The sequence below is a fragment of the Dermacentor andersoni genome, chromosome 1 (assembly GCF_023375885.2).
Source record: "Dermacentor andersoni chromosome 1, qqDerAnde1_hic_scaffold, whole genome shotgun sequence".
In the NCBI taxonomy this organism is placed as follows: Eukaryota; Metazoa; Arthropoda; class Arachnida; order Ixodida; family Ixodidae; genus Dermacentor; species Dermacentor andersoni.
Window position 1 is genome coordinate 289,764,546 of NC_092814.1, and position 67,185 is coordinate 289,831,730.

General features: G+C 44.6%; 1 pseudogene; it reads right to left on the reverse strand.

The window, feature by feature from the left end:
• Window positions 1-25,337: 25,337 nt before the first annotated feature.
• LOC140218943 (uncharacterized) lies at window positions 25,338-36,944 on the reverse strand (annotated as a pseudogene).
• Window positions 36,945-67,185: the final 30,241 nt, after the last annotated feature.

Consider the following 67,185-nt stretch of genomic DNA (forward strand, 5'->3'; position numbering starts at 1 on the left):
GCGTTTCTTGCGGTTGCATAGTATTTTAGGCTGTCTGTTAAACCATTGGCAGCAACAATCGAATTTAGTAAGTATAGCAGGGATGCATTCTTTCTTGAGGTTGAACATTGTAGTCTTAAAAAGTTCCCAATCAGCATTGACACTTCGAGTTAGGTATGTATTTCTGAAGTTAACTAAGAAATTGGTGAGTTTGAAATTAATGGCATCAGAATTTCCTCTCTTGTAGTCTGTGATTACTTTCTGAGTAGGCGATTTCTTTTTCAGAGGAGTGGCGATGCAAATGTGAATTAGATTGTGGTCACTAAGACCGGGGAGCGTATTAATGGTTTTTATGTCGCCAGGGCACGTAGTTAGGAGGTCGAGGATATTATTACCATTGGTAGGGCAAGTTATGGTCTGGTGAAGATTGAAATCAATTACAGTGCTTAAAAAAATTGCTGGATATTTGAAGTCCTCGAATAGAAATATTGGTGCCTTAGGATATTTATTTGCTACTGTAGTTAGGGGTTCATGAAGTCAGGGTGGTTGTCCGGCGGCCTATAGCAGGCACGAAAAGCAAATTTCAAGGCTCTGTTTGATCGAGTACCCCCATTAATTCTTTGTTTTCGTCATCGAGGATATGTGAGGAAGATAAGGTATTTTTGATAGCGATAAGCACGGCACCTCCTTCCTTGCCTTTTCTATCGCGCCGAAAAATCGTGAAGTTGAAATCTGAAGGAAGCGCTTCTGTATCTATGATGTCTTCGTGTAACCGTGTTTCGGTTCGTACCACAATGTCAGTACTGAGATCATTGCTGAAACTGTGAAGTTCTTCGCGTTTAGGGATTATGCTCCATATGTTAGTAAATGCGGTGTTTAAGTTTAGAAATGCCATAGGGCCGACACACGTGTTACACGAAGCGGAATGTTTCGAAACATGCCAAGTGCTGCCATCGGACGTGGCATCTGATGATGAGTTGTTCTGCAATGTAATGACGGGGGAGTTGCCAAATTTCGTGATGCTGTCAGTTTCACGACGTAGAAGTAGGTTTTGTTCCCAACAATAAGTTTGTCCACCCTCAACTTAACGCACACTTTTGTGGCCGAATGAATAGCAGCAGCTTAGCACGTTCAACTCGAGTGGCTTCAGCAAAGTCCTCTCTCACTGCGAAGGCCGTTTATTTTAGCTTATTTCCACAATTGAGAATTTTTTCTTTTGTTTTAAAGTGAGCGCGCTTTATTTATCACGATTCGGTGTTTCTTCTCGTACGCAAATTTTCCAATTCGATGATTTCGCTCGATGGCATTTGGTTCAAGGGTAATATCAAGTTGATTATTGCAAAATTTTATGACGTTAAGCTCTGATTCTTCCCACGTTTCTTTTGCAGAGTCGTCAATTCCTAAGAAAAGAAGATTGTTCCGGCGCAGGTGATTACTAGCATCGGTATTAGCAGCTTTTAGTGTGTCTATTTCACGTTTAATTTTTACCGTGTCTTCAGGTACGCCGTTCGGTGAGGGCTTGATTTGGACAGATTCCAGCAATGTCACTCGCTGTGTTTGTGTTGAGAGAACAGTTTCATGATTAGTTTGCACTGTATTGAGCTGGTTAATTTCTGAGCTAATTGTTAAGACGGTTTCCTCGAGCTGCTTGATAGCGTTAAAGATAGCTTCTATGTGAGCTTTAGTTGGGCCGGGGTTTAGCTTCACATCAAAGGAGAACAATAAAATTAACTGTGACAGCAATTATAGGGTGAACACATCGTAACACGTACATAAGAAATTGCGTAATTTGAAGTCGTAGGGGCACGACACCGCGACAAGGAAGTAGTTACTGGTTGACTATTGCTTAGAATGGCTAAAGCAACCAACCTGAAATGATACGAGCGGCGTGATCATTCTGCGCCAAGCGGTTTCGTGCCCCGGGCTTTCGGTGGTCGGTCATAGATTAAGTAGAGCGCGCTCGCCCCACGTGATTGGTGACGTTGACGATGAGATGTGTTGCCAGATGAAGTTGCAGACACAGGCTGGTTTCAGTGGACTGGTGATGGGTATTGGTTTCGAGGATTGATCCAGGTGGTCGGTGCGTGCTCCTAGCACGAGTAGGTCTCCGGGTGGGGACCAGGCGCACTCACACAGTCCAGCGGTAACAGGAACCCAGATTGCCAGGATCTCGAATGATACGGGCGGCGTGATCATTCTGCGCCAAGCGGTGTCGTGCCCCCGGACAGTTGTCAGACAGTTGGTGACAAAGGTGAAATAATTTAATCTATAAAGGTAAGGGGGAGAAAGATAGGATTCACTCGTACAGGCCATTGACCATTACATAAGTAATATACAGGCTAGTAATACAGGCAATCAAACTAAAGCTGCATGCATGTACAGAGAATAATGGCCTCTTCGGAGAACTTCAGTATTGTTCCAGAATAGGTAGGTGTTTGGATGATAACTTATTTGCTCTTACTGTGTGTATTGAAATACATGAACAGAAAGCAGACCGTTATATGTGGCCTTTAGAGACACTACCGGAGCGTATGACACCGGACACGGCAACATTCTATGGGATATTCTCGAAGTGGAATGCTTAGGCAACGATTGTCTACAGCTTTTGAGTGAAATTTACCTAGAAAATACCGTTTGCTTTGAATGGGAAGGGATGAGGAGCGAGGAGCAAGTTGATATCAACAAGGGACTGAGTCGGGTTCCATTTAACCCCACTGCTGTTCATGATGTACACGGTAAAGATGGAGAGAGCGATAGAAAGACGTAATACCGAGTTTAGGCTCTCATACAAACAGGCGGGTACAGTAGTTGAGCAGCAGCTTCCAGGTTTACTTTATGCGGACGACATTGTGTTGCCAGCTAACAAGCAAAATTATTTGCAACGTCTGCCTAATAGGTGTGGACAGGAAGGCGAGAATTTAGGTTTGAAATTTAGCATTAGAAAATCAGGTGTTATGGTATTCAATAAAAACAGTGAACAGACAGTGGCAATACCGTGCCCGGAAATACCTTGGATGAAAGAATAAAAATACCTTGGTATATGAATAAATGAAGGGAATATATACATGGAAACAAAGGAAAAAACAACAACAGTAAAGGGGAAGAGAAATGCAGCCATAATGAAGCACAGAGCGCTATGGGGATACAATAGCTACGAGGTGCTTCGGCGTATGTGGCAAGGTGTGATGGTTCCAGGAGTTACCTTTGGAAATGCGGCTGTTTACTTGAAAAAAGGGGTACAATCAGGACTCGATGGCAACAAATGATCACTGGGACGCCTCGCATTGGGCACTCACGGGAAGACTTACAAATGAAGCTGCATGTGCAGGGCGATATAGGCTCGACAAGTTTTGAAGTGAGGGAAGTTCATGGTGAAATTGAATATGAAGGACAACTCAGGAATATTGAAGACAGTAAATGGGCTGGGAGATTGTTCAGGTGTTTGTACAGGAAAAACATTGATTCAGAGTGGAGGAAAAGAACTAGGCAGTTTCCCAGCAAATATGCGGCCTGTAGGGTGAGCAATACAGCAACAATGAACGTCAAGCGGAAAGTCAGAGAGGCTGAAATAATCTTATGGGTGGCGCAATGGAAAAGAAACCTGCCATGAGTAACTACCTAAGACGAAAAAACGAAATCAGGAAAGAAACAATTTATGATAACTCAACTGGCAGCTTATTACTTTTTGAATCGAGATCAGGATGCGTGAGAACACGCAGCTATAAAGCGGGATATAAGAAAGAAGAAGAAGCATGTGCTTCCTGCGGTAGAGCTAGGGAAACGATGGAGTAGGTTTTATTAGAATGTGAAGATATCTGCCCAGCGGTCAATTTAGGCACCAGTCGCCTCCATGAAGCGTTTTGGTTCAGCGAGAGCAGGGGGAAAGTAAACATGTCCGCAATAGAGATTAGTAAGAGGCGATTGGAAGATTGGTGGAACAAAAGTAGGGAAACGACAAAATACGCAGACGTACAAAACAAAGTTCACAATAACGGGTCAGAAAACTTGGTTATGGGAATTCATCGTGGTTTTCTTTTTCTTTCTTTTTTTTCTTTTTTAACCTAGGCAGGACATTAGGCAGCATAATAGCAAGAGCTTGGTGGCACAACCCACCATCTCGTTCCAAAGGGGACGCTCATAACATCCATCCATCCATCCATCTTAATTCTTGGTCATGAATAAGATCATCGTTTTCGCAAATCAAGCTTAGAATTTACCATTTATTTACGCAATATTCTGCCTTAGAATTGCGATCACCGACTCATATTGTGCGAAACAAATCTGTAGTGGCGCGTCTAACTTCTCCATAAGGCGTGACGCTGTCGACTTGAGCAGTATACCGGGGAAAACGTGGGGAAGGCGGGAGCTGGAAATTAAAGATGATTAGCAAAACGAGAAGAAGGTGAAAGCCGGAGCCGACTTTTAGACGAGTGGACTTACCTTTTTCAAGGCGACATATGCTTCCCTCGACACAGTATACAGGGTGTGCCACGTAACTTGGGCCAAACTTTCAAAAATATGCAAATGCCTGACAGCCGGACGGAACCAAGTTAATGTTGTTTGCCGTTGCTAAGAGATGCTCAGATTATCCTTTACGTACCGCCTAATAAGATTAGTCTAAATAAATAATAAACTTCCTAAATATTGTAATTAGATTAATGGTGTCAATTAGAAAATTGTAGAGCAAAATGAAAAACTCCCGATACAGCTTTCTGCTGCTCAATACGTGCCACATAACAGTGTTTCTCCGAGCGTGAAAAAAGCTCGCGGGTGCAGCGTGACTTTCGACGTGTAGCCGGAAGGTGGGTTAGGGTAAACCGAAGTTGTTTTGAAATTAGCAGATCTTGCAGTGCTTTGCAAGGCTGTCGCAATATAATTCGAGTTCTGAAGTTATTTTCTCGATTGTGCATATAGCAGTCACAGCAATATTCGTATTCACGAAGTGAATCACTTTAATAACCGATACTATTGCTCATAGATATGTGGCAAGGTTGACCTCGAATTATCTAGCGATGACATTAGCACGTCTGTAGCATGTGTAGGATTATTTGGAAGAATTTCAAACGTCGTTGCCAAAAGCTGGTCTGCCAAGCGATTGTCTGGCAATGTCGGTATCCAGGCGAAGAATGTCGCAGTGAGACAACTCGCTTGTTCGTTGCCCCGCATTCTTGTGGACCAGGCATCCAGACAATTTGAGCAATTGTGAGTAAATCACTCTAGAGAAAGAGGAGAATGTAATTTCTTAAGATTATAAGACAGCGAACAAAGACGAGGGCAATATGGCGTCAACCAAATACAACATCGCGTACTTCAGAAAGCGTGGGATCAGTGACCAAGTGATTTTCCCTAAGTTTAAACAGGAGCATATGAACATATGAGGTTTCTAGCAAAGTAGCTTAACGAAACCACAATGCAAAACCGTGCAGAGAGTCGCGAGCTTCAGCGTAGTAAACTTCAGCATTGGATGAGAATGAGTATGAATGAAATGTTGATAGTTTATAGCGAATTCGAGCCAGGTGACTTTGTGTGGACATCGCAGCTGAACTTGGGCTAAAACGACGCGATTTGAATAAGAGCCTAGCACCTTAATGAAAATTGTACAGGACAAGTGGAAGGGAAGAAATCGTCAATGGCGAGCATGTGGCGTCCAGAGAACTGGTTCTGGGGAAAAGTTTCAAGGTTCGACGTTGAGTCGAGATGAGCGCTTCTTTCGTTTTTTGGGTGCCCATATGAGTAGGAGGGTCTTTGCTGGCACTAAATGGCAGGTCCAAAGCGATATTTAGTTGCTTTGCGTATAAGAGCAGATGATTATGGTTCTGTCATCGAAGGGATAAATAAGGGAGCTGGTAATGAAAACGAGAGAGAAACGAATCCAGGAAAGGTGAACGTTGAGCTTTGTGCAGGTGTCTAAGATCGAAAACAACAGATGACACGTAGGCAGCTTCCTACTTCACCTATGGTATTCGATTTGTATTACAACAGGCTAGTCATGGAAGAAACTGTGCTCCGTTAACCATCACAATCGGTTTCTTTCCTGTACGTATGGTGTTTTTTACAACATCCCACTAGCGTGTGAAACAATGTATATTGGACTGACTGGTGTATGCCCTAACGCAAGGTTCCGCTAGCACAGCAACAATTTAAAGGGCACGCCTTCATCACATCACTCAGCACATTGTCGTTCATGAGCCGCCGTAGTGGTATAGCGGCTATGGCGTTGCACAGATAAGCATGAGATCGCGGCATCGAATCCCGGCAGCGTAGGTCGCATGTTGATGGAGCGAAATGCAAAAACTCCAGTGTACCGTGTATAAGGTACACCTTAACGAACCACAGGTGGTAAAAATTTACCCGGAGTCCCCTATTATGGCGTGTCTCATAATCAGATCGTGGTTTTGGCACGTAAAACCCCAGCATTTATTTAAATTGTCGTTCCGGTAGCTGAGAATGAGTTTTTGAAATAACGCATGTCCTGTTCAGGAAGGTGTATCAAAACACACGAGAAATCATTGAATCTCTCCACATAAAGAAAAAGAAATTCTGGCTCTCCTGTAATTGAGGGTAGATGTAAGCATGAGATGGCTACCGGCAAAGCAGACTGCTTGGAGAAGATACTAGCTACAATCATAAAATGTGTATAGTCTACGTTCGCAACGGCACACCCCACCGCAACAAACGGCCCCACACCACACCACGCCATACTGTTCACTGGTCCATATGGACGCTGCCCAGCTAGAAGAAGAAAACCGGATGAAGGTGGCGCGACAGGTAGCGAAAGACGCCAGGGAGACAGAGCGCACTGGCCAACTAGACGACGAAAAGCGCCTGAAGGAGGCACCACGCAAAACCCGCGCCGTGGAACTCACGGGCTGCTGGCGTTGAAAAGAGCACCGGCAACCCTGTCGCAGTGCCAAGAGATGACAATGAAGTATATGGTGCCCTGTATCTGCCTTTTGAACGTCGCTATCCGAAATAACAAACAATACTTCAGCGTACTAGAAGTTAAAGCTTGAGTGATATTGTGAAGAAGCATCAGAAAGAACTCGGAAGCAATACTTCTGTAACCTTCTTTCGGCAGTAACGAGTGTATGTAACGTGGTCCTGTACAAACGGCTGGGGGCCAGAGACTGAATTTCCTTGAGTTTTGACTGGTTGACCGGATTATTTCGTTTTGTTCTCGCAACAATGCCCGGACGTTCTCGTTTGATAGCCCGCATAACTTCCCTGGCTTTCGCCTTAAAGTTGCTGACAACGGGAGCTAAAAGCATTTCATGCTTAAAAACCTTAAACATTCCATTTTTGTCCCATCTATCAACCTGCACGATTGCGAAAACAACCTCCTCGAAAGACGTGACACTCCAGTAGGGTCATGGTGCGCGCGCAGACGGACTGTTTGTATTGATTCTTTCCTATCTTCAGTAAACCAGTCAGTTGTTAGTTGAGCGCCTGTCGTGTATACTTCTCTGTGTTGTCGTTCTAACTAATTTGCCCAGTTTTACACGCTATTGTAAATTTGTGTGAACTCCGTGATCACAGGTTTGCTGCCGTAGCGAATCAGCACTTAAACCTCCTGCCTCATCAATTGATGTTACACGGGCATTTCCGAGCGCGACCGAGCCATATACTGATAGTGTGCTGCTACGTGAGCGTTTCCGATTGTGATTTTGTTCGATCTGGATCAATCGTGACCGAGCTTCTTGATCACGATCTGTACATGTGAATCTTTCGAACCCTCAATGCTCTCAGTCTGCGCTGCAAATCAGGAAGACCTAAATGCTCTGTGAGCTAAACCAAATGTCTACACATGCCCCTCCATGCCACGGCGGTAAAATTTCAGTGCTCCAGTATAGCGTATGGTCCCGTTGTCTAAACGCAGCAAACATATATGTCGTCAAATTGCACGTTCAGCGAGCCCTTCGGATTCCTTTTCCAGCCGTCTGTGAGGAAAAGACTAAAACAAAATTCTACGGTTTTGACGTTTAAAACCACAATCTCATTATGGAGCGCGCCATAGTGGGGGACTCCGGATTAATTATGAACACCTTGGGTTCTTTAACGTGCGCCCAATGCGTGGTACACGGTCGTTTTTGCCTTGCACCCCCATCGAAATGCGGCCGCCGCCGCCCGCAATCTATCCCGCAACCTCGTGCTTTGCAGCGAAACGCCATAGCCGACAAGCCACCACGACGCGCATAAGGAAAATAACAGGGTACTGCTCGCCGCAGGCGAAGAACTATTTGACGTACCGCTGATGGGCAACTTCTGGCAATGAACTCACGTACTCGGTAAAATGCATGACACTAGATTCCATGGAGCGAGGGAAATGTTTTGCCTACCAGCTCTTTGCACACTTCTCGCACATCGCCTTGCTCACGGTGCAAGGCGGGACGCTGCTAACGATAGGAAGAAGTCCATTTTTCGCTTATCTAGCCAGAACTATTGAATCTGTCCAGAGATAGTCGACGTAGCATTGCAGTCTTAGGCCTCCTTCACACGACCGTCAAACGTTCCGTTGTGTCACCGTCACGTCAAAAAAGAAATCATGGGGCATCAACATTTTTAGGGGCACGGAACGCCAGCGAAGCTCTTTAGTATGCATACAAATTCTCCGCTTATGTATGATCGGCTGTCGCTGGTTGTATTAGCGTTTCTAATGTAGATGCCTCTCTGCTCGTTCCTCCGGCGTGCGCCACCACACTAGCCGCGTTACGATCGGCAAGAGGGGGTAGTGACTTTCTAGATTCTCCTGCGGCGACGAATCGCTTCGTGAAGCTAATAAAGCGACCCCCTCCCACAGACCTGTGGCGACAGCAAGGCGATACGCATTTGGCGGCTTGTGTGTTGTTTTTGGTTAACGGTCGCCGTCACGGACGAGGGGAGCAAGAAACTCCTGGAAAAGGGTGTTCTACGTCGTTTCCTCACGGACTCTGGTACCCGCCACGGTCGTTTGACGGATGCTCCAACTAACTGCTGGGTCATCCCACGAACAGAGACACGCCAGATTGAGTAACGCGTGACAATCCCGGTCTACGATGCTCGCCTCCTTTTTGTGTGTTCAGTGAACAATGGTGCGGGAATGACAGTGTGAACCCTTGCCCTCCCCCAACGCGGGTCCTTCGACGACTTTAGACACTCCGAATGGACTCATGAGACATAACGTCCTTCACTCTTCATGTAGATATTGTAAATGAACCCAGTACTCCTCGCTCTCGATTATAACATGTTCCTCCCTTCAACAACGCAGAAGCGCAGGTCACGCGCACAGGCGCCGTCACTACGCTTTTTCTCCTTCTCTCCCTACCCGTATCAGTTGCTGCAACGCTGTCGCCGTACGCTTTTCCCCTCTTCCCTACCAGTCTCAATTCCTGTCCACCCGACGTGTCCCTGTTACGGACGGAAGCGGAACGCAACGCATCCGGAGGATACATACAGGGGATAGAGGTAAACAGCTTCGCTGTGAAAAACGTACAGCAGTCGCGACGGAGCAGTGTACAAATAGGAGACGGTGGGGGTGACCTCGAAAGCGGCATGGTTTTGTACAGTGTTCACAGACCGGTCTTATGGTCGCCTAAACCTAGAGAACACTTTCGCAGCCTATCCGTTAGCCACCGCAGTTGCCAGCGTCAGTTTTGTAATATGGCTGTGTTTAGCGATGGCTTATTAATTACTAGCGCATGTTTTTATTTCTTCTTTTGTGCTGTAGACTTAAGTGTGGACTGTAGAATTAAATTATAAGTATTATTCCTTGTTTAATTAATGAAATTGTTTCTACGAAATGTGTATTTCTTATTGTACTCTGCGATTTCAAAAATTACATTACTTCAAATAGTTTGCCGGTCTCCAATGAATCACCATATGTTATTGATAGTTAGTGTTATGTCTGTTAATTAAAGAACAATTCTGCCACTAACGCAAATTCAGCCTTTTCCTTAATACAATAATTGATTCGGTCATTATGCTTATAACCGCAAGGGTCAAAGAGCGCCACCTCATGCAATAGTAGTTCGCAGCATATACAGTGAACTCTCACTTGAGTGAACTTCAAGGGACCGAAGGAAATAGTTCACTTAACTGAAAGTTCACTAAACTGAATATTCACTAGACCAACAGAAGACATGGCATACAGAGTGAAAAAGCTTGAAGTGCAATTCATGGAGCAAAAGACATGGCATCCATAGTGTTGGAAATGTGTGAAATGGAATTTGTACATATCAACAAGGTTCATAACAAGGTTAGTACAAGGTTCATAACAGTTATAATGCTGCCTTTGTGAGCACACGCGGAATCGACGAGACTGGAAAGAAAGAGACGACGACCATGCCCCGACTAGCCAGTCGGAAAAAAACACACACCACGTGGTTTGTGGTGTGACAGATCGCCGCTTTGCTCTGGCGGCGTTGTAAGCGCCAGCAATGTTACTTTGTTCATGGCCTTTGAGATTACACGCTGGCTCATTTTGTGCGGGCAATCTCGGAGGCCATGCCTCGTTGCCGTTCGTTTTCCGCGCTGCAACTTTGCCCCAGGGGCGCTGTAGCGCCAGCGACGATACATTGCCGCTGGTGCGGCAGTTTGATAAGGGCGGGCATCGGTTGCGCCTGCAGTACAGGGCGCAAAACTTCGTTAAAAATAAGCCTTGGTCCTCTGAACGAGTTCGTTAAACTGAAATCCTGATTGTTCCGAAATTCGTTTAAGTGAAACATTTTTGCATAGAATCCATAAGAAAACTGCCGGGGATTCTTAACACGTTCGTTATTCTGAAATAGTCGATCGACCGACGTTCGTACAACTGCGAGTTTACTGTATATATATACCGTACATTAGGTGCATCCAGATATCTTACTTCAAAACGGTAAATGAAGTAGACTTACAACGGGGGGAAATGATATAAAACGCATTTATTTAGCAAAACCTAATAGAAAACTGTTAAGTGGTACTCTTGCTTGGTTTCATCCAGTCTGCGGTGGATGTTTAGCGCTTCTGTGCAAATTGTCGAGCAGCCAGAAACGATGTCATCTCACCTAATGACCTTAAAGATCCTCCTGTGCCTTTTTAGAGCTGCTGGAAATTGTGCCCTAGCGAGTTCAAGCAGGCATGTAACGCTTCACAGGCCATCGGTGCAGGCTCTGAGCTAGCGTAAACACGAAGGTGCGCGCGGAGCACGCGGCAAAGCGCGCAGCTTAGAGGAATGTCTAGGTGACGTTGAGCGAAGTGGGGAAAAAAAATTGCTGCGAAGCGTCTCGGAGGAGGAAGGTAGGCGGAGGCGCGCTGGATTGACCTCATCTGACAGTTGCTAGGGGTTTTGTTCGCGATACGGGCATAACGGATTCGTATCGGGATGGTCCTCGCGCGCCCTACGCTGTGTGTGCGAGTGAAAGTGTGCAACGGTGAGCAGACAATGGCGGCTCAATCTGACTCGCGCAACCGAGGAAAGGGGGTGGGGAAGCGCGCTGACTTCCGTGACGCGCATGGCACCGCGGTGGGGATGGAAGAGGGTGTTGTACTACGGCCTCGCGCGGTCGCGCGGGCTTTATCTTGAAGGCGATTTGCTTTGGGGCACCGCCTAGGCCTGCCGATGGCTCGTAGTTTTTCGTGCGCAGTGATCTCGTCGCTCAGTTTGCGTTAAAGCGATAGCCAGCACTTCTGCCGCGATTCCTCACGCCAGAGATTTGGCCGCGAGCGCCCGCGGTCATCGACTGTGATGACTTCATGTTTGCCTGTGCGCGCTGACACTATGCTTGTAAATTTACTTTGTAAGCGAGTGAAAGAGGCGTTCTACTCTGGTGGCTGCTGCGTATAGCGCGGCCGCAGGGGCCCTGTCTCGGATGCAATCTGCGATGCGGACAGCTCAGGCGCAGCGAGGGCTGATAGCTTCGTCTGCGCTATTGCACCCATACGCTTGCGCGTCAGCCGCGTTCACGAAGTCAAACGTCACCATCTTTCTTTTGTTTCCTCCTCTTGATTCCTCCTCGGTCCACGGGCGATGTGCTCCGCAGGCCTCCAGTAGGGTGCGTCGATGCACGTGCACCCTTGCACAGCGCATGAAGCAACCCTAGCCTGCCGGATCGGCAGGGGTGGCGGTCACTCCGAATGTTCGTCTTAACCGAAGAGAACGCCTGAGGCGGTTCGTCTAAGCGGATTTTTTGCTTTGAGTGTATGGAAAACTAAACAAACGTTCCCATGTTCGTTATATGCGAAAATTCGGCTTAACCGAGTTCATCTTAACGAGAGTTTTCTGTATATATATATGACTGTATATGGAGATAGAGAAAGGGAGGTGTGAGATGATTTGCATTTTGGCCCCCTCTCGTGAACAAGTTGGTACGCTACAACACTCCATGTACTCTAGGCCCAATCGCCGAACCAGGTCCAAGTCCACCGTAGAAAGTAAAATTTAGAAGCCGAGACGGCTGTGTTCGGTTACTACAAGACATGCTAAAAACTCCCCCACTTGACAACTGACTTGGCAGCAACGGTCACAGCATACGTCACGTGTGCTCATAGACTCTGCGCTCATTCTATGCAGGCTTTGGTGATACATTATCCAGCGATGAGGCTCAGGCGCTTCCCCCGCTGTTTGGGATTTCACTGCCATGGACAGGGAAACGGCGTTTTAACTGAGGTTTTTTAGCGCACGAAAAGGGACGAAAGACAGTGGCAGGACGCGGACACAGCGCTACTGTCACTGCCACTGTCTTTCGTCCCTTTTCGTGCGCTAAAACACCTCAGTTATTGAATACCAACACGCCCTAACCTACGCTCTTTCAAGGCTTTTTAAGCTTTAGGCATCACCCTCCGTCAAGCGGGAATTTTGCCTGTAGCGCTGCTCAGGCTGCTCAAAATGGTTCATCAACAGCATAGAGGCTACAAAAGAAACGAGTGCGGGGTCCACTCGTTCACATGGCAGCAACGATGGCAGCCGACTACACGGGGGCTTACAGACACTGGGCACCTCCTACGCAGGTTTGAGAAGATTTTCATGCCGCGTTTTCTTTTGTACATTTTTAAGGCGAAAGCCTCAAGTGGCTAGTTCCAATGGTTCATGCCCTAAAAAAGCGATGTCTAGTACAGTGATGAAAAAAAATCAGTAATGCAAAAGATATCGTCAGGCATGGCTCACACCCGCTTACACAAGCAAATACTTGTCGAGACGTTGGCTCCTGCATTCACCTTGTTAACGTTTTGCTTATGGTCTTGAGTTTCTATCTCCCGCATTCCCCGTCTCATCCATTTAAGTCATTAGACTCTTGGCTGGGAGTGTCGAGCCACTTGTCGAAATGAGTCAAAAGCTTTTTCTGACAGTGCAAAGTGACTTCCCAAATGACTATTGTGAAAAAACATAGAATAATAAAGAATCCATAGCAATCTCGCCGAAAAGCACCTGGCAAAAAAGGATTTTATTCACTCCTTGTTATTGTCTTCTGGAAGTGTCGAATGTATCAGTAAGCACAGAATCACTGTGAATACAAGACAGTTCTCTTTACTAATAAATTGGTATCAATCGCCAACCAATCAAGACAGTCTTAAATAAGCATCTAGTATGCACCCTGCAGCTGCATATGCACGACCCTGCAATGCCACTCAGAACCATGACACAACAAAATAGTATGTACCTCATGTGAAAGTTCAATTCACCAAAGCAGACATTTCTTATAAGAGACTTGACAAGTTAAACCTATTTTACTGTTCTCACAGACATATTTTATATAGAACTTCCGATTTAATTTCCTAAGCAAATAAGGTACACATAACATATAAAAAGGGCCACACTGACGTAAAAAGGAAACCCATATAATAAAGTCTAATAAAAACAATATTCCAACTTAGGCTACATAATACATGCATAATAAGACGCTTGCTGAAAGCAACTGGTTGACAATCGGTAATACAATTTAACAGTAGAAACAGCTGTCTTACCTTATGATACTCTTGTTGGCACTTTCCCCAGAGAATTCGTGCATGTTTCTTAGCTTAGGTTGAAAATTGATCTCAAGCACAACACACAAGAGGCCTGGCCGGAGTGTGTGGCACGGCATAGGTACAATTTCGAGGCAACCTGAAAAACACAAGCCCATATCTATAAGCACCAAAATATTATACACTAAAGGAAACATCTGAAGCTTACAATCTACACATAGCAGATAATGAAAACAGACACATGTCACCAGATTCCAGGTAAATAAATGTGCAGAAAGTGTAAATAAATGTGACGAATTGCTTATAGGATGGAATGCTTGTCATTTGGTTTTCTTGTGGATCACTAATTGCATCTTAACATAATATCAAGTGTATATTACTTGGCCCTCCATGTTCCGCATTTGTATCAGAATCAGAATCGGTTCTATTGTGATGAATAGAAAGATTACAACACGTTATTATACATAAGGAGATACCAAACTCAAAGACTGCAATGTGACCTCCTTTACAAGGTAGACATAATAAAACACAAATTACTGCACTTTCAAAAAATCGTTAATATGAAAAAATTACAGGTTTTAGTAGGAATAGCATGACTGAAGAATTACATGTGCATAAATGTCATATAAAAAAGCACTGTAAAAATTTGTTGACGACTAATAAAGTAACAGCGTAAGTAACGTGACGTGCACAGCATAATTTGCGAACTCGAATATACATGTATGGCAAGCACATAAAACAGAAACCTAACGGTATGACAATGAAAATGAAATGAAGCACCCTGAAAGAATTAGGTATCAGGTATTGGATAGAATCTACTTTTCTAGTTGTTTCTTGAATTCGTGAACTTTAAGTGTTTTTACATCTAATGGTAGTGTGTTCCAGAATGCGATAGATGAAATATGGACGCTTGGCTTGCCATAATTAGTATGTACCTTGGGTAAAATGAAGTTCCTGTTTATTGCAAACCTGGTAACATTAGTATTTACTGCAGAAGGTTGTGGTATCAAGCTATCACATCGTGTGTAATTGATTTGACAGAACAGAAACATACCTAGGTTATATTTAACGAGTTGTGTGGCTGAAATAATGTGATTCGTTCGTTAAAGATATGAGGCGTTGTGGTTATATACACTAAATGCAATTATCCTAATAGCTTGATTCTGTAGGATTTGCAAGGAGTTTAAATGGGTTACGTAGGTGTTTCCCCAGCACGTAACGCAGTAGTCAATGTGGGAGTGAATAACTGAAGAGTATAATGACAGTAATATTTGATGGTTAAATATGTTTCGTGCCTTTAGAAGTACCCTGATCCAGTAGGTAATCTTACGTTTTACTTTGGTTATGTGTTCAATAAATTTAAGATTTGTGCATACTTCTATAGCAAGATAACTACAGGAAAAACTCGCTGGGATAGGGCTGCCGCCAAGAAAATAGGGAGAATGGAGTGAAGTGTTCGTTTTTTGGAACTGAATACAACAAATTTTGTAAGCTATTGCATGCCATCTGTCCCAACCTGGCACACGATCACTTGGGATTTCTTATTGAAAAACTAGAGGCCCTTAAATATAGGACAAATTTTAATTTCACGAAATACTTCTGGAAAAAAATTTTGCTGGCATAAAGCACTGTGTGAATTTTGTGTAAGGCACCAAAGTATGCGTCATAAAAGGCATAGCCAAAAAATGGGTTCCTTCATTACGAGAACAGAACAAGTCCTTCAGGGGAATAAAGAGAACCCGTACACCAGAAATTAGACTGGTGATTAGTCATTGTTAAGTTTATTACAGGTTGTTAATAATGGACGAAATGGCCCATTTTTTGATTTTCAGAGAAATGGCCTTCAACAAAAGCTGTAAATTTATGTAATCCATATGCTCAGGACTTGTACTGTGTTTAAAAATGGCCTAAGAAATATACATTATGCAGTAGTGCACAGAGATTAGGATGAACTTTCAAAAAAGTCAGGTTTGGAATGTTTATCCGCATATTTACCATTGAAGCGGTCCTACACCCTTAGCTGGGTAAGCCTTAGTATAGGTGCACAAATTCGCATTTATAAGGTACATTGTAACTAATATATTATAAGTTACATTGTAACTAATATAAAATAAAAGGTATATTGTTACCCTTGAAAAATATGCTGCTTTAGAGGTTACGCTGTAGTCCTTTATTTTCTAAAAGCAAATGTAACCTCTAAAGGACGTGTTAAATTTAGGGGTTACTTCAGTAACTTATACGCATATTTTCTTTTTGATTCCATTCTACGTTTACAGCCAAGCTAGAAAATTTGCACTGTTCCACTACAAGATATTGGCATCTCGAATTGGGGCTATATTGTCATGCCAGCCAGCTGGCTGATATATTCTCACCTCAGATTATAGTTATGCTGGTGTTTAAATTGTGGGACTATAAAAGAAGAGACTTTCACTGTCAATGCATTTCATTAGAGCTTTAAATACAGCATGTAATTTGCTCGGATTGGTATCGACCCAAAGAGTTTTCTTTCAGTCCCATAATTCAAACTTCTACATGACTGTCTGTGGTGAGAAGAAAGCAGAGGCAACTGACAGGCATCACAATGTTGGCCCCATTCGAGATGCAGAACATTTTGAATCATGACGCCGTGATAGATTTTATAGGTTAGCTATAACAAGACAGCGCAATCACAATAAAGACATCTGAATAAATAGTCGAAGTAACCCCTAAATTTAACATAGCCTTTGGGGGACAGTTCCTGCTTGACTGCCAATTTAGCTCAACTGTAAGTTTCTAACATATACTGCCTCTGAGTTAATGTCCCTCTAAAATATGTGGAAGCCAAAAATACCTTCAGTTCCTAAAGTATTACACACTTGTGAAGAAAAGCCACTATTTATTAAAAATCCATCTTCCAAAGGCACAAAATTACTTGAGGTACACACTCAATGAAGAAAAACACTTGGGGAAGAAACATATGCACGAGTATTGTAGGTTGGCCATAATAATTTAGTTCAGGTGAGCAAAAGCATACTGCAAAGCGCTGCTGGCAATAATATTGTGACAATGAGTTGTTTTAATGTAGTTGAAGGCAATGTCAGTATTTCACTTCCTAACTATGCACCTAGCCTTTGTAATGAGCTGTTCCGTTTAATATTCTGTGAACGTTCTCGAAAACTAAGTTGGAGTACCCTCAGGTACGAAATTCTTTATTGCAAGTTTTTTGTTCAACAAGGTGTGATACAAAAATGCCATCCATGAGACCTCCTATATACAGTCATCGAAGCACAACTGTGTGAAATGACAAACATCAGAATTGATGCTATTCAATAACTGCAATACTAGATTTCTGCACAGGCGCAGAGAGATATACCGATCTGCTCACTGAGCAAAGGGCACATAGAGTGCATTACATTTTGCAAAACACAACCATCTACGTGGGTGAATTAAATGCGTAAGCTATATTTATAAGAAATTTTGAGGCCTATGAATACACAAATGAAATAAAATTAGCCAGCCTTCACCACAAGGGAGAGGAACAAATGACTAGAGCAAGTAAATGCACTGCTTGTGACAAGAAGTAAACAATGTATGACGTCAAAAAAACAGCTGCTTATGGGATAAGCCTCTCCCACCTTTGGAGCTAACCAACAGCATTGAAGTAAATCACACACTATGCTGTTTTTTTTCTTTCACTTCCGAGTTGGTGAAAAACGTGGAGAGCAGCGCGAACAGCGCTACTCCCTAGATTACATTTTTACTGCTTAGGAGTGCAAAGAGACGTTTCAGATGGGTAGAAAGCAGTCCTTTCACTAGCTTGTCTCCTGGCAGCACAACTTTTTGCACGAGAGCAAGCATTTGGTAAAATGCAAATGGTTATTCTAGGTTTTTAACATAATATGCCAAAAGGCAAAAAATAAGTGCCCGTTGTAATCCAGACGTGGAGACAGTGATGACTTCGGCTTGGCTGCCAGCAAAATACATATCTTGTCAGGAGCGCAGTAAATGTGAGGTGCTGTTACTTGGAGCTCATCAGCTGGCAATGCCATCTGTGAAAAGAAATTAAAGATGACATAAACCACTGCCCGAAATTTATTTATGCAGTGTAGAGCACGGCATGCATGTCGCATTTTCCCACATAATAAGGCATACGAACAAGGGCAAAAGAAGAGAAGTCATCTCGTAATACTGGCACTAGTAAACCGGGCAGGTGTGTTACTCACAGTCAACATACATTGACTTTGCCTTAGCAGTTTGGATTTCCTAACTCACTGAAAACAACTAATGCTCAAAACTCGCATCTGTAGCCTAGTGTAGGTTGAGCCAGTTCCCCTGCATTGTTCCATTAAAAGTTCGCATCTCTTACCAAAGTTTTCGTGGAAGAAATATCTCCACAAAAAGAATGAATAAAGTGCCTTCCTATCTATTTAAAAAAAAATTATTCAGCCCAGGATATAAGCATAACTTATTTATCTTATGACATCTGTAGCCCATTAGCTCAATTGTCGTAATTGAAAGGCAAGAAGATTTCGCACAACAAGCAAGACAATGCACAAGATCTTCTCCCACGGCATAGATGTAAACCAGATATCGGCACCAGCAATGGCATATCAATCAATATATATATATATATATATATATATATATATATATATATATATATATATATATATATTTATATAGATATATCATGCTGGCACTGGTAGTATGATAAAGAAAAAAGATGGCACGCCACCCATTGTTATTCCACAGTACATTTTCCGAACGTTTCGCTTTGACAAAGGCTGGTCCACCAGCCAAAACGTACGTCGCACTTTCTTTTTTCTTTATATGCACTCATGTTCACTATACTGACGTCACTAAATATAAACGAGCTGTCCAGATCAAGATTACTTGCAAGAAAACTTAAGCAACAAATTCACTATACGAGCCAATTAGATCAATTTCATTTTATGCACATTACGACACATGATTCAGCTGAAAGCTGATGAGAATCGTCGTAAAAAAGCAGGGCTGTTGAAGCAGCAATATTTTCATATCGAATTCAAGTATAATAGAAAGAAGAACCCTGAATATATAATCAAATCTATTAAATATGCATGAATTAAAGTACAGTGCGTAAATTGAGATATTTCTGTCGTTTGGTTTCAAAGTTGGTGCAGTTGTCAGGATGACAAGCAACTTCAGAGAGAGGAACTAACTCAAATTCCTTTCATTTCTCAGGACACCTGCATTGTACCAGCATACCTCAGCCTATTCTGGAATATTGTGGTCACTTTGGTCTACGTCTGCATTCTTTTCAGCAAAGATGCATCCCAACGACACCACACTTTGAGTGCACTCGAGTGCATGCATGCAGCCGACAATGCCCGCTTTCAGAAGTGAAGGGGAGGAGGTATGGTCCGCTTTCCACCGACCCCGGTGAATACACCTATGCAAGTGGTACAAGCTCAAACTTGCTATGAGGAGGTCTGTGCAGCGGTAGCCTCCTTGACAGCCTCACAGGGCATGAAACCATCGCGCAGGTGGCTCGCACTGACAGAACCTGTTATGCGTTGTGGTGGGGCATGAAAGGCAATGCTTACTGCAGCTCAAGGACAGAATATGTAATAAAGGTGCGTTAATTACATAATTGCTATGCTGAAACAAAACATCGCTTCAGTTGTTGTATTTGCCAATGTGCTGCCAACCGTCCTCATCATCAGCATATGCTGTGTCCACTGCAGCACGAAGGCTTCTCCAATAATTTACAATTTACCCCATCTTGCGCGAGCTGATTCCATTTTATGCCTGCCAACAGTGCCCAAATCAAATGCGGGTGGAGGGGGGGGGGGAAACTCACCTTCCCTCTTTTGAAAGTGGAGGTGCAAGTGCTCCCCTCATCCCCCGGTAAATACGCCTATGGGTACTTGGACGCCCCACCACAAGACATGGGAATGTCCACGCTGCAGCGCTTTATGGCCACTTATATGCAGCACAAGAAACTCGACTGCCTAGGGCACAAAGTGCAACATATCACTGAGACTAATTGAATAATATTCTAACGTCGCACAGCGCGTTCCGGCACGACGCTCTGAGCCAAATGACACAATCATCTGACGTTCTATCCTTTTTCGTCCTCTATTCTCTACAATAGATTTCACATGCCAGTGAGTTCGTCCTTTTCAAAGCGCGCCACTTGACCTGCTACAATACTTTCTGACTCGCAAGTCAATCTGCTAAATAAACCCGAGTTATTGCTGTAAACATTGCAAGAAACACTCACAGAAGTAGGCAGGTTTATGTAAGGGTGAAAAGCTGTATTGCTGTGCAAAGCAGAGAAGGGACTTCATTCGTGGCTTTGCGCTATCCTTACTAACTCAGAAAAGCCCCAATTTTATTTTATTGATGATACTGCCCCTAAATACTTTAATAAATGTGTTTTAAAGAAGCAAAGGCATATATAGACAGCTCCCAACCACACAATAAAGTACATCGCGCAGCCAGCTAGAGATGCGAATATTTGAACTAGGATTTCAGTATCCCAAAGAACCCTGTTCACACATCTATGGGAGGATTTGAGCAGCAAAGTGTTTAAGAAAGCATGTACACCTACCCCACATATGAGACTGTGCCTAACATTGCCTTGTATGTGCCTCATAACATCCACCAGCGTGCATTCCCGTTCTTCCTTCTCCGAGAAGACTCGTGCCACAGCAGTGACTTTGTTTTCACGTTCTCTTATCTTCGATCCGAACCGAAGTTTCACCTCAATGCACAGCTGCAACACAGAAATTTAGAAAATTAGGATGAATAACTGTTCAAAAAATGGGCTTCAAATAATAAATGTTTGACATCGTAAAAATAAGCTGTACAGATGATAACACTTAATAATTAAGTGCACTGGCCCATTCGCTGAGAGTGTTCACCATTAAAACGACTATCGTGTTTACCGGCCAATTTTTAATGAATATATTTTCTAAACTTGATTTAAAATTTTCAAGATAACATTCTTGCAAATTCAAAATACTCCACACTACCAAGTACTTTAGTAGTTTAGTGAAAGCTGCTTACCTATTTGCTTTTGTTTTCTTTACGCTCACATGCGTTTATTCATGCTACATTTCCTCTTCTGCCAGCTGAACCAAAAGTTTTACCTTATGTCAATAACATTTGCATAACGATTGCTTCCTGTGTGGCATTTCTCGAAATAAGCACTACAAGCTGCAATCAATTTTCTTAAAAGAAACAAATCTGCAGCGGCTTGTATGATATTCAGCCCATAAAGTAACATTATTAACAATACACTATAGGTTGAACAGGAGTGCATAAGCTAAAGAGCTCCCATTTAAGCCAGGAATTTGCCTGCACTAGGCAAGTCCAAATAAGAAATGTTGGCTTTTCAGCTAAAACACTCCCATCCAACCTACACCTGATTTCTATCACCCAACCTAAAGCCCCTCAATCTCCCAAAGTAGCGCCATTCACTTCCCTCCTCCTCCGCTCGGCGCGGCCTCGACGGGGGCGCCGCCGGTGGTGGCCCTGCCGTAGCAGACGACGGCTAACACGCTACGGGAGGAAATCCGCAGAAAAGTTCGTTCGAGCCCTGCGGACCAGTTTTTTCAATCGAGATCTTTCTTCGTCAGTCGGTAACTGGCCTTTAGAATTTCGTGTTGGAATTGCGGAAGAAATAGAGAAAAGGATGATTATTCAAGGCGTATTTAAGGCGTAAAGCGCGCGACGTTGAGAGTTCGTGTTGCTGAAACACGACGCAAGCACGTGGTGTACTCAAACACGTGCGTAATTACCAATGTTTCAGGTGTTGAAAGCGTGAAAGTATGTGTACGTGGTTTCGTAGGTTCATTTACGTACCTGCAGGATACTTTTGTTCGGCCGGCGCGTGAGAGATTCCGGCTGTCTGCGGTCAGCAATACCTGGCAACAGGGCCGTTTTTTTCATTGCGGGGTGCTTTGGTAATCGTGACGATATATTGTTTTCTTTTTTTACAAGTACTGCTCCAGGAGTGCACATGTAATGGCTAACGAAGGCCTCTGAAGAGCACGTGACATTACAATAATGCAGGCGTCGCAGGGAGTGTTCGCATACAAAATTGGCTGTCCGCGATCCTCTACCCCCTTGGCATGCACAGGCTTCGGCGAGCCCCATCCAGCCCTGGTTCTAGCTTTGGTGTTACCTTTGCCGCTTTGGTGCCCTGGAGGCGCCGTCAGTAATATGAAATAATGACAAGTTGTTACAACTAGTAAATAAAATTTATTGAAGAAATACAATCGCGCCGAGGCGCCAACTTCTCAAGTAGCGCTAGCGCGCCCGCGCGAGTATTATGAAACGCCAACGAGGAATTTACCGGCCCACGTACGACTCTACGATCAAAGTGCACGTTAAACATCCCCAGGCGAGCTAGATAAAGTTATCCGGAGCCATTCACTACGACCTCCATCCTAGCTTTAGTCGCTTCGGAACGTTAAAAACGTTAATCACGACAAACCAAATCAATACATGAGGGCGTACATTCGAAGCTAAAAGACTGCATCGTAAGTCATAGTGAGCCTTTTCAAAAGCGTCGAGAATGTGCTAACTTCTGGTGGAGCTCAACACACACCCTGAATAAAGTCGCTTTTATGTCACAGGCCAGCTGCAGATGCGTGCATTTCACCGCAAGACGAAACTACATGAAACAAAGAGAGCACATTCGAAAAAAAGAAAATCAAACAACGCGCTAAAAACCATGCAGAGCATGAACACACATTTTTTCGAAGTGGAAGGCGTGAACTAGGGTCAAAATAAGAGGTTGTGAGTAGCCATGGCCCTTACTTCACTAAGCCGTGCGTTATTTGCCACTTCCTCGAAGTCAGCCCGCCCGATCCTGCGAATCCACACGTCTTTTTGCGTTGCGCCCGCCGGACGGCAAAGCAAAAAGCTTTTTGCCTTCGCTGTGTCTGTTGCGGCAACCGAAGGCGCAGCAGCATGGCATCGCAATTAAGTTCTCGGCCCTACACATTATATTACGCTAAGGCACTCCATCAGTCCGCCTGCCGTACTTTCGTCGCGCAAGCCCAACAATGGAGGTCGGCGCGCGCTGGACAGAAAAAATATACGAAAGCGTGGCGCCTGCTCTGCGCTGGAAAGAAAAAATATACAAAAGCGCGGCGCCTGCTTCCACGTGACACAGATTGGCAAATGGGGGAGCGGAGGAGGCTGGGGCGACAGGAGGCGTGGAGGAGGACGCGACACGGTGAGCGGAATGGCGGAAAGATCTAAGAATTGCGCTACTTTTGAAAAATTGAGGGGCTTTAACCCAACCATGTTTTGTCTTCAGACAACCTTCAAATATTAATAACTTTAACCCTTTGTGAGGTGCTACTTTTTCCTTGAAATTTCGTTCATATAATCTGAAGAATGGCATTCAGAAGGGCAAAAGAAAATGTTTGACACGTTTTTCAAGAAACATGGTGCAGCAGTTCTCGAAAGAAAAGTGGTACATATATGTACCACTGACTTTACTAGAAGAAATGAAATGTGGTACACATTTGTACCGCTGTCCGCAGGCGGTTTAAAATGAAGAGACAATGTGTAACAGGAACGATATTTACAAAGTCAATGCTGCTGTTCACTTGTGGAATGGCTAAATATATTTGACACATAGCGGAACTTGGCATTTGCTGCACAGAAAGCTCGTTCGAACTTGCTGCGGTGTCGTGGAGCCCAACCTACACCTCTGTCAACAGGCCGACCGCTACGGGTGACGATCTCGGCTGAGAAGTCTGATGTCGTCAGGAACTCCTACCATATGCTTGCCGTCCCCTTCTTGCTTTTACGGGCGACAATCCTTTGCTATTACCTCCGCTTTCAGAAAGAATGCAAATGCACGGCCTGTGCGATTTGACCGGTGCGACAGCCGTCCACTTAGGCCTAACAACCCCAGCCAAAAGCGAGCCCAGAACAGACAATTCAATACGGTGAACAATTAGGGCGCCCTGAATGTATGTATATGGTTGCAGATGAATCACTAGGTTCCATTTAGTAAACGGGTAAAAGGATACACTTAGTAGGCATGTTGAAGCAGCGTTTTGAGTGAGTTTTTCCCACGCCACAGCAGCACGTACTGAACCGCAATGAAGACATTTGCAAAAACTAAGTTACTCTTCGCGCCATATGACGGAATAAAATAAGAACGCCCATAAAGCTTTCTAAATGCCTTGGTAGGAGGCAGCACTAGTAAATTTGGCTCCAATTTGAACAGTTGTTTCATTACGGGCATTTGAAACGTGCCCAAAAAGTGGTACATATTTGTACCACGGTACCACAAAGGGTTAACTTACTATTTCCTCTACGAAAAAGTACTGTGGGAGAGGGTCCATGTATCTATTGCAGCGGTCTGGGAGCGTCACCGTGAGTAGGGTTCTTATTCTTTCCATGTCAAGTGATGCACCAGTCATACTTGAGGAGCTTAGGGCCTGGAAAGAATTTTAATTATATGCATAAATGGCAGCGCCCGTCTCTGGCCAGAATATATACAGAGAAATAGACTTGGCATGATGTTGCTTCTAATGCTGATTAAAGATGTTAAGAAACAAACCTGTAGTTCAGAAATGGCATTTTCATTTGTGATAGTTGCTCGGGGTGCCGGCGACACAACTAAAGCTGCACTTTTTCTTGCCCGGTGCTTCCGGACATTCCTTGCAGCTGACAGCCTCCTTATGAACGCACTCTACAAAAGACAACATTCAACATGTGCAAATGCCCGATCAGAATGGCATGACATATAGAAGCAAATGTGCTGCCTGTTATTTGTACAGGACAAAGCTGGACAACTTCCTTGATATGATTGAAGATTTGGCTTCTGAATTCAGTAGAGTCAAGAACCAGCATACAATGCTTTCAATCTATGGCACACTCATTTCTTGTTATATCCATAAGCACTGACTCACATAAACCTGGCTTCTTGTTTTCTGCAGCCGGCTTTCAGGCTTTAGTTCATCCCACATCAGGCGTGGGTACATCTTTAGAAGAGAATCTTCAAGGGCCTTATACATCCAACATCATTGGGCAGTGTTACTGCAGGTGATTATATCATTCTCACTGCAGATAGTTCAGCAACAATATTGTTCTGAAGCACCCATTTCATTTCTGCATCAGAAAGCAAAGAATTGCTTTTCCATAAAAAGCTGGTGAATGACACAAGGGATGGTTTAGTGTTATTGAGGAAGAAAAAACTCACTCCAAAAAGAGTGTGATTTCTGCCCGGAGCTGGCGATATAGCTGTTTGTGCTTTCTTTGTGAAAGCACTTTTCCCTCAAGGAGCGGTTGCACACACGGAGAAAATGTAGGCAAGTTCTTGAGAAGCCACTCAAAGAATTCCTGGAATAAGAACAGTACGTCATTGTAGGACACCACTGCACATATAGAATAAAAACATTCTCTGGGCTGTGTGGGCTCTACACCAACGTTGAAAAAAACATCTTTATTCAGAGAGGAGACTCATGGAGACACTTTATGATCCCATAAATATTGTCACCCTTTGAGTACAAAAACAGCGGCCATGGGTACAAAAGTGATTCAGACCTCATTGCCATTGTATGCGATGCGTTCAGCAAGGCAAAGGTATTCACATGCTTTGCATATCTGGCTTGAACGAGCACGCGCACAACAAAAAAAGCGTTGCTGCACGAGGATGCAACTTCCTGTACCTCTCCAAACAGTGGACCATCACTTCTTGAAAACACAACAACATCAGAAATGGAGATCTTTACATTAGCAACAGTGGCAGACGACACAGAATAACCCACTTCGCCAATTTTCCTGGTCTCTAAACCACAATGCAGGAAATCAGACGTCAGGATGAATGGCATTCCAACATCTGGCATGCCACGCTGCGCTTCCTTCAGTTTGGGCTGACCTGGTGCTTTTCAAAGGTCACTGGACATTTGTGTTTGAAAAAAGTCAGCAACTGATAAGGGAATGTTTTTGAAATTCCAGAACTTCTTGGATTTTGGAAGGGCATTTTTGCCTTCAAAACGCATTGTCCAGTGATGATGAGAAGGACCAAAGCGTCTTATCTGTGTGCTCACGTGCAGCAGCATGTGCTGCTTAGGCTTAAATGCATCTGAGCCATACAGCTTCACAATAAGTTCATTAGGACGTGCAATAAGGTGCTCAACATCCCAAAGCACATCAGGAGATAACACAGGAGAAAGTAACAGCTGTGTGATTATGCACAACAACAAAAAACCCTCACAGTGGGGCTCTTGCACATTGTTTCCGGGCACAAGATCATCTATTATGAATAAACAATGCAGCATAAGTACATAAGTAGAACTTGCTGAAGAAGGAAAACTGAAATCAGATTCAAAAGGCCTGGGATAGTCACTTTTGCTCACAAACTTGTGGAAAGAAACTTCAGACAGGGCAGCGTTGAGTTGGCTTAAACTGATCCATGAAGCTTCTCACACAATGAATTTTGCGAAAAGTTGCAGCAGTACATGCATCGGATCATAAAGTAGTTCTGTCAAAATCGAGAAGTGGTTGATTTTGGACAGCACAGACCTAGAATTGATACCACATTGTGCTGAATGCTCAGTAAAGCTTTTCTTTGAATCGGCTTTTTCATGTTGCAACAACTGCTTTTCATATTGAGACTGGGTACGCAAAGAACACTCTATCTCTTAGTGGAAGGGAGAAAATTCGGATGTGGCAACCATATAAGTCCTACGTGCGAAGCGGGCATTCTTGCTGAATGATTCCTTGAATCCTGCAATGTTGTGACATGCCAAGGAGTTTCCAGCGTATGCCAACAGGTACCCAAAAATGTTTCTTTGCAATGCATTGTTTGATGGAAACAGCCAGTTTGTAGTTCATTCATAGTAGAAAAAAAGTCACTAAGGAGCTTTGCCTTTGCATCCATTGACTTCAAGTTCTTTGACTTTCCTACAGCCAGTAAAAAAATATTACTCAGTTTCGACATCTCCGATGCCTTATTATTTACAAATGACACCTAAAAATCTGTTAATTTACCTCTAGAGCCTCTTTTCATGCCAATTGTATTGTCCAACTCGATATCGTCACAGTAAAGTAACATCACAATTAAATTTTCGTCATGGGAACTGCCAACAGGATGTGTCTGAAATCTCGTGCCATCAGAGAAATCGTTGAGGAGGTCACTGCTGAAAAATGTCCAATTTGGACTTGAAGCAATAGAAAAAATAGGGGTGGTGCAGCAGATTTTCAAGCAGGCCTTTAGGAGGAATGATATAGCCTTTGCTCCCACAATCAATTACCTCTACTGAAGCAACATATATTCCTTCAGAACAATAAAGTGCCTTCCTTGCCCTGGAATTACGAAGAGCTGAAACATCAAGTGCAACGCCGGCAGCTGCCAAGATATTCGCAACTCCATGTACTACTGCGTCTACAGCTACTTTCGTACAGCGATGTTGTTACAACAGTTGCCGAGCCAAGCATGACAGTTTGGTAATCAATTGAGGGCTTGGAGCTGGTGTCTCTGCAGTACTAATGTCTCAACGGTGAATTGACTAACTGATCTAGTTTCCACATCCATCATGTGCTAGGCACACAAAGACTGGCTACTAGCCTGAGAGCTGGCCATTTCCAAGTCAAGCATATTTACAGGTATTAATCCCTTATCAACAGCAGATAATGAACAAGATTTTTCTACGTGATCCTTGTAATGTTTCACGTGGGCATACCGCATGTGACGTATGGTACATTTTAGTGTGACTTTGTTCATGTGTACATCTTTTGTGTGACGTAGAAAGCCATGAAGGTATCTTGTGGTGAATTGGCACGCACTGCAGACGAGCTTCCTAACCTGGCTTTTCATAGGTAGCAGTGGGAGATCATTCGTGCTTCTCGTAGGTGGCAGGGAGAGGTCATTGGTGCTTCTAGAAGGCAGCAACGACAGGTCAGTGGTGCTTGTCTTAGGCAGCAGTGACAGATCATTCGTGCTTCCTGTAGGCAGAAGGGATAAGTCATTGGCGCGTTGTAAGCTGCTGTTCGCAACTGTTTCATCAGGAGCTGTGGTACGTAAGTCTGCATTTTCTATAAACAACAAAGTAGTTCATTCAAATGCATATGCTGGTTTAAGACTATTTGAACAAAATGTAACAATGCATGATAAGAATATGGATAAAGTGCCAGTTTACTGAATAAGAAAAACAAATATCACTAGAGAGCCAGGTGCAGCTACATTTAGTTAACTATCGCAAATTTGATGCATCTAGTATACTTGGCGCATCAAACCATTAGGTTGAGGTAGGCTAACCCTCATGCTTTTTTCAACATTCATGCATGTCCACTAAGAGCACTCTACCCCGCTCCTTTTTATATGGAGTCATAAATTAAACATCAAAACTGGAAAGTGGTGCGTATGTCCAGCAACAGCACAGCACAGGCACACAGTAAACAGCAACAAACTGTAGAACAAACAAGCATTTTGCTCACTTGTTGAACAGCAATCAGAAAACATTTAGGTGAGCCAAAGCAGGTGCAGCGGTGCAGCGGTGGCGTAGAGGTAGAACACCCGCCTCGCGTGCACGAGGTCCGTGGCTCGAATCCCGGTGCCGCGCAATTTTCCACCGGATTAAAAAAAAAATCCGCGTGTTGATAAAATTGCATAAACAGGCCTGCAGTGTGGCCTGATCCCGGTGACCAGAACCAGTAACGCGCTCCCTCACCAGTGCAGGATTAGCCACCCTGGTGCAGTACTTGGCCACAACCTCCTATATGAACACAACAATCAAACCCCGGCCCTCAGTCCCCAGCAGCTGCGAAGCAACTGACTACGGCGGCGGTCAGACCTGCGACGCTGCAGAGGGTGCTAAGAATCCCTGGCTCCGGACAGGCCGCCATTGGAATATGAACCTGGCAACGTTTAACGCTAGAACGTTATCTAGTGATTCGAGTCTAGCAGTGCTATTGGAGGAATTAGAGGGCAGTAAATGGGATATAATAGGGCTCAGTGAAGTTAGGAGGCCAAAAGAAGCATATACAGTGCTAAAAAGCGGGCACGTCCTGTGCTACTGGGGTTTAGCAGAGAGACGAGAACTAGGAGTCAGATTCCTGATTATTAAGAACATAGCTGGTAACATACAGGAATTCTATAGCATTAACGAGAGGGTGGCAGGTCTTGTTGTGAAACATAATAAGAGGTACAAATTGAAGGTTGTACAGGTCTACGCCACTACATCCAGTCATGATGACCAGGAAGTCGAAAGCTTCTACGAAGACGTGGAATCGGCGATGGGTAAAGTCAAAACAAAATACAGTATACTGATGGGCTACTTCAATGCCAAGGTAGGCAAGAAGCAGGCTGGAGACAAGGCAGTGGGGGAATATGGCATAGGCACAAGGAATAGCAGGGGAGAGTTATTAGTAGAGTTTGCGGAACAGAATAATATGCGGATAATGAATACCTTATTCCGCAAGCGAGATAGCCGAAAGTGGACGTGGAGGAGCCCGAACGGCGAGACTAGAAATGAAATAGACTTCATACTCTGCGCTAACCCTGGAATCATACAAGATGTGGACGTGCTCAGCAAGGTGCGCTGCAGTGACCATAGGATGGTAAGAACTCGAATTAGCCTAGACCTGAGGAGGGAACGGAAGCAACTGGTACATAAGAAGTCGATCAATGAGTTAGCGGTAAGAGGTAAAATAGAGGAATTCCAGATCAAGCTGCAGAACAGGTATTCCGCTTTAACTCAGGAAGAGGACCTTAGTGTTGAAGCAATGAACGACAATCTTGTGGGCATCATTAAGGAGTGTGCAATAGAAGTAGGTGGTAACTTCGTTAGACAGGATCTAGTAAGCTATCGCAGGACACGAAATATCTTATCAAGAAACGCCAATGTATGAAAGCCTCTAACCCTACAGCTAGAATAGAACTGGCAGAACTTTCGAAGTTAATCAACAAGCGTAAGACAGCTGACATAAGGACGTATAATATGGATAGAATTGAACATGCTCTCGGGAACGGGGGAAGCCTAAAAGCAGTGAAGAAGAAACTAGGAATTGGCAAGAATCGGATGTATGCGTTAAGAGACAAAGCCGGCAATTTCATTAGTAATATGGATGAGATAGTTCAAGTGGCTGAGTAGTTCTATAGAGATTTATACAGTACCAGTGGCACCCACGACGATAATGGAAGAGAGAATAGTCTAGAGGAATTCGAAATCCTACAGGTAACACCGGAAGAAGTAAAGAAAGCCTTGGGAACTATGCAAAGGGGGAAGGCAGCTGGGGAGGATCAGGTAACAGCAGATTTGTTGAAGGATGATGTGCACATTGTTCTAGAGAAACTGGCCACCCTATATACGCAATTCCTCATGACTTCGAGCGTACCGGAATCTTGGAAAAACGCTAACATAATCCTAATCCATAAGAAAGGGGACGCCAAAGACTTGAAAAATTATAGACCGATCAGTTTACTGTCCGTTGCCTACAAAGTATTTACCAAGGTAATTGCAAATAGAATCAGGAACACCTTAGATTTCCGTCAACCAAAGGACCAGGCAGGATTCCGTAAAGGCTACTTAACAATAGACCATATTCACACTATCAATCAGGTGATAGAAAAATGTGGGGAATATAACCAACCTTTATATATAGCTTTCGTTGATTACGAGAAAGCGTTTGATTCAGTCGAAACCTCAGTAGCCATGGAGGCATTGCGGAATCAAGGTGTAGATGAGCCGTATGTAAAAATACTGAAAGATGTCTATAGCGGCTCCACAGCCACCGTAGCCCTCCATAAAGAAAGCAACAGAATCCCAATAAAGAAAGGCGTCAGACAGGCAGATACCATCTCTCCGATGCTATTCACAGCGTGTTTACAGGAGGTATTCAGAGACCTGGATTGGGAAGAATTGGGGATAAGAGTTAATGGAGAATACCTTATTAACTTTCGATTCGCTGATGATATTGCCTTGCTTAGTAACTCAGGGGACCAACTGCAATGCATGCTCACTGACCTGGAGAGGCAAAGCCGAAGGGTGGGTCTAAAAATTAATTTGCAGTAAACTAAAGTAATGTTTAACAGTCTCGGAAGGGAACAGCAGTTTACGATTGGTAGTGAGGCACTGGAAGTGGTAAGGGAATACATCTTCTTAGGACAGGTAGTAACTGCCGATCCGGATCATGAGACTGAAATAATCAGAAGAATAAGAATGGACTGGGGTGCGTTTGGCAGGCATTCTCAGATCATGAACAGCAGGTTGCCATTATCCCTCAAGAGAAAAGTTTATAACAGCTGTGTCTTACCAGTACTCATGTACGGGGCAGAAACCTGGAGGCTTACGAAAAGGGTTCTACTTAAATTGAGGGCGACGCAACGAGCTATGGAAAAAAAATGATAGGTGTAACGTTAAGGGATAAGAAAAGAGCAGATTGTGTGAGGGAACAAACGCGAGTTAATGATATCCTAGTTGAAATCAAGAAAAAGAAATGGGCATGGGCAGGACACGTAATGAGGAGGGAAGATGACCGATCGTCATTAAGAGTTACGGAATGGATTCCAAGGGAAGGAAAGCGTAGCAGAGGGCGGCAGAAAGTTAGGTGGGCGGATGATATTAAGAAGTTTGCAAGGACAACATGGTCACAATTAGTACATGACCGGGGTAGTTGGAGAAGTATGGGAGAGGCCTTTGCGCTGCAGTGGGCATAACCAGGCTGATGATGATGTTAAAAGCAGGAGTTCTAAATAACCAAAATTGAACTAACTTAAAACATTGAGGCATTTCTAAAAGATATATATCATCAGAAAAATATTTGTTACGTTATTTTCAGTTTAACCTATCCGCCAATGCATTCGCACAGTAACGATTAGTCAAGATATTTCCATATCCGTACCACAGTTTCCTCCAGAATCTTTCGCTTCACAAACTTCAGTAGCATCTGTGCCACAAACATGGCCGTCCCCAGTCCAAGGAGTGCTGTCTGAAAGAAAATTTGACCGTGAGTGATAAAACATCTTTATAGTTGACAGCTGTCCATCCTTTCGAGCAACCAGGTAGCAAGGAATTGGCCATGTTGTAGTGGCCCAGCACACCATGAGCAACCTGGCCTGAAGAAAATTTCAGAATCCTGGCTTCATTAAACACCAAAGAAAGCGCAGATTTTGGCATCAATTTGTGGTGCACTTACCATGGAATTAAAAATAAAACTATTATTAAACTGTTGACTTTTTTTCTGTATTTAGAGCTTTCAATCAGCCTTTCAAGCAGTAATGCTACGCTCAAACCCCGCTCACCCTCGTTATATACCGCAATGCAACATCTTGCTTCCACGGGTTGCGCTGCATGTACTGGCGGCCACACGCTCGCAGTGTCGCATTTCAATTTGTGACCACTAAATGCAAGACAATGAGAATGTAATGCAGAAACATGATTAGTACGCTGTTATAGGAGTTACAAGCATTCATAAGCACGATTACTTTGTCAACAAAGCTTTTGTAAACATGTTTCGTAAGCGTCCAAGTGATTGCGGTAGCACGCTCATCGTAATATACAACAATGTTGTGGTCATGAATTTAGCTACCATCTGCGAAAAGTGATTGTATTGTAATACAAATAAACCACGATAATAAAAGGGCAACGTTTTGCGATTTCGCAATATGACGTCCACCCGTACAACTGATCTAAAAAAAATTTCTACAGAAACTTCACTGGAGTTATCTAAGCATTTGGGAGGATTGTGCCACTTGCGGATCTCCATTGTGCACTACTGACCATCTGTTCAATACACCACACGGAAAATATCGGGGTTCAAACACTATATGCGTCGGAGGTCGAGAGTTCGATAAGCTGCATGCTTGGAAGGTTCAGGGTAGCAGTTTTGATCTACTTCCAAGGTCGAGTGTTCGACAGCTTACGTACTTGGAAGTTAGAGGGTTCGAGCCTCCACATGCTTTGTAGGTTGTGTGCTCCAGTCATTATTCACTCTATACCACTACATGCATCCTATGTATTTCCTATGAAGCCCTGTGTATTCTTATACGAAAGGCCTTAAGTTACGGATATATTTGTTGGGGATGTAGCCTAATAATGTTTACGCATTAAAAGCGAACGCCACAGGCAGCGATCGGTAGCGCCGCGTGCACGCCACTTGAGAGTAACATCAAGTAAAGGCACGTTGATGCTAGCGGTAAATATCCCTGTACGGCAAACCGGCCTCCAGTGACGTAGAACGTCTGCCGCGCGAGAGGTGTCCAATGTAGACGGAAATTCGGCCGGCGCACCGCCCGCCGCCAAAGCCACATTTGCCGCCGCACGACCGACAGGCCAATCGACGACCGCGAAGCTGCGCGCCTCCGCCACCGGCAACGCAAACATCGGCTGCAGAGATTGTTTGCTAAAAATGCTCAATTACTATATCTTCCGTTGGGGCAACACTCATTAAATTCTTTGGACGCTTTCTAGGCAACAACGCATTGCGCTGGATGGCTGTAATATGAGGAAAACGTTCGTAGATCAGTCTGCGATAGAGCTTGCTCCATGAATGCACCCAACCAAATTCGCACTGAGTAAACACGGCAAAAGGTCCTTCCAGGTTCTTACCATATAATAATAATAATCATGCTTCTTTTTTCTCGCCTCATGAAGAAGGCAGAAATGCCAGAGGGGCAATATTTTCTCACGTTATAAACTAAACGTATGTCAAAAGGCCTCCCCAATCCGTGAATGTGAGACCCATAAGAAACAACAACAATAACACTTGCGGCGGCATGTGCTGGCAGCGGCATGCGGCGGCAACGAGATAGCTTTCTGCAGGACACAATTAGGGTCTGTGAAAAGCGCAAATTGTATATAATACTTGCTCAGTCGATGGTTGTACTTCCGGCAAGAATCGTCATTATTCTTGCAGAACGTTCTTTTCCCGTGGCCTACTTCCGATATGCGGCTCTGCCGGCTCAATGAGTAATTTGCTCTCAGTCAAAATTTGCGACTGAACACCCGTACAAGTGCTTATCAAGTGGATCAACCATGTGTGCACGCAGGTAACTTATCCTGCGCTTTGTTAATGTGTAAATTGCGAACTTCACTCCCTATATAATGTCTCCGTGGGGTCTCGGTTAAAGGTTACTAAAATTCTGTAGGTTACAATATAGAGGTTACATGCTGGCAGCAGATCAATGTAACTAATAAGCAGCTCGCATCTCACTCAGTTTCGTTATTGTAACCCTTAGCATGAGCAATATAATGAAAACATCAAAAGGACGGACGATGTAACCGTTATTTTATTCGTTACTCATGTTTATAGGTATACTTATAGGTTACCAAGATTAGAATGTAGTAAATATATGCCAAACACCACGTATGAGAGCGTAATGTATTGCTTTTTAAATTGGTAGAGCTTTATGATTTATGAGCTTGATGATTTATCAAAGTAGTTTTTGTTGTAAGCAAAAAAAAAATAATTGTAAAGGTGGTCTCCCAGTGGTCTGAAAGTTTGTATCGTAGTTCGTCTAATTCATATAGCGTCTTGGTGGCTCAGATAAAATGCAGGGATTTGAGCATTCCTGCACCGATAGCAGGGAGTCTAAACTGCTTACAAGTTAATTCTTTCATTGCTGAGTGGCTACAAGCCACTTCAGTCAAGAAGATGTCGCTTAATTACATATATTTACCTGCATCTTGCTTTCTGCTGTCGGCCTGCTTGGCATCGTCACTAAGGCTGCCAACTCTCTAGTGGGCATAGTCGGGACAAGGTAGTGGTGGGAAGCAGGGGCAGGAACCGCCAGCTTGTACATGGAACAAATTTACACAAATGTTCTTATTCCTTCCATGTTGAAATTTACGAGAAAACTGCAGCAGTTTTCTGCATAACATGGCTACCAAAAGAAATAAAGGTAAACAGTTAGGTCCTATAACACAATCAGAATCCTAAGAAAAACGAAACGGCACTTATGTTTATGAAAATGTAAGCAATGGCAAAAAAGAATGGGCAACCGGTCTGTGCGTGGAAGCTCGGCTGAAACCTGAGCTCATCATATCAAGTGATCTGCCAATCAACTGCAAGCCTGCCATCTTAAACTGTTGTATATTTATTACATGCGTCATTTTAAGCTGCATTAATACAAGGTCAACATCTCTTGACGCAATTAAATCACTAAGCTAATTCAATTAACGAATTATTATGGTCGTTAATGCATCAAAGTGCAAGCTGATAATGAAGCTGGCTAACCGGGTAGTGAAAGATAATGTGCGTCTACGTCTTATTCTTGTTTTTCTGGCTTTTTCTTGCTCTAGCAATAGAATGCATAACTACTTTAACATTCTTGACATTTCACCATGCTAATTTTTATTCCATAATGCATAGCACTTCAGCAAGAGCAATCATGCTTCCTTTTAACAGTAAATAGTGACAGAACAAGGAATTTCGCTCGAGCCAATGATTTGATAAGAGGGCTTGTCTCCTCCTCCCTGTTGAAACATTGGCTCCAGCGATGCTCCTTGCTCTACGGCTCTTCATCATTTCAAGTCTCTGTTTGCCTGTGTAAATCTGTCTTGTAATAACAGAGAATTAGTAAATGTAGCTGATGAGAAACTTGAGCTTGGCGGTAGATGACGACAGAGTAAATGCGCAAACTGAGACAGGGACAAAAGAGGGTTGTATGGGTTTTCTCCTCCAGCCACCTCTCGTGTTTGCACGATTACTCTGTCTCTATGTAAACGTATTACCCTTTGCACAATAATACTAAAATTAATAAAGGTAAGAATGAGGACACAAAAATTACAACAAATAGCATCATATGCTAACCAGATATGCGAAAGTGCCTGCTACGATTTGTCTCACCCATACTATAATGGATAACATGGCTACCTCCTGCAGCTGTTTCCACTTCTTGAATGCCTAAAATAAAATACATTTCAATATGACAAAAATATGCAGGACAACAGCAGTAGAGGAGCCGATGACACAACATTGTTTCATACAGGAAGGTAAACTAATATCTGATAGTTGGAAGACGAAATTTCTTTGAATAAATTGGTAGAAGAATACGCCACACTTAATTTCATTCAACACTGTCACAGTTTCTTGGTATAAAAAACTGGTATTTCTGCATGGAAGTAGTAAAAAATAAATAGCCTTCTACTTTTACAACAACATATCCTACAGCGATTAGGCCAACTACAGATGTACTTATTTAAAATAGTTATATGCACATTATAATAGCCAAGACAGGATTAATTTGGGTTCATATGCAGCTCACTGGGAGGAACAAATTTGCAATAAACTCATTTCTGCTTGCCAAATATAAATACTAACTCAGAAATACAATTAAAGAGACCTTTCTTTCAATAAAACACAGGACACAAAATAAATAATCCAGTAGTATTACAAATTCCCCAAAGAATACAAGCATAGTAATTTTTGCTATATAAAGCTTGCAGCAGGTTCATGCTTTTAAATGGTAACAGTGAAAATAAATAAAGATTAGGTGAAAAATAATGCAACAAATATCGTTTTAGATTCTTAGCTCATGTTTATTTGTTTGCTCATGATTTATTTTGTTCCAGCATCGTGCCTGTGCATTGTGCATCTTACGTTTGTGCATATAGAAAGTATCCGTGGTGCCCCATCGCCAGACATTCCATGAAGCATTGTTGTGCTTTTATTATTCCCTGTAATATACCTGAAGAGCTAGTGAATCTTCAAGATACACAATCTGTCTTCAAGCTTCTCGACGCCTGGTCTTCGCCAGCGAAAGTCGAAGTGGTGCTACTATTATATCTGCGTTTGAATTTACGCAGTACTTGATAGTCTGCGGATTTTTCAATCCAGCAGGCCGCTTGTCCCTAGGATCGTTAAGAACGGTGTTTCTCATTGCAGTAGGGCGTTGTTGTACGGCGTTGTACGGCGATGCTCTCCTGAGGCTTCCGTCTGCTAGTAGTTTTCCCGCACATATACGCGCGCACATGCCTAAGAAACATCTGCTGCAACCGGAAGGGCCGATTACGCGCCATTTGTAAACTCGGGTACAAAAGCTGATACGCTCACCTGAGAGCTGAGAGAAATATGGGACAGGTCACTCCCCACAGGTAGGCTTTCGTATGCATCTCGCCGTCTCTCTGCGTGGCGATCTCCCATATCACAATGATAGGTGCAGCGCAAACCGCAACACTTCGGGTGCTTGTCAAGGTCCGGCGAGCTGCACTTGCTCGATGTCGGCAAAGATGAAATCGGAGCCACGCTGATGCTGGTGGTCCTTCTCGTCGCAATCACAGAGCACGGAAAGAAGTTGCCACCGTAACTTGCCGTAACGTCCGGTTGCAGTCCCCCCAAAAGCAGCGCTATCAGAACAATTCGACAACCTACTCGCGCATGATACAACCATCGATACAACGCAACTGCAAAATGGCGTCGTGCTTTAGATGGCTTCAGCTTTGGATCATTTTGGACCCACATAACACTTGCCCTAGTTTCGGTTTTCTTTCCTCGCGTTCTAAAAAAACTGTTTTGCTCACGGATAATGTTGCGTCGCGTAAATAATGTTCACGAATGAAGCAGCCATGAATTTAAACAATTGTCGTGCAATAACAGCTACGTTCACTGCACAGAAGCAAAATTTGCTCGTCCGAGTTGGGTTACGTTTGAAATGTCTATCGTTGGGCTTTTGGAGCACGCTCGAACTGTGAAGACGTGGCGTAATTCTGCTTAATTTGCGTAACTATTATGGTGCGGCTGCTCTCGATCTCTGTCGAGTGCAGTTTTCTTTGATGTAAAGTAGAAATATAAAGACGCCCATGTTACAGTAGAATCTAATGCACCTGAAACTGCCAGAACTCCTGCATTTTCTCCACAAGTTCTTGCGTCTGTATGCCGTTGTAACCAACTGCGAGCGTAGTCATTTTGGCAGAGATTTAGCTACACATTTTTTAGTAATATCTTTCACAGCTCTATCACAGCGTAGAGAAGCAACGTTGTTTGTTCCTCGTCAAATTTCCACGTTTATTGCAACAGCAATTATATTGGCGGTGCAATATATCTGTCGGTGTTGCCGTGAGCTCCAAGTCCAAGTGCGATAAGATCATATCCCGAGCCGTTGGCTCTGCTCGTAAAAGGAAGTGTTCCAGGGTAAGTCGAGATGGATAGTGGCTGGGTGGGTGCCCCATGTATATTAGCGGCGAAAATTAGGAGTGGCGCCCTCTCGTGAGTTACATCGCGGCCAGGACGCCGCTCGCTTTGCTTGCTCGGCTGCCGCGCGCGCTCGTTCCCTTCGTGTATGCTTGGGGTATGGGTGGCTCGAGCCGTGCTTATTGAACGATATGTCAGCTTCTTTCTACTACCATGCCTGAACCATAGTTCCTTCTCCTAAAGCGCATGAGTCAATAAAGTTTGCGATTTAGATATCGCAAGCTATGTAGCATTGAAGGAGTTTACTGGCATTGCCATGGATATATGAGCCATGTCTGTCCATAAACTTTGCGTAAAAGGAATGTCTGCAAATTCAACACGCGAAGCTGTGTATGATGCCTCGCTAAACACTTAACATTCCCTTTGTATTTAGCTATGAGAGACATTGCATTTTACATGGAAGAAAAATCTTGGTAATTGTCCTCAGCATGTTATCCGTGTTAGAAAGACACTGCCCAGCGAAGCTGTCATCATGATTCTTATTACTTTGGTGTGTTGTTCTATTCAAATATGGCCATTCATTAATGCGTGAAAAATAGTTAGGCGCGCATTTGTTATGAAAAATTTTGCTCCTACTTTCATCCCCCTATGAAACAGGCTTCCAAAAAACGGATTGCTCATGGCTCCTAACACGACGGCGCGTCATGTAGAGTATTTATATAGTTAATTCACAAACACCATAGTAGCAATCACCTGAGAGAAAAGTTTCGTTGTGAAGATCGAGAGCCAATCAATCGCAAGTGATGAAATGTTTCCTAGTGGCCCTCAGTAGCCTTTATAGACAATATGGCACACCCCTGATCACGTAACGGTAGCAACCGACTGTCGGTATGGTGAGGCACGTTATGTTAGCGAAACCCATCAGCTCCCTACAACTTCGAATTGACACCATAAAGCATTTTCTTACAGCGCCAACTGTAATGGCTAAAGTATTCTCGAGCTACTACAGCGCAGCTTAGATTGCCTAGAAAAGGAAAATTCAACCACCTTCTGTCTCACCATGTCTCGATCGAGCGTTTAATTATACAAACGGATAACTATTCGCTTCGTCGGTACATAAAAGAGAACCTTGCCCAACTGCAGGCTAAATACAGTTTGCTCCAATCCAATCGCAAACATTCATAGAGAAAGCACCACAAACCTTGCATATTCTTTCACTTGATTTCTGACCCTCCACCCGGGAATTTTGGTATCTTCAATATTGTCACAGTCGTTAATGTGGGAAGAAGAGGACGATGATGGTGGCCTTGGAGACGACGAAGAAGAGTATAGTATTATCGCTGCTCTGCGCTTGTTGGCTCAGCCATTAAAAGCCATCCGTAAATAGACGCACGCTTCTCCCTTCCCGTAACATCATTGGTGGACGTCCGGGGTAATCACTTGCGCAAGGCAGAGCTCCAAGCGGACTTAACCTGGCCGCCATGTCATCCGAAGGAGCGAGTTCAACCACGGCCCCGTCGTCGCCACCGACGGTCATCCTGGCCCAGCCTCGCGACCCTGGCATGTCTTCGGGGATCGACAACGTTGACGTTGATGATTGGTTGCAGAATTACGAACAGGTTAGCACAATCAACAGGTGGGATAACACGCTTATGCTGGCCGATATTCTACCTCAAGAAAACAGCACGGGTCTGGTTCGAAACAGACGAAGAAGAGATTCCGAGTTGGGACCAGTGCAAACAGAAGCTTAGAGATTTGTTCGGCAAGCCCGTCGGCCGCCAACGTGCTGCGAAGAAGGACCTTGCGACCCGTGTACAGACGTCCACTGAATCTTACGTTGGGTATATGCCGGACGTCCTCGCCCTTTCCCGCAAAGTGGATAACAATATGGCAGAGGCAGACAAGGTTAGCCACGTTTTAAAAGGCATCGCGGACGACACATTTAACCTGCTTGCATACAAGAACATAACAACGGTCAATGAGATCATTAACGAATGTCGCCGCTTTGAAGACGCGAAGAGTCGCCGCATACTTAACAGTTTACGCGTCTACCTAATACCGCAGCTTCATCGACGTGCGAATACATTTGTTCACCGCGTGAGCCCACCTCCTGCGACAACGGCGTACGTATCGTTCGGCGAGAAATCGAAGCAGCGTCTCCTGCCACGCCAGTGACGCAGTGCTCTGACGATTCCCGGCCGCTTGTGTCTCTCATTCAGTCGGTAATTCGCCAAGAACTTGCCAATGTGGGTCTTCCGTCCATCTGCTCCCCTAGCCGTCCTGACTTTGCTTCGTCTGCTGCCTGTGCCCCTGTTCAGCGGAGCCAATACGGTCCATATCCAAGCTATCGCAACCCGGCCGAATGGCGCACACATGACGATAGACCTATCTGCTTTTACTGTGGACGTGTTGGCCAGATCTCTCGCCACTGTCGAAGTTCCTGGCCAGCCCACTCTCGACCAAGCTTTCCCGCCTACCGCCGCTCCCCACTGAATCCTCGCCCGCCATCACTCACCACCGAGGTTGAAGACGCTGCTGACAACGGTCGAGCCACCGCGACCAGCCACTCGCCATCCCCAGCTCTGCGTCACTCTCCAGCCCCAGCTTACCATCGCCGCTCTCCGACGGGAAACTAACTGGAGCAGCTCTTGGAGGTGACGCTGCTCTAAAACCCCGGCCTGAAATTCCTCTGCTGACCCTGCCTACTAATCGGAACCTTCTGGACAGGGACGTGCATGGTTTGCCCGTTACAGCACTCATCGACACTCGAGCCCAAATTTCCATCATTAATGCGGAGCTTCGAACGCGCTTGAAGAAAGTACTGACATCTGCTCCGACTCAAGTTCTTCAATTCGCCGACGGTGAAACTCCAGCTGTGCTTGGAATGTGTATTGCTCGTGTCAGTGTCGCTGGTCGCCACACGTCCGTTTTGTTTAGTGTGCTCGAATGTTGCCCTTAGAATGTGATCCTCGGACTCGACTTTTTGACCGCCCATTCTGCTCTGATTGACTGTTCCGCCGGTGTTGTACAACTTGACCTACCCCTGCCTGTTCCCGTTGACTTTCCTGCTCAAGCTCCAACTCAGCTTTGTTCAGCGGATGTTATACGCCTGCCATCGCTTGCAGCAATCTGCATGCCTGTCTTAGCCTGCCCACCTGTACCTGACGGAGACTATGTCCTTACTCCCGCGACTTCACTCCTGCTTTCTCACAATATCTCCTTCCCGCACATCATCGTTTCTGTTACGGACAATCAGACATGTCTTCCCATCCTAAATTTCCGACAGTGCCCGCAAGTACTTCCTCGAGGCGTGTCTGCCACATTTTCACCGACGCACGAGTGCCACATTTCCGCTCTATCTGTTGCGCCGTCTTCGACCAATGCTCATTCTGCGCCTTCTGCATCAGCCCCGACCGAAGACTTTACAAACATGATTGCACCGGACCTCTCAACCCAACAAGCCGCAGAGCTCCGTGGCCTCCTCGAGTCCTACTCCGACATTTTCGACCTGAACGATCGTCCTTTGTGTCAAACTACGGTCGTGAAGCATCGTATAAATACCGGCGATACAGCACCTGTTCGCCGACGCCCATACCATACAAGATGCTTGCCAAAGGGATTATTGAACACTCTTCCAGCCCGTGGGCATCCCCTGTTGTTCTCGTCAAAAAGAAGGATAACAACTGGCGATTCTGCGTTGACTATCGTCATCTAAACACGATCAGCAAGAAAGATGTATATCCACTTCGCCGCATTGACGATGCTCTGGATTGTCTCCACGGTGCCACTTATTTTTCATCCGTACACCTTCGCTCTGGATACTGGCAAATTGCCGTGGATGAAATGGACCGTCAAAAGACCGCATTCGTCACACCAGACGGCCTATATCAGTTCCGGGTAATGCCTTTTGGCTTGTGCAATGCCCCGGCGACCTTTGAACGGATGATGGACATGCTCTTGCGTGCCTTGAAACGTCCATCTGTTTGTACTACTTGGATGACGTCATCATAATCTCTTCAACTTTTGCGACTCATCTTGAAAGACTTTCATCTGTTCTTTCTGTTTTTCGCACCGCTGGCTTGCAGCTCAACTCATCCAAGTGTCCCTTCGGTCACCGCCAAATAACCATCCTCGGACACCTCGTCGATTCGTCAGGCATTCCCCCGACCCCGCTAAAGTTCATGCTGTGCAGAATTTCCCCGTGCCAACTTGTGCCAAAGATGTTATCAGCTTTATTGGCCTTTGCTCGTACTTCCGCAGGTTTTGGAAAATTCCACAAACCTCTTGAAGAAAGACGTTCCTTTCTGTTGGGGCTCTGAACAAGTGTCTGCTTTCTCGTAGCTCATCACGCTGCTCACCACACCTCCTGTTCTCGCCCATTTTGACGCCTCCGCTCCGACAGAAATCCGCACTGACGCCAGTGGCTATGGCATCGGCACAGTTTTAGCTCAACGCCAATGTGGGCACGACCGCGTGATCGCCTACGCCAGCCGCCTCCTCTCTCCCGCAGAGCGCAATTACTCGACTACTGAGCGCGAGTGTCTCGCCCTCATTTAGGTGGTGGGTAAGTTCCGACCCTACATCTATGGTCGACCATTTACAGTTACAACCGACCACAACGCCCTTTGTTGGCTTTTCTCCCTCAAGGATGCCACCGGACACCTCGGTCGCTGGGCCCTACGGCTGCAGGAATACACATACAATGTGGTCTACAAGTCGGGTCGTCTACATCAGGATGCCGACTGCCTGTCTCGTCATCCCGTCGATGTACCGGATGGTTTAGTGGATGTCGCACCGATCTGCGCTCTTTCGCTCTCTGCCTTGCAAGACATTGGCGCTGAACAACGACGAGATGTGTCGTTACGCCCCATTATCGAACGCCTTCTCTCTGATACGTCTGACCCATCCCTTCACATGTTCGTACTACAAAATGGCATCCTGTATCACCGCAACATGCACTCTGACGGGCCCGAGCTCCTAACCGCAGCCACTGCACGACGTTCCCAGCGTTGGACACCTTGGCGTCACGCGGACCTATGACCGGATTCGGCGACGGTTTTTTTGGCCCCGTCTCAACCGCTCCGTCCGGTGCTATGTTGCTGCGTGTGAGCCGTGTCAACGCCGGAAAAGACCAGCTGTGCCTCCTGCCGGACTGCTGCAGCCTTTGGATATACCGGCCGACCCTTTTTCTTCGCGTTGGCGTTGATCTTCTCGGACGATTTCCTATATGAAATGAGAGAAATAGGTGGATTGCCGTCGCTACAGACTATACAACTCGCTATGCCATTACTAGAGCCCTACCGACCAGCTGCGCTACAGACGTCGCTGATTTCTTGCTTCACGACGTTATCTTGCACCACGGTGCACCTCGTCAACTTCTCACCGATCGCGGCAGATACTTTCCTTCCAAAGTCATAGGCGACCTACTTCGATCATGTGCTACTAAACACAAACTTACTACCGCTTACCATCCTCAAACTAACGGTCTTATCGAGCGCCTGAACCGCACATTAACTGACATGCTAGCAATGTATGTTTCCTCCTATCATCGCGACTGGGACATTGCTCTACCATATGTCACGTTCGCCTACAATTCGTCGCGCCACAACACAGCTGGCTATTCACCCTTCTATCTCCTCTTCGGCCGTGAGCCGACTTTATCTTTCGAGACTCTCCTTTCGACCACACTCGACTCGCTGACCGAGTACACTCGGGATGTCATAGCCACAGTGACCCAAGCACGTCAGATTGCCCGCATTCGTCTTTCTGCTTCACAGACATGTAGACACAGGCACGTAGGCCGGCGTATAAAGACCTTCGCCGGCGAGGGGACTGCCGCTCGCCAGTCAAGACCTACGACGAAGAACTTTACCAGGAACGTGAAAGCTTCGGTGATGAGGGCAGGAAGTATGCCGGGCGCTCTATCGAGGGAGGAGACCAAGGTGATAGTGCGGCCTCGGGGAGACCTTAACATTGCGAGGACTCAGACCGCCACCGTGGCATCGGCCATCATGACGGCGGCGAACGTATCAAGGGAGGACGCAGCAGCGGACACCTTCTGCCCCAACTTGCAACAAAACATCATGGTGGTGAGTACCCCCGACGACATACGTGCTTCACGTTATGCCGAGATAAAATCGATCTGCATTGGTGGCAAGGAACACGTGGTTGGCGCATATCAAACCGCGCCATATGGCACCGTTAAAGTCGTTTTAGAGGTATCCCAATAGAAGACTCCACGGCCGCAATCGACCGGAATATTGTTAACTCGAGAAATCCCTTGGCACTTGGCGCGAAGAGGATTGGTAGCCCGACCACAGTCATCGTGGCTTTCGAGGGCCTGAAGGTCCTGAATTACGTGTGCTATGGTCCCGTTCTCACTAAGTGCAGCCTATATCGAAAACAATTCGATGTATGTAAGCAGTGCGGAAAGGTGGGCCACCACCGCGACGTTTGTCCAAACCCTCACGTGAGGGCTTGCTTTTTTTGCGGGGCCGTTGATCCCAAGGAAGACCATAGATGTACCCCCACTTGCAGATTGTGCGGAGGGCCACATCTGACCGGTGACAAGGTTTGCAAGAATAGGTACAAGGTCCCATACGTAGTTACAAAGAGGCAATGGGAGCGCAAGATGGCGGAACAACAAGCGCAGCAGCAACAACGAGTGTCTCTCAGAGCTGAGGGATTTCCATCGCTGATGTCAGCAACCGCAACACCTGCCGGCCCAGCTGGTCACGGCGTGTCACGTTCCGTCTCGAAGCGCAGGGCCAGCGAGAGTAGACAGCGTAGCCTTAGCCTTAAGCGATCACAGTCACGTGACCGCGTGAGCTGGGCCGATGCAGCAAGGCACGGTGCCAAGAAAGCACAGGGGGGTACCACCACCGCCACCTCCAATACCACCGCAACGACCAAGACCATTAGCACCAGCAAGACTGTCGATGGCAACAACAACAGCAAGACGAGGGAAGACGAGGCGATGAGGACGTTGAAGGAAGCCAACGAGGCACTCCGGCGCAAAAACAACGAGCTCGAGACGAAAGTCAGTTGGCAAGAGGACACTATTAGCAAGATGGCGAACGAGATCGGGGAAGTCAAGAAGCTTCTGACGACCCGTTCCACCAATAACGAAACGCCCCAAGTGGTATCATGTGAACCCACACCCAGCATCAGTAGCGCTGTACCACCAACATCCGCTGAGAAGGAACCGGCACCCAAGAGACGAGCGATCGAGAACCTGAAGGAGCGCAAGCTCAACGACCGGGTGGACAACCTGAAAGACAAGGTCGAGGAAATCGAGGAACACCTCGACGGACTCGAAGATTATATTAAGACAACCTTCACCAAGATGATTATTGACAGGTTCGCCGCCATCGAGCGGACGTGTCAGCAGTTAACGAACGCAATACAGTAAATAACGCAGCAGTACAATCAGCAACAATCATGGCAGCTCCAGCAACAGCAACAACTACAGCAGTGAATGATCTCGTGACCTAGCACTGGAACTGTAACGGTTTCGCAAGCAAAAGGGCAGTCTTGCAGCAACACATAACACAAGTACCACGCAAGCTCGATATAATCATGATACAAGAGACTCGCACTGATGCAGTGTCGCTACCCGGTTATCGGGCATACGCCACGTCTCCGAAGGTGAGCGGGGGTAGAGGGATATGCACATTGGTTCGCAAGGGACTCACCTTCCTTCAGCACGAGTTGCACAACAGTAAAATTGAATACACTCTCATCTAGGTCGTTACGGGCAAGAAACCAAAGAACAGCACCTTTATGCTTAACGTCTACAGTAGCCCTTCACACTGGAAGCAAAAATTCAAGACGCTCCTTCACAGAGCCAGCACCGCGGGGGGTACTCCCAGGTTCGTCGCCTCCGGGGACTTCAACGCGGCGCACCCGGCATGGGGATATAACAAACAATTGGCCAAGGGGCGAGACCTGTTCCAAGACACATTGGACCTGGGCTTTACCCTCATCACAGACCCGACTGATCCTACAAGGATTGGGAACTCTGTGTCGAGGGATACGACGCCGGATGTCGCGTTCGTGAAGAACGACGAGAAGGGGAATATCTCCTGGCGCCACACGGGGTCAGAGCTCGGCAGCGACCACTACATCGTAGACGTCATCATACCGGAGGAGGTCAAGTCCTCGGAGGACACCAGAAAACATAATTTTACGGATTGGGACGCCTTCCGTAGCCTGTTACCAACGGAGATGGAGGAAATCGAGAACATAGAAGAATGGTCAGCCCACATCGTGGGGAAGATCAAGGAGGCCGCCAAAATCATAGAAACGGACGAGCAGGTCGACAAGGTTGACAGCCGCCTCGCGCACTTATTCGAAACAAAGCAATCTATTCTAAACAGGTGGAAGAAGTAACGACTAAATCGGCGCCTAAGGAAGAAGGTGGCGGAGCTGAATCGCGCCATCGAAGTTCATTGTCGGCTGCTCTGCATGCAACAGTGGAACCAAATCTGTAACGCTGCGGACGGGCTGATTCATTGCGGCAAAACCTGGAACTTGATGCGGCATCTGCTCGACGAGACTAAAACAAAATCCCGCTAACGCGACCGCCTCGCAAAGATCATTCACAGAGCAGTCAAGGAAAACGGGGAAACCGAAGTAATCAGACGCATAGACAGCAAGTACCTTCCGGTAACACCCACGGAAAGGCATCCCGAGTACGGCGGTCAAGCCAACGAGAAGCTCGACCGCGACATCAGCGTCGAGGAGGTGCGAGCGGCCCTGCACGAACTAAACAGCAAGTCGGCGGCCGCCCCGGATCACATCTCGAACAGAGCGCTCAAGAACCTCAGCGATGTGGCCATCGAAAACCTCACCAGTTATTACAACAAGTGCTGGAGAGCGGGGTCACTGCCCCAGCAGTGGAAGACTGCCAAGACCATCCTCATCCCCAAACCGGATAAGCCACCGAATACGGACAACCTCCGGCCCATCTCGCTCACGTCCTGCGTGGGCAAGTTGTTGGAGCCCGTCCTCATGTGTAGGTGGCTGGATTACCTGGAGGAGTCGGGACTATACCCCGCCACGATCATCGGGTTTCGGCGTTCCCTCGGCACCCAAGACGCGATGATTCTGCTGAAGGGAGATATCATTGACGATGACACCCTAACGAAAGACAACAAGGCCATTCTGGGGCTGGACCTGCAGAGCGCCTTCGACAAGGTGAAGCACTCTGCGATCCTTGCCCAGGTGTCCAGACTCAACATGGGCGCAAGAACGTACAATTACATCAAGGACTTTCTGACGGGGTGGACTACCGAGCTCTGCGCCGGCAATCTACGGATCCAAGAGAAGAGGCTCGGCAGTGTCGGACCCCCCAGGGCTCGTTCATCTCGCCGTTGTTATTCAACCTCGTTGTGATCGGGGTGGCCAAGCGACTCTCTCGTGTCGAGGGCGTCCGGCACACCATCTACGCCGATGACATCACGCTGTGGGTTCCGGGAGGCAGCGATGGTCACATTGAGAGCACGCTGCAAGAAGCCATCGACGCGATCGAAGACCAGCTGAACGGTTCCGGTTTGATCTGCTCACCGAGCAAGTCAGAACTGCTGGTGTTACCACCAAAGTATGTCAGACGTAACAAGAGCGAAGCGAGGGATTACGAAGCCATCAAGATCGTGACGAGGAACGGCCAAGTGATCCCGGAGGTCGACAAAATCCGGGTGCTCGGCATGATTATAGACAAGCGACGGGGCAACGGCGAGACGGACAGCCCAGATTACCAACGCAATACGTCTCATCAGACGGCCCGCCAACCTGAAGGCCGGGATGAAGGAGGAAAGCTTGATTCGGCTTGTGCAGTCCTTCGCAGTCAGCCACGTCACCTACGTTGCAGCCTTCCACAACTGGATGCAATGGGAAAAGAATAAGATCAACGCCCTGATACGCCGAGCTTACAAGGCGGCGCTCGAACTATTCGAGTGTACGAACACCAAAAAGCTCCTGAGCCTGGGGGTAATACCCTCGAGGAAATTGCGGAAGCGCAACGGACCGCCCAGCTGGAGCGGCTCTGTATGACCGAAGCCGGCAGGCGCATACTTCAATACTTGGGCTTCACGCCCGGGGCAAAAAAGGCGAGCAGCAACGTTTCTGTCCCGGACGGGACCCGGCGCCGGATTAGGGTAGACCTCATCCCGAGAAACATGAACCCGGAGTTTAACAAGGAAGGAAGAGCGGCGTGGGTCAAGGCCCTCATCGACTTTCTCACCAAGGACGAGCACGCAAGGTTCGTGGATGCGGCAGAATACCAGGGAGACTGCGCGGCGTTCGTTGCTGCCGTCATCGAGGCGTCGTCCGGCGCGACGAGGGCAGCGGCGAGCTTACGGGTCCGCGAGGCGTGTCAGGCGGAGGAGGTGGCCATTGCCCTGGTCATTGCCGACCCCTGGTGCCTGACCGTGTTGTGCGATTCGCGAAGTGCAGTGCGGAATTATGCAAAGGGCAAAATGCCTGGTGAGGCTGTGCGCATTCTGTGCTCGGCTGACCTGCAACGAGAGAATCGGTATGTTAGAATCAAGTGGTTCCCGGCGCACGCGGGCAACGATGCGTCGGAGAAGCACGATAACCACAACGAGATGGCACACGCAGTGGCGCGAGCGCTAACCAACCGCGCCGCTGCAACCGACCGTCCAACGTGGTGTAGTGCCAATGACCGCATGACGACGTTCAACGAACTTACACAGTTCCACCGCCTGGCTCGAAGGACGTTCCCACCCCCGCACCCGGGGCTGAGCCGAGCGGAGGCGGTGCTGTTCAGACAATCGCGAACTGGTTCCTTACCCACCCCAGTGTTAATGACTCATCTATACCCGAAATTATATGTGAGTGATGTGTGCCGCGTGTGCCAGCAGGAGAGGGCCACCCTGACGCACATCCAGCGGAATTGCACCAAGTTCCCCGACGAAGCTTCAACAAGTACAACGATTCCGCCGCGACTCGTGGCTGCGGCGGAATGCTACGACCACGAAAGCCAAACCTGGGCCGTCCAGCAGGTCTCGGCGGCTCCTGAAAGACAAAGGCCGAGCGAAACCGATGGAACGTTGCCCCTCAGGGCGACCGACCGCGGGAGTAACACGCGCTGGAGTTGAGTAGAGAGCACCCGCTGAGAAGACGTCAGGGCCCGGTCACGGCGCCATTTATTCATGGTGTCGTTCTGCAGGCGACTGAATGAAGTTGTTTCTCTCTCTCTCTTCTCAGACACGCCAGAATTGCCGCTACGACCAACACCATCACGACGTGCATTACGAACCAGGTGCTCTTGTGCTAGTTTGGTATCCAACTCAGCGTGTTGGTCTTTCGGAGAAATTCCTCTCGTGATACTGTGGCCCTTACCGCGTCCTTCACCAGGTGACCCTTGTCACATATGAAGTGTCTCCGCTGGATGCCACGGTGCCTTCATCTCTCTCTGACATCATCCACGTCAGCCGTCTCAAACCTTACCTTTCTCAGACCGATGAGCCGCACCAATAGGGTGCTTTTTCCAACGGGGGTTATGTCACAGTCGGTAATGTGGGAAGAAGAGGACGATGATGGTGGCCTTGGAGACGACAAGAAGAGTGTAGTATTATGGCTGCTCTAAGCTTGTTCGCTCAGCCATTAAAAGCCATCTGTAAATAGACGCACGCTTCTTCCTTCCCGTAACAATGTGTCCCATACTACTAATGATTGACGCTTCGACTTCTTTCTAGCTGCAGCCATGCAGTGCAACAGGCATATTTCACTAAAACATTTCGGCCGAGCAGCCTGTGTCAGTTCGCCAAAAAGATTCTTCATGTATATTCCTTAAGCAACAAGCACCAGTAAATTTCTCAAGTGAGTTGAACGTGTAGCACGGTAAAGGGAATATATATTGGTACATTCCTGTTTGCAGTCCGTAAATAGCTGTAAGCCTTCATTAACTTTACTTCATATTTCCGCCGCATAAAATAAACACGTGAAGAACCGCCTAATATTGACAAGCAGTTAAAGAAGAAAGTGGTGCTTGTGAAGAAATGCAAAAATTCGATATTATATCATGAACTACTCGTAGTGAGCAAACCTGTTTTACCGGATTAAAATCAACGTGACTGTTTTAGAAGTCATTTATAGCCGGCGTTTGTGACATCTTGTTGCACCGTGCTAGGTATGGTATCATAACTAGATTCTTATATGCTATGTTTTTGCAATTGTCCATATACGCATAAACAACCCGCAATGGGCTGGTCTGCGCTCCTTCGGCTGGCACTGTAGCATTACCTTTGAGAGCTGCTTTGCTGTCTAAGAAATTTGCTGTTTGAATAAATGTTCGCAAAGGAAGACGTAAAAATATATTTGAGGCGACCAACGTAGGTATACAAGCAGAGAGAACGAGGGCGAACAAACGAAAATACCACAGAAAGCGCCCGGACAACGCCCGAACTGTAGCAGACGACAGGCGCGAGTCCGTGCCCTGATGTCACGCGAGTGGCGCTCGCAGCGGCCCCGTAGTTCGTTCTCGGGGCTAATATATAGGAGCTCAAATGATAACACCTGCTCAAGCCGGGAAGCCGGGGCAAGGGAGACGCTGGTTTAGCCCGCTTCTCCTCCTCTAGCCGTTGCTCTACCCCAGTCTTGCGCCACCTTCGCCCTGTCTTGGAGATTATCTCCGGTGGGTGCGAAACAAGGGGGGGGGGGGGGGGGGGAGCGGAGGTAGCGCAATTTCAAATTTCGGAGATGCGTTGAAGGAAGAGGCAGCAGAAGCGTGCGGTCCCCTCTTTTCGCGCCCTTCACCCCAACGCTGTCACTGCGAGTGTTTGCTATCTTTGAGTGAGATCTGTTCACGCTTACAAGTGCGCGCATGACCCCGTGCTTGCTAATTTAATTAGTAAACGAATGTTTACTGTAATTTATGCATCCGATGAAACTACGAACCTTGCTTTGTGTAGTTGTCTAATTAATTGCTATGGCTATCAAAGCTTCGCCTTTCGGGCGAAACTACTATATTTTTGTTTCTATATTTCTAAAGGGGCTCAAAAGCAGTGTTGCGTGCGCTAATGTTTTTCTCTGGTTGTGGAACGCAAGGCACCGCGGTAGCCTAGTGACTTGGTGTTGCGCTGCTGAGTTCGAGGTCACGGGTCCAATCACAACTGCGGCGGCCGCATTCCAATGGGGGCAGACTGGATAAACATTCGTATACCGTGCATTCCGTGCGCGTTAAATAATCCGAGCTGCTGAAAATGAATCTGCATTTCCCCATTGCCGCGTTCTTCATAATAATATCTTGGTTTTGGAGTTGAAATCTTCAAAATCTAATTTTACGTTGCGGAACTACATTTACAACCGGCACTGTTCAGTGCGTCTACTGAACTTAGCTCGTTGCTGGGCTCTGTTTAGTAGCCAATACTTTTTTTTAGATTTACTTATGGTCAGAATCTAGTGTGACAAGTCCAGGTCTTCCTTACAAAAAAAAAAAACTATGCGATTTCAACCGACATAGTCAAGGAAAATCAAGGTTTAGAAGTAGAAGACATTGCAGAACACGACAGGAAAGAAAGAGTAAGACACTGCATTAAAATCAGGACACAAACCCTAAGGGTCGGCCTAAGCCAGAAGCAAGCATAAAGCCAAAACAGATTATGTAGTAATTCTTCTGCATTATAATCTTTCTCTCGCCAAGACTCATCTCGAGTTACTATGTCGCGATCTTTGACGACGACTCTTGACAAGCCATTGGAGTAATCTGATTCATGCAAGAGGCTTGGCCATTAAAATATGACTCTACTCACGCAAAAGGGAGTCTTAGCAAAGAAAAAAAAAGAGTGAAGTTGCTGTGACTCACTTTTGACCCTTCTTTTTTCTTAGCGTGTAATAAAGGTACAAAGAACGAGAAAAAGAAAGAAAGAAATAACCAAAGAAAGAACGAAAGAACGAATGAAAGAACCTTTAGCTAGTGCATCGGCTGCTGGCACGTATCACCGACGAGGGTCGACGTAGAGTGCAATACGTTTACTTCACACTGCGACTCTTTATGTCTTGCAAGAAGTCCGACCCCTCCGATGGTATAACTTAATGCATTACCACGTGTGCAGCAGGCTTTCGCCTTAACGTTTTTCAGGAGTGTAACATGGTGCCGAATTTTTTTTCATTTACTGCTGCTGCTGCTGCTGCCGTTGCTGCCCTAAATATAATCTTCTGCGTTCTTGCTATCTGTCTGTTTCTTTATAATGTTGAAGAAGATCAGAGGACTTTTTGATAAACTAAAGCATGAACTTAAGGGAGAGTAAAAAAAATTCAAACAAACCATTGAGAGTGGCTTTAGCAGAGAACTGAGACACATCAAAGAATTTTTTTGCTACTGCCAACAAGGAATACGAGAAAATTTAGGATGAAAGCAAGGCTTTCAAGATTCAGTGCGGTGAGACGCGCTAGTTGGTTGACGGAGCTCACATTCATGTTTGCAGCGGGTGCTTAACACACATAAAAAGACACGTAGACTGGATGAGCGCTCGTCCCGTGAACTAGCCTGTTTCTGTATGAGCGTTTATCAAATCCGTGCTGCAATAATGAATCTGAGCAATAAGTACATCAAACCTTGATTTAGAACCACACTCCAATGATCTTGCACGGCAGCTAAAGGACCATGCGCCTTTAAATATCTGGCCCTTTACGGCAGGAAAGACTAATACTTCAGCTGACCAGTATTGGTGGAAAGCGAAAATTAAGATCAACGGTGTTCCAAGTGATTTTTCTTAAGCCCTAGTTGAAATGGTAATCAAGATTGGTGAAAAGGTGGGAGTTCCGCTTGATGTAGCTGACATTAAACGAGCAAGCAGAATTCCAACTGCAAAAAAAAAAAAAACGGCCGTGGCTTAGCTTGGTTAAGCCTGGTGATTGCGAAGCAATAGTGTCCGTAGCGCCCCTGGTGAGAGGAGCGGGAGTTAGGCCGCCGTTGGTGGCTACCGCCTCGCCTCGCGACGGCGTGAGATGGGGCCCCGTTTTTACACAGCTGGTGTGACGTCACACCAACCGTAGCGCCCCTGGTGAGAGGAGCGGGAGTTAGGCCACCGTTGGTGGCTACCGCCTCGCCTCGCGACGGCGTGAGATGGGGCCCCGTTTTTAAACAGCTAGTGTGACGTCACTCTAGGTCACGTGGTGCGACGTCACGCAGCGAGGTCACGCTAAAGGTCAATGGTGCCTACCACCGCCTCGCCACGGAACGGGCTGAAGTGCGACCTAAAGTAGTATTGCTTCGCAATAAAACACAACCAGAAAGAATGTCGTTGTGTAACTTGAGCAGAGACAGAAGCGGGAGAGACTTTGAAGAATGCGCGCTCAGCAAGCCTGAAGTATTATTTGTGACCATGGCATTGGCTCTCAAGCAGCGGTGTTCGAGAATGAATATCTGTGCCCACATTTAAAACTTCTTGGTCAAGCTACACTGCGCAAAAGCGAGGCCAGCTGGAAGTAGGTTGGGGTTTGCGATGGCAAAATGTTTGCGAAGTAGTCTGGTAACCTGCGAAAGGTAAAATTGAAAGCAGCCAGGACGGAAACAAAAGGATGGTTTCATCATAAAAGCAGGCTAATTCTGGCGTTTTTGGCTAAGAAAGCTGGTGAAGAAATTTGTTTGTCTCGTTTCAACTTGGTAAATATGATAATAGAGGGTCAGAGTGTTAGCCAAATACTGTGTCTGCTCATGTCATTGTCTGCTCTTTTCTGTTAGTTTTAGCCTTCTAAAAAGATGATTTTAAATAAAGTTTTCAGATTTCACGTGCCATAACCTCAACATATCTATGAGGCACGCCGTGCTCTGGGACACCCGGATTAAGTTTGGCCACGTGGCTTTTTTTAAGTGCACGTGGTCTTTTTTGTGATTTTTCTGTTATCCACTTTATAATGCACATTTCTTGAATAAGACAATGAGTTAAGGGGTGTATGTTTATCAAAAAAGGTATTATTTATGAGCTGGTTGATGACCTATCATTGCGCAATTGAGACATTGAATATTTTTAGTTGAAGTATGCGAAATTAATTTTCGCTCTGGTATACCGGTTTGCATTATAGGAATATATACGATTTTTTTCTTGCAGGAAGACGCCATATTTTTTATATAAATGCACATAAGCATAACTTAGTTTTACTTAGTGACATGAACAATTACACGCTTGCTATAAGATATCCAAACAAGTTGCGGTATTTATACTCCTAGCTTCTTAGATCTTGTCTATTTATTTTATTTATTGATTGATACTGTTAGCCCGAAGGCCGATACAGGGTGGAGCGATCATAAAATAAGCTTCAAAGATCGCTACAAACAGGAGCGCTACACAAATCAAACCAGAAAATACAGCTGTTTAGTTATACCAATTTTACACAAGAATATCCACAGGTATATAAATAAGCATTGTATAACAGGCACCGAATACTACATGCAACAACGGTACCATACAAAATCAAATTTTCAACATCACAAACAGGAACTTCTTCAATATCCTGTAGAATCATTTCAATCATGTCATGTTACACATGCTTCCTATCATTGCACAAAGAAGCTAATAATGTGTCGAGGTGGCTACATAGACGAATAATAGCCCAGCACAGATTTTTCAAACTGTTCTAGAGAATCAATTTTCGTTATGCTATGCGGTAGCGCATTCCAATCTTCAATCATTCTAGGAAAGAAGGGGTACTTAAATGAGTCAACCTTTGCAGGTATGGGCATATATTGGTCCTCGTGGCTAGACCTAACGGAACGTGATATCCGTGACGCTCTCTTTTGTAAGTACCTTTGAGTGTCAAAATTGAAGCGGTTACGTTTGAATAAATAACTAAATTTTAGTCTAGCCACTTTTCGCCGACTTTTTTCGACGGCAAGTTTAGTTGAGTGAGCATCTCAGTCACTGAGTCCGTGTACCTATATTTTGACATAATAAACCTTGCTGCACGCCTCTGTATTTCTTCAATTTGATTTACTTCATTCTTCTTATACGGAACCCATATTATGCTAGCATATTCTATCGCGGGACGTACCAATGCCAGATATGCAGTTGGTTTAACATCTCGGGGAGCAAGTTTAAGCCTCCGTCTTAGTGACCAAAGTTTAACCTCTGCGACATTGCATGAATTAGTGGTTATTTTCTCTAAGATAAGTCATCTGATATCGTAACGCCTAAATACTTGAACTGGCTCACTTGTTTTATTGGTTTACCGTCCAACTTGTATTTGTAATGTAAAACATTTCTTGTTTTTCTAGTTATTCACGCATAAACAGTTTTTTTCGTAATTTATTTTCATTTTCTATCACTTGCACATATAAGTGGTTGATTCAAGTGCTGAACCTAACTTTAATTGGTTCTCATGGCATGAGATTTTAGGGTAGCTTAATCAATCATCTGCAACTAAACAAACCATTATCTTATCATTAAGATCATTTGTCATGTCATTAATATAACATAGAAACAATACAGGTCCTAACACTGACCCTAGAGGGACACCTAATGTTACTTTAAGAATTTTCGATTTGTTTCCTTTCACTTCCACATATTGCGACCTGTTAGTGAAATATGAAATAATCCAATTGACTATATTTAAACTAACTCCGAGATCAAGTAGTTTACCAATCAAATCCGAGTGTGAAACGTGGTCGAAAGCTATTGATAAATCTAGGCAAATTCCGTCCACTAGACCTGTTTCATTAATTACCTGAGCAAAGTCGTGTACTGTTTCTGCAAGCTGGGTGATAGTGGACAATCGGCTTCTAAATCCATGCTGGTTAGAAATAAATATGTTCGAGCTTTCAATATAGTTAAACAAGGTTTTTGATAGGATGTGCTCGAACATCTTGCAGCAAGTACATGTAATTGAAATGGGTCTAGAATTTTGAACTCTATGTTTGTCCCCAGTTTTACGAACTCGCAGGACTTGCGCCATTAACCAATCATTTGGTAAATTGTGTTGTTCAAGAGACGCACGGAAAATTATCAGCAAATACTCCTCGATCCATTCAGCATATCGTCTCAAGAATTCATTGGGGATGCCATCCGGGTCAGGAGACTTTTTCGTGTCTAGACCTAACAGAAGCGAAAGTGGACTCGGCCGTGCCGCCGAGTCAGTGGACTCGGCGGTACGGCCGTGACAATGTTGGCTCACGTACCTTTGTACATGCAGATTGTGTTCGGGAGCTGCTTCTTCGGTGGCGACCCGCCATGGTTGCTCAGTGGCTATGGTGTTAGGCTGCTGAGCACGAGGTCGCGGGATCAAATCCCGGCCACGGCGGCTGCATTTCGATGGGGGCGAAATGCGAAAACACCCGTGTACTTAGATTTAGGTGCACGTTAAAGAACCCCAGGTGGTCGAAATTTCCGGAGTCCTCCACTACGGCGTGCCTCATAATCAGAAAGTGGTTTTGGCACGTAAAACCCCCTAATGTATGTCTTCGGTGGCGGATCTGTGGGACGGGCGGATGGAGTGCACCTTTCTGCGAAAGCGCCGCTGATGTCGCCTTCGTCTATCGTCGATCAAGGCTGTCTCCGCAATGCAAGTGCCGCTTCTGGCAAGCCATCGTTCCATCTACACATGGACACTGTCTACCGCGCACCCACTTGGAGCACCCTGACGTCACTAAGAAGAAATTGGCACGACAGATTCTTGGGCATAAAAGATCCTGCAGCAGTGACGGCCTTCAGTGGACTCGGCGGCACGGCCATGACAATGTTGGCTCATGTACCTTTGTACATGCAGGTTAGTGATAAGAAATATGTATTTCGTAGTGATTACATTTGTCTGGTCGTGCTGCAGTGTCCACATATTATTGTGCGTTGTATCGGCGAATGTTTCTCTTTAGCAGGGATGTTGTTGTCGTTATCAGGGGATGTTGAAAAAAATCCTGGGCCTAGTAACACCGAAATAATCAAGGAACTTCTCGATACGCAGAAAGTGATTTTGGGTAAACTTTCTGAAATCCAGGAAAAACAGGCCTCTTCTGAAGCAAAGTTGGTTCAAATGAATACCAGGCTTTTTTCCATAGAAGAAAGCTTGAAGGAATTCGATGTTGTTAATAAGAGACTATCTAAAGTTGAGGACTGTCTGCATGTACATGACCGGAATTTAGATGCTCTCAACCGAAAGGTTGATCAATTTGAAAACAGGTCCAGGCGAAATAACTTGATAATAAGAGGAATTGGTGAAGACGCACGGGAAACTGATGATGTTTTGTTGAAAAAGGTGAACGGTGATGTGTTTAGCGGCATTTTGAAGCTGAAAATCAATTCAATTGAAAGAATCCATCGTCTAGGTAAAAAGATTGAAGGTAGAGACCGTCCCATAATCATGAGGGTGGCTGATTTCAGAGACCAATCTAAAATTTTGCGTCATTGCTCTGTGCTTAAGGGTACGAATATAAGGATCAGTGAGGATTATTCGAAATGGATTGTTAAAGTACGTAAATGTCTATGGGTTTCTACACAGGAAGAAAGGTCAATGGGAGCAAAAGTTAAACTTCTATATGACAAAATCAAAGTCAATAATGTCCTTTATGCGTGGAATGAAATCCCTAAAGAGCGCTATGAGTGTCAAGCACGCCCTCAGGATGACCCTGCTTGAATTATGGAAAGCGATTCCTTCAGGATATTGAATGTGAATGCAAGAAGCATACTAAATAATGTCGAGGATATCGAAGCTATGACTTTAGAGCATGATCCGGATATTACAATGATTACTGAGACATGGCTTCACAAAGATATATTAGATAGCGAGGTAACTCCAAAGTCTTATGTAATGGTAGGGAAGGACCGGGATGGTAGAGGTGGTGGAGTTGCGTTAATTATTCGCGATAACATTGACTTTATTATACTTCCTGTTCCCGCTGATATTGAGGCAGTTTGGATTAAGATTATTTGTAGGAATCGTTCAGTCCACATAGGCGGTATATATAGGCCACCAAATTCACCAGTCCTTGTTCTTTCTTCTCTCCGGCGCTTTATGGAGTGCAATATGCAACAAGGAGACAATATTTACTTTTGGGTGATTTCAACCTACCTGGAATAAACTGGAATGCTTACTCTCCTGGAGATACAGAAATTTTGAATTGCAATGAGCTTCTTGATCTTGTTTTTTGTTTTGGTTTAAACCAAGTGGTGACCGACTATACTGGAATCGGTGCTCGTTCTTCGTCTATCCTTGATCTTGTTTTCCTGTCTAATCACCTGTTGCCTTTACTAATAGACTGTCAGACCAATGATGCCATCTCTGACCATAAACTTGTAGTACTGTCTTTGAGCCTTGCCGCCAATACTGTAAACCATCCCCGCAAAAATGTAGTGTTAAACTTCGCTAGAGCTGATGATGTTGGGGTTCTAGAATTGCTAGAGGACTCTTATGAGAGATTCTCTGAACTTTATATGCATAATCAGGGTCCTGATTGTCTCTGGGAGTACTTTTTTAATTTGGTCATGTCTTCTATAAAACTGTACATACCTAAGCGTATAAAGAAAACTAGCAATAGAAGCCCTTGGATAACTAGAGAAATAGTACACTTAAAGATGCTAATAAAACGAAAACGTAAGAATTATAAAAAGAATCCTAGCACTCAGACTCGTTCCACCATTCAATGTCTTGGAAGGAATCTTAAGATACTTATGAAAGAATCCAAACAAAGGTGCTTTGGCATCACAATTCCAAAATTTCTAAAAGAAGCACCGGGTAAATTTTGGAGATATACTGATTCATCATCGAATGCTCGCTCAACGACACAATCTGATGAGCATCCTTCTTCCGAAAGTTTCAATGATTATTTTGCATCTGTGTTCACAGAAGAAAACGGGATTATGCTGAGTATTGAAACTCCATCTGACAGGCCGCCTATTGCTGACGTTGAAATTTCTGAACAAGGTGCTCAACCTTTTGCTTCGTTTGAACATAAAGAAAAACCCTGGAGCCGATGGCATCCCTAACGAGTTTCTTTATCGATACGCCGAATGGAATTCTAAATATCTTGCATTAATTTTTCGGTCTTCACTTCATAGCGGTTTCTTACCGAAGGTGTGGAAGCAAGTTAAAGTGATTCCTGTCCTCAAAAGTGGCGGTGCTGACAATTTAGCAAACTATCGCCCTATATCAACTACTAGTACCTGTCCAAAGATGCTTGAACATATCATCTCGAAACATCTGTTAAATTATATTAATGAATATAACCTGTTATCTATCCACCAACATGGCTTTCATCAAGGCCTATCCACAACATCTCAGCTCATCGAATTAGCCCATGGTCTTTCAGAAACTATTAACTCTCGGGGACAAACGGATATGATCTTCATGGACTTTGCGAAGGCATTTGATAAAGTGTGTCACCATAAACTACTAAGAAAAATTGATGTTATGTTCAATAATGCTGCTATAAGACAATGGTTCTCATCCTATTTTCTTTCTCGCGAGCAATATGTCGAAACTAGCGGTACAAGATCTCACATTTCATGTGTTAAATCGGGAGTTTATCAAGGCAGTGTTCTGGGCCCCCTTTTATTCCTGTTATTTATAAATGACCTCCCGAATGAAATAAAGGTTTCCATCAGGCTCTTTGCAGATGACTGCATTATATACAATAAAATTAATACAATAGAAGACCAGGCTAAATTACAAGCAAATTTACAGAAGATAAAGAAATGGTGTGATGAATGGCAAATGGTGCTAAATCCGTTAAAAACTGTAGTTATGACAGTCTCTAGAAAGTTAAATTTCTTAAACTACTCTTATTTTATTAATAATCATGAACTTATAAGAGTTGATCAGCATAAGTATCTTGGCATGAGTTTCACAAGTGATCTTCGCTGGAACCAACATAGAGATTATGTGTGTGCCAAGGCCAACAAGTCACTCTGATGTCTGAGGCATAATTTACCTTTCGCAACTCAAGAAACAATACTTCTAGCTTATAAAACATTAATTAGACTTATAGTTGAATATGCTAAGGTTGTCTGGGACCCTTACACTGCTATAAATATATCAAAAATTGAACGAATACAGCGACTGGCAGTCAGATTCATATTCAATAAATATCGGCGGACGGACTCCCCTTCTCAACTTTGTGTACAGGCAGACCTACCGACATTACAGGCTAGATCTAAATATGAAAGACTTAAATATATTTACCTAATAATTCATCATCATGTTCATATTAGGTATACAGACTTTTTTGAAATTCTTTCTGGTGAAACCACTAGACATCGTCATTCAATGTTTATTCGTCCCCCTGTTATTCATACCGATTGTTTCAAGTATAGCTTTCTTCCAAGAGCTATCAAAGAATGAAACTCCCTGTCGGAAGAAGCCGCTTCATCCTCATCAATTGATTTCTTCGCAAAACACATTGAAAATATCCTTGCTTGTCAGTAATATACTTTACGTTGCATCTTCAGCAGTTTATGCTATTACCTCTTGGTGTTATTAATTTTAATTTTTTGTCCCTTTTTGTGTTTCAATGTACAATTTTCCATCTACAACGTATGTGATTTATAATTGTTCGAACTCCTCTCCTGCTATAGCCCTGTGTAAGGGCTGGCAGTATCTGTAAATAAATAAATAAATAAATAAATAAATAAATAAATAAATAAATAAATAAATAAAATAAATAAATAACTTCTACTGTTCAGATAATGTCTGACATCTATGAACGAGCATTAGTCATTTTCTCTCTTATTTTTGCAGGCAATGGTAGGGAAGGGTCAAACAAGGAATGGAAAAATTTGTTGTATTTATCAGCAATTTGCGGAATGTCTGTAATTCAAATCAAATCAAATCAAATCATATTTTATTCTCCAGTAAGTATCTGAATGGTCACCTGGGCTAAAAGCTGTACGAACAGCTTGACGAAGGCCCAGGAAACCATTACATGGCAGCAGCAGACAGAACAAAACAACAATAACAATACTGAAGTAGTCATCAAATCAAATCAAGTGCAGCAATCAAGTACACCATCAAATCAAGTACAGCAATAGCACAGAAGTTTTCTTAAACGACATATGAAGAAATACGGATTACGTGTGCACAAAGTATGTTCGCAGTTGTTTTCCACTAAAACCAGCAGTATGTTTATTGAGAAAAAATGGCAGATTGTGAGCGAAGGATTCCAGCTTGTAATCGGTTCTAAACTGTGGTAAGGACCAAGTGTCAGTACAACGAGTGTTAACTATTGGTGTACGATATTCAAGCGAAGCTAGTTGTCTCAGGAAATTCCTCATACCTTTGGAAGGAAAGTATGTTATTTGTAACAAACGAAATTCATATATATTATCTACACGGATCAAATTGAATGATGCTATTAATTATACATTCATTGCTGGTAACATACCTCACATCCTCACGTGATGGAGCAAACTGACACCAAAAAAGTTGTGGTGAATCTTACATAAACCGTGATAAAGTGTAGGAATAGAAATGTTCTTTCGCAGTAGATAATTTTTGCTTTAGTATTAGTAGTAGTATCAGCATAATAGAGCCAACGCGTATAAGACCAACTATCGCTGCGTTATTAGGCCTTTTTATTACTACACTCCCTCGCGAGTGCCTGTTTTCTGGTACAGTCAACATTACAGTCAGTGATGATTTGCCTACGTATCTAGCTGTTGATACATGCGGCAGGAAATCAAAATCAAATCAATAAAATTCGATGCCAGGATATAACAGCAAGTTATCCTTCGTAGTTTAGAGATGAACTCCTTACAACTAGCTGGAATTCTCTCTTCTTATGCTCATCATCAGAACCCGGTATATGAAAGATTTTGGAAGATAGTTACCTTTATCACCAAGGCGATATTTTCCGTACAAAGAAATAAAGAATGCAAAGCGCACACGAAAATTATGGGTCACTAAGAAACCTTTAAAATAAATAATGAGGAAACAACCTCTAATAATTATTATTTAGCTTTCGGAATCCAGGCACATTGAAATTATTGAATATACAGATATCGTTTGACTACGGTTGTGAAACAAGCAAAGCGTAGTTATTATTTTATGTTTGAAAGTCTTAACGGGGTTGAAGAGGTGCGTAGTAAACGTAATTCAATTCTATCTTTAGAAAAAAATTTTACTCTTGAAAAAATACCTGGTGGAGATCGAACATAGAAAAGAAAAGCGCTGGCCGAGAAATTCAATAGCCATCTAACTTCATTAGTTGATAGTGTCAATGGCAGTGCTGCGCTGGATTATGTGTCCCCGCGAGTTATTTGGTTTTTCTTTCTCCAACAGATGAATGAAATATTACGAATGTTTCCAGAAAACTTAGGAAAATTAAGTGAAAATATATCGATGGTTTGAAGATGAAGACAGTTCACTTTGTTATTGATTTATTGGTCGCACGTTTAACATAAATCTACAATTTAATTATGCATAAAAGCTCTTTCCCACAATGTACGAAGAATGAAAACTTGGTAGGGTTGTTTTGGGGGAGGCGACAATAGGTGTTTTACTAATTGTAGGCTCATGTCAGTCTTACCACTATTTCCAAAGCCAATAAAAAATATTTTTCGTAACATTATCAACCCTTTTGTGAACGACGCGGAATATTTACGCTAGCTCAGCTAGGTTTCATGATTGGGTAGCCGACAGAAACAGCATTACTACGGAAAATGTATAATATGTTAAGAAACAAGGAAACTCAAACATTACTCCAGGCATAATTATTGACTTTCCAAAAGCATTCGACCGGATTAATCGCCATACCGTGTTACAAAAATGTGCCCGAATACAGTGTTTGAGAAATTTATTGGATTTAATTACGGGTTCTCTGAACAGTAGACTTCAATGCGTAGCCATAAACAGAGAACAAGCGCCTTCAGAATATTACGCAGGGAGCTCCACAAGATAGTATATTCGGGCCTTCACTTTTTACTATTTATATTGTTTATATTGTGAACATAAATCTCTTGATTCAGTATGTCATATAAATGGATGACACTACCGTGTTTTTCACAGAAATGGACATTGACGACCTCGTTTCAGCAGCTAACACAACTTCAAGTTATTCTTATGCATGGTACACTCATAAGTGTTTACAAATTGACCGTTGAAAAAACAAAAGCCGATTTTTTGTTCCAAGGTAAAAAAAACTGCTAAAAGGATTTATATAGCACCACCATTAATATTTCTTCAACAGCTACAGTCTTCAGAGTAAGCTTTATGGACATATGGGGTGGCATTCCCGTACTGAAATGGTGAGAAGGAAGTTGAGCAAGGCTTAGGCATTCTTAGGAGGTGTCAGCTGTTTCTCGCAATTATTCTGAAATTTTGAATTTATACGCATTTTTTTGGTTCACTCTTAAGGTATGGTGTGGAGCACGGTAACCGGGAAAACTAAACAAAGATAACTCGCACTTCAAAAGAATTCATCGCGTTCTATTACAAACGCTGAATATAGTGGTCATACCTCACCTTTCATTAACAAACTTAAAGCATTAAGGTTTTATAGTCTAGACAATGGATCTTACAACTGAAATTCACAAAACTTATGATAGCCTTAGCATGTCTGAAGCCAAACGCTTCGTCCCGATCCCCAAGGCACAGTGACTACTGGAACATTCAATGGTGCCTAACGAACTATGGTTTCCAAGTTAAGATTCACAGTGCCACGCACACATAATGAATTAGTGCTACATCAGAGCCACGGCGCCTTCTTTCGCGAAATTGTACTAATCCGCATAGATTATACGCAGTCACGGAGCATGCAGTGCACGCACGTAAGATATAGCCACCGCCGCTCATCTGCATGCGCGCGTAGACTAAGAGGAGGCGAGAATGAACGGCTGCATTAGTATGTAAATCATCGGTGGCAAAGCAGCACTCAAGCGCGACCACCATTCGTCTCCTCGTTATAGTGACCTGATATGCGCGCTTCCCAAAGCGAACAAGACCAAATGCAACACCAAAGCGAGACCACACACACACACAGAGAGAGAGAGAGAGAGAGTGGTGTGCGGAGCGAGAATGACGTTGGCAAGTATAGTACACAGTGTGTGAGAAAATGTCATCTCGGTATAATATGCCTGGTGAGCGAACGGCCTATCTAGCGCGCCTCGCAGGGAATGCAAACTTCCAAAGCTCGCACGTGTCATGGGCGTGCCGTGCTTTCGTGTGCACCGATCTGGCAATATAGTGGCCTCGTGCAAATTGCCGGTTTGCGCGGTTTGATGCGCCAACTTGCTGGTTGTGCTGCGTTGGGCAGCACGTGAATGAGAACACGCCCGTCTTCGCGGTTGACGCGGTATTACTGACACGCTCGTGGTTAGGACAAGCTTTCTGTCTAAGTGAGACTGAGTTGTTCGATTAAACCCGGGGACAGAAGGCACACACGCTCATGCGTACATGGGCGCGCACGCACACACACGCACGCACGCACGTCTCGCACACATACACACATATAAACGCCTAAACAATATGTATGAATACGCTAAACTGAAACCTTTCCTTGGCATCATATAATATGGCTTTTCGAGGCATGACAAGGTAGTTTGTCTTGCTAGGTTGAAGCAGGTCTCTTAGCTGCGGATGCTGCAAGCACACATGACTCAGCACGAATGTACAGGATGCTCACTGGCACTCCTGCTAGGAGTAATGACGGGCGAGCATTTAAGATGTCCGGACAGAGGTATTATTTTACTCGAGCTTTGTGCGCGCACGCGAATTTTCCCGTGTGTGTAGTTTTATAATTATTTTTCTTATGAATATTATGAACCCAACTTACATCTAAGGGAAGAGGAGCAGCCGGTGCCACAACCGCATGCAGAATTGTTTTTAAATACACCTAATAAACAATATGTAAAAAAGCATTTGCCCATCCAAGACACATGTTGGAATCTATATGAATCTATATATTCGTGGAGTGGTTAATAAAGTCCTACGAAATACGATATGTCTAGCTTTCTTTTCATCCAATGAAACCTGTATTCACATGCATAGTTTGAACTGTGCACTTCCCAGGTACAACGTTTCCCAGCTGTCATGTGCCGTGTTAAAAAAACGGATTGTTCTACACGAATAAGACCAAAGGCATTTTTTTATTTATTCAATACTGCGGGCGGCATTTTGGTAGGCAAGACAGGAGTGGGTACATGGACATTTACATATTAATGGTCCATCAAGAAAACAACAACAGAGAACTAGGCACACAGTAAAGTCACTGCGAAGCAAAGCCGGAACAAACAAAACAAGACGCAAACGTGTTACATTCAAATCCGAAAATATAGCAACAAAAGCATAACAGTGAAACACCGAGCACAAAACTTATTAGCTAGAACTGATTGCTGAAAAGAATGTATCGGGTGATGATAAGGTGGCCACATCGTAAGGTAACTTGTTCCAGTCGGCTATCGTTCTTGGAAAGAAGGACGGCTTGTATGTGTTGGCTCTGCACTGAGGCATTATAATTGTTCTGTCGTGTTTGTGCCGAGTTTGTGGGGTTCTGTTGTACTGCATGTAAGTATGGAATTCTATTTTGGTACGATTATTAATGATTGCAGACAACATATTCAGATGGTGCATTTTTCGACGAGATTGCAATGTGGGAAGACCGGAGCGGCTGAGAAGATCAGATATCGATACCTGTCTTGCGTAGGCGTGATGTATGAATCGCAGTGCCTTTCTCTGAACACCCTCAATACTTTTTACATTCGTTTTATTGTGCGGATCCCACACCACGTCAGCATATCCCAGTAAATGACGCACGAGGGAAGTATAAGCTACATGTTTCGTTTTAGTGGTTGCATGTTTTAACCGGTGTAATAATAGCCATCGTCTTTTGAATGTCACTATAACGATGTTTTTAATGTGGGGGATCCAACTGTGGTTCGAGCTGATCGTTATGCCAAGATATTTAAATTGCTCTGCTGGTTCGAGAGAAGCGCTATTAATTTTGTAAGAATACTTCAATGGATCTTTTTTTCGGGTTAAGGTCATGTGTTTGCATTTTCAGACATTTAATGTCATCGACCAGTTTTTACACCAATTACTAAGAGCACACAAGTAGGTATTTAGAATGAGCTGGTCACCTTCGGCGAGAATTGTATGATAAATTATGCCGTCTTCTGCAAAAAAAAAAAAACGAACCCGCACAGGAGAGTCAAGCTTTAGGTCATTTAAATATATAAGAAAAAGAAGTGGCCCAAGGCCTGAGCCATGTGGCACTCCTGAAAATACTGGAGCGATGGGTGAAATTGAACCGGATATCTGGACGTACTGTTGCCGGTGAGATAAGTATGAACCAAGCCAGTGTAAAATTTGTTGATTCGGGAAGATGTGTCTAAGTTATAGCAAAAGTTTACTATGCAGTACGCGATAGAAGGCTTTTTCAAAGTCCAGAAAAACAGCATCTATTTCTCCTGCTTTGTCAAGGGTTTTGCAGAAATCATTGGTAGTGTGTATTAGCTGTGTTACAGTAGATAACCCGCGACGAAATCCATGTTGAGCTTCAGAACAAAAATTTGTCTTCCAAGAATGAGGCGATTTGTTTAAAAACAAAGTGTTTCATCGCTTTACCTGCAGTACACAGCAACCTAATTCTCCTGTAATTAAGAACCTGGACCTTGTGCCGGATTTGTGCACAGGAATAACCTTAGCCAGTTTCCAATCACCGGGGAGGTCACCTTTTCGTAGACTAGTGCGGAAAATAAAAAGAGGAACTTTGCGCACCATTCCGCGTATCTGGAAAGAAACGTATAGGGAATATCATCTGGTCCACATGATTTCTTTGTATTCAAGTATAGAAGGGCGGAAAAAATGCCTTCATCGCTTATGCTAAGATCAGGTACCTGGAAGCTGGTTGATCTGAAATCGGTAGAGGGACTATCACTACGCAGGAACACAGAAGAAAAATAGTAATCAAATGTTGCCGCTATTTGTTGTCTCTCCTTACGTTCACGTCATTTATTGTCAATTTATGGATAGGGTCCATTTTTTTAGTTAGATGGGTCCAGAATTTTTGCGGGTCATTAATGAGGAAATCGTGCAGTTTTAGATTAATGAATTACAATTTTGAATGCTTTATTTTATTTCTGAGCTCTCTACGAAGTGATGCCACAGTACTGCTTGCAACCCTCGATATGTTTCGGGAAAGTCTGCATACGCGGCGTTTCAGGTGAATTATTTCTCGTGTAATCCATGGACTGTGGCTATGAATTTTCTTTTTTCTCAGCGGGACGTACCGATGAATACACTGATGTACCGTACTTTTAAAATCCAACCATAATTATTTCG